Raw genomic sequence first — 72,089 nt, 5'->3', positions numbered from 1 at the left:
ATACCACAGACAAGTTTAGACGTTCCGGATCTCAGGAATGGCCGCCAATAATTCTAGCCTATACCACGAAGGTTCTAATCTTAGATTAGAAACCCAAGAGATACACATTCAAGCTTGTTTGCATGTAGAATGGAAGTGGTTGTCAGTCACGCATTCATAGGTGAGAATGGAGATGAGTGTCACATAATCATCACATTCATCATGTTCTTGGGTGCGAATGAATATCTTGGAGAAGAAATAGACTTGAGTTGAATAGAAAAACAATAGTTCTTTGTATTAATTCATGAAGAACAGCAGAGTTCCACACCTTAATCTATGGTGTGTAGAAACTCCACCGTTGAAAATACATAAGAACAATGTCTAGGCATGGCCGAATGGCCAGCCTCCCAAAGAGGGTTCAATCATCAAAACATGATTCCAAGATGATCAAAAGATGAAAATACAATAGCAAAAGGTCCTATTTATAGAAAACTAGTAGCCGAGGGTTACAGAAATAGGTAATTAATGCAGAAATCTTCTTCCGGGCCCACTTGGTGTGTACTTGGGCTGAGCATTGAAGCTTCCATGTGTAGAGACTTTTCTTGGAGTTAAACGCCAGCTTTTGTGCCAGTTTGGGTGCTTAACTCCAGCTTTTGTGCTAGTTCTGGCGTTAAACGCCAGAATTCTTGAGCTGACTTTGAACGCCTGTTGGGCCATCAAATCTTGGGCAAAGTATGGACTATTATATATTGATGGAAAGCCCAGGATGTCTACTTTCAAACGCAATTAAGAGCGTGCCAATTGAGCTTCTGTAGCTCCAGAAAATTCACTTCGAGTGCAGGGAGGTCAGAATCCAACAGCATCTGCAGTCCTTTTTCAGCCTCTGAATCAGATTTTTGCTCAGGTCCCTCAATTTCAGCCAGAAAATACTTGAAATCATAGAAAAACACACAAACTCATAGTAAAGTCCAGAAGAGTTATTTTTATTTAAAAACTAATAAAAACATAATAAAAACTAACTAAAATATACTAAAAACATACTAAAAACAATGCGAAAAAGCGTATAAATTATCCGCTCATCACCTCCCAAAGATGAAAAGTATTCCAAGATCAAAAGTTTGATCAAGTGTGTAAAATACAATAGCAAAAGGTCCTATTTGTAGAAAACTAGTAACCTAGGGTTTACAGAAATGAGTAAATGATGCAGAATCCACTTCAGGGCCCACTTGGTGTGTGCTTGGGCTGAGCATTGAAGCTTTCACGTGTAGAGGCTTTTCTTGGAGTTAAACACCAGCTTTTGTGCCAGTTTGGGTGTTTAATTCTAGCTTTTATGCCAGTTCTGGCGTTTTGACGCCAGAATTTTTATGCTGACTTGGAACGCCAATTTGGGCTATCAAATCTTGGGCAAAGTATAGACTATTATATATTGCTGGAAAGCCCAGGATGTCTACTTTCCAACGTAATTAAGAGCGTGCCAATTGGGCTTCTGTAGCTCCAGAAAATCCACTTCGAGTGCAGGGAGGTCAGAATCCAACAGCATCTGCAGTCCTTTTTCAGCCTCTGAATCAGATTTTTGCTCAGGTCCCTCAATTTCAGCCAGAAAATACCTGAAATCACAGAAAAACACACAAACTCATAGTAAAGTCTAGAAATGTGATTTTTATTTAAAAACTAATAAAAACATAATAAAAACTAACTAAAATATACTAAAAACATACTAAAAATAATGCCAAAAAGCATATAAATTATCCGCTCATCACGGATTTGAATAGGATGTCCGCAGAGCTCCCTTGGTCTATCAGTGTTCGATGGAGATTGGCATTGGCGAGTATGATGGTAACGACCATGGGGTCATCATGCCCCAGGATGATGCCTACGGCGTCTTCTTGAGTGAAGGTAATAGTGGGGAGGTCAACTGGCCTGTCGCCTCCTCCGACATGGAACACCTCTTTAAGGTGTCCTTTACGAGATGACTTAGAGATCCCTCCTCCTGCGAATCCTACATTTATCATATGAATATGTCTCTCAGGGGTGTGATGGTGACGTTCAGCTCGTTCACCCTCTTCATCCCTTCTTCTCTTTTTTGGTTCATTTGCTTTGTTGTCTAAGAACCGATCTAGTCTCCCTTCTCGTGCCAATTTTTCTATGACATTCTTCAGGTCGTAGCACTCGTTCGTAGGATGCTCGTAGATTTGGCAGTATTCGCAATACTCTGTCTGACTTCTTCCTCTTTTGTGTTTGATCGGGCAAGGAGGTGGGATCTTCTCAGTGTTGCATATCTCTCGGTAGACATCCACAAGTGTTCATGTATCAGTTCGAGCTATAAAGGACCGGGTTGGCCGACCTCTTAGAAGATTGGCCCATGACCGACCTCTTAGAAGGTTGGCCCAAGACCGACCTCTTAGAAGGTTAGCCCATTACCGACCTCTTCTCAAAGAGATCGGCCAAATCACCATAGGAGCCCAAAGCAGGCCCAAACGAAGGAACACAGCCCAATCTAAAGGCAGCCAAAGCCCAGAAAGATAAAGGCGGTTCCCCTTAAAGATAAAATGACTTCACTCAAAGATAAGATAAGATAACTATCTTATCTCCATAAAGGTCACTCCACACTATTATAAATACATTGGAGCACCCAGGTATAACTCATACTCTGATTCTACTAAATACCTGCTTTAAACCCATGCTAACTTAAGCATCGGAGTCCCTTGTAGGTACCACCCCCTCCGGTGATCAAGGATCAGCAGCACCACCAAGATCAGCAAGCCGGACACGTCAGCTCCGGCCACTACAACAGATCTCATCCGAGATTGACCTAACAGTTTCAGGTAACCCTCGGAACATTGGCGCCGTTGCCGGGGACCTGGAAGTCATCCCGTCACCATGGCGAACAACCCTGACAACGACCATGACTCCGAATTGGAGGAGAGAACTCCGCATAAAAACGCGGACACCACACCAAAGGATACGCCTCAACCAAACAAAGACAAGAATTTGCCAAACACAAAAATCATGGAGGCCCTACAAGCTCAACAAGATCGCCTCAAGCAGCTCGAAAAAGAGGCCAAACATCAACGGGAGGCCGAAAAAAACCTCCAGAGAGAAATTAGATGACGCCGAGAGTTGGAGGACAAACTCCTAAAACTCGAAGCCGATCTGAAAACCAAAACAATCCAAATAGGTCGCGATAACACATCCCACAAAGATCAAGACCCATTCATCAAGGAAATCATGAAAGCTAAGGTTCCAAAGGATTTTAAACCTCCCGACATGACCCCATATGACAGTACCTCTGATCCCAGCTATCATCTCAGCAATTTCAGAAGCAGAATGTATCTCACTGACGCCTCAGACACTACTCGATGCAAAGCCTTCCCGACCACTTTAACAAAGACAGCAATTAAGTGGTTCGACAATCTGCCCCCTAGATCTATCACAAGTTTTGACGACTTAGCCAAGAAATTTCTTGCCAGATTTTCCATCCAGAAAGACAAAGCCAAACATGCCCCAAGCTTATTAGGAATCAAGAAAGGAGATCGGGAGAGTCTTCGCCATTACATGGAAAGATTCATCAAAGCATGTCTGGACATACAGGATTTGCCAACAGAAGCCGCCATCATGGGTCTCATCAATGGCCTACGTGAAGGACCTTTTAGTCACTCCATATAAAAGAAACATCCTACGTCTCTGAATGAAGTACAAGAACGAGCAGAGAAGTATATCAACATGGAGAAAAATTTTCGACTAGGAAAGACCTTAAAATCTGGATTCTCCTACCCCTCTCGGGACAAGGATAAAGAGTCCAAGAAAAAAGAAGATCAACATGGAGAGAAGATTAAAAAATACCACAATTACACCCCTCTTCGGGTGTCTCTCGTGGAAGTTTGCCGAGAAGTATGCCACATTGAGAAGATCCTACCACCTAGACCAATCAAAGGCAAAAGAGGAGATGGAAATCGGACAGAATATTGTGAATATCATCGAATCTATGGACATCCCACCAACGAGTGCTTCGATTTGAAAAATGTCATAGAAAAGTTGGTAAGAGAGGGAAGACTAGATCGGTACCTAGCTAGCAAGACGAATGAACCCAAAAAAGAAGACGTGACGAAGAGGTTGGACAAACTGAACGACCCCCTCTCACCCCGCAAAGACATGTCCACATGATAAATGGAGGATTTGCAGGAGGAGGAATCTCCAAATCATCTCGCAAAAGACACCTTAAGGAGATATATCATGTCGAGGGAGGGGAAGGAGCACCCGACCTCCCTACTATTACTTTTACCAAAGAGGACACGCCAGGCATCATCCCGAGACATGATGATCCCATGGTCATCACGGTCATATTGGCCAACACTAATCTCCACCGCACACTGGTAGACCAAGGAAGGTCAGTGGACATCCTATTTAAATCTGCCTTTGACAAACTCGGTCTACAGGAAAAAGAGCTCAGATCATATCCGAACAGCTTGTTTGGATTAGGAGACACTCCAATCCAACCACTTGGATACATCTCACTACACAACTTTCGAAAAAGGAACCCGATCGAAGACACTCAACATAGACTACATCATAGTCGACGTGGGCTCAGCCTACAATGCCTTGATAGGTCGGACAACATTAAATCAGCTCGCTGCGGTAGTTTCAACTCCACATCTATGCATGAAATTCCCAACTCCCGAAGGGATCGCCACGATAAAAGGAGACCAAAAAACCGCGCGACGATGTTACAACGAAAGTCTGAACCTTAGAGACAAAGGAGAAGAAATCAACACTATCGAACTCAGGGGAGTTCGAGGTCAGGAAGAGCTTCGTCCACAACCGGAGGGCGAGATCGAGGAAGTCCAGATCGGGGATGTCCCAGATAAGACAACAAATATTGGGGCAACTTTGAAAGGAGACATAAAGGAATCTCTAATACAGTTCCTAAGAGATAATGTCGACTTCTTTGCGTGGAAGGCTGCAGACATGCCAGGCATAGATCCTAAGCTAATGTGCCACAAACTGGCAGTATACCCAGGATATCAGCCAATACAACAGAAGCGTTGGAAGCTCGAACCTGAAAGATCTCAAGCTGTAGAAGAACAAGTACAAGCTCTACTGGAGGCAGGATTCATAAGAGAAGTCAAGTATCCACAATGGCTGGCCAACGTCATATTGGTGAAAAAGTCGAACGGGAAGTGGCAAATGTGCACCGATTACACCGACCTCAATAAAGCTTGTCCAAAAGACCATATCCACTCCCAAGCATAGACACTCTAGTGGACGCTTCCTCCGGATACAAGTACCTCACCTTCATGGATGTTTATTCAGGATATGATCAAATCCCAATGTACCCCCCGGATCAAGAAAAGACCTCATTCCTAACCCCAAAAGCAGGCCCAAGACCGACCTTTTAGAAGGTTGGCACATTACCGACCTCTTCTCAAAGAGATCGGCCAAATCACCATAGGAGCCCAAAGCAGGCCCAAACGAAGGAACACAGCCAAATCTAAAGGCAGCCAAAGCCCAGAAACATAAAGGCAGTTCCCCTTAAAGATAAGATGACTTCACTCCAAAAAGGTCACTCCACACTATTATAAATACACTAGAGCACCCAGGTGTAACTCATACTCTGATTCTACCAAATACCTGCTTTAAACATATGCTAACTTAGGCATCGGAGTCCCTTGCAGGTACCACCCCCCTCCGGTGATCAAGGATCAGCGCCACCACCAATATCAGCAAGCCGGACATGTCAGCTCCGGCCACCACAACAGATCTCATCTGACATCGACCTAACAGTTTCAGGTAACCCTCGGAACAACAAGGTGATAACATGTCATCATGTCATGTTTTTCTATGCTTTTTCATACAAGAAATTGATGATTAGTGCTTAAATATTACATTCTTTTATGCTTAAATGGTATATTTCTTTGATCTTTTGATTTGATAAACTTTGTAGGAAATAGGAAGAAAAAGAAGCAAAAAAGCACAAAATAAGCTAACAAGGAGAAAAAAAGAATTTTGGGGCACACTTTGAAGTTGGAGCACACTTTGAAACCTTAGGCCACGCTTTTAAAAGCATGGCCCATGACCATGGAACCCATGAACAAAGGCTAGCGCTCATTAAAAGGAGCACTACGCTGAATTTTGTTCACTTTTTCGGGCTTTTCTTTAAGCCTTGTGACAACATGACCATGCCTCCTTCAAAGGGCCATAACTTGAGCTACAGATGTCCAATTGATGCGCTTCCAGTTACGTTGGAAAGCTGACATTTAGAGCTGTCCAACGATATATAGCTATATTTGGCATAAAATTGAAGAATAAGTGATAGGCATCTTTAAGGCCCAAAAACCAACCAAGCAGTGCTCTCACCAAGGCTCGAAGAGGGGAACCAAGTAGCGCTCAAAAACTCATGCATAACGCTCCCTTTCCTCAACTTTTTTGTGCTCTCTTGGCCAAGGATAGCTGGGTTCAAAGCTGGCCCAGGGAAGCAATAAAGTGTAGCGCTCAAAGAGTGAGCAGAACGCTCAAAATGTGAGCGCTAGGTGCATGCCATGACACGGACGAGGCACACAAGGAGGAGTAGCGCTCAAGAATTCAAGCGGAGCGCTCCCCTGGAAGTTTTCCACACACCAAACCAACTTGAACCAAGCAACCCTGACCCATGCCACTTAAACCAAGCCATCCGGATCCACTTTTCTTCAAATCCAAAGCAAGCAAAGCCCATTATCATCACTCAAAGGCACAAGAGATAGTTAGAATAGAAATTTCATTTAAAATGTAATTTGTTTTTAATTTCATTTTTATTTTGTAAAACCTATATAAAAGCATCATTTTCATTTCATTAGGGAGGCTGGCTCTGCTAGAGAGCAATAAGAGTTGGAGTAGAGTAGAAGTTACCTTTGAAATACTTTAACTTTTCTGCAATTGTCAATTTGGTTTATGAAATTTCATGTTTCTGAATCTTCTCTTCTGCAATTTTGCTTTCTGAAATTTTACATGAGTTTGCTGTGAGCTTGATTTACAATTCTAAGCAATTTAAGTTTTCCTGCACCTCAATTCCCTTTTCTGTTGATCTAAATTTATTTTCCTGCAATTGAATTCCTCTGCAATTATTTTAAGCTTTGATCTACTGCTTTCATTTAACTTTCAAGCATCCAGCCTCCTTTACATTTGCTGCAATCTACATTTCTTGTTCTGTTTACATTGCTCCCAATTTACGTTCCTGCAATTTAAATCTTTCTACAAGTGTTCTGAGTTCTGATCTATTGCTTCCTTTAATTTCCAGCACCCAGCCCCCTTTACATTTGATGAAATTTATATTTCTTGTCATTTAAGATTCTGTCAATTTACATTTCTTGCTCTTTAGGATTCTACTCATTTACTTTCTACAACTTTTAATTCACTGCTATTTACATTCTGTTTCTTCAATTTCACTTCAATTCACCAATGTTAGCTTGACTAGACTAATCACTCATTAAAGTTGCTTGATCCATCAATCCATATGGGATCGACCTCACTCTAAGTGAGTTTTACTACTTGATGTGACCCGGTACACTTGCCGGTGAGTTATGGTGTGGAATTCTGATTTTCACCCATCAAATTTTTGGCGCCGTTGTCGGGGATTGATTTAGATCAACAATGATTAAGTGGGTGAGAAGTATAGATTAAGCATTTTCTTTGTTTTTGTTCTCTATTTTAAACTGATAGCAAGGTGTTTGAGTTATTGCCTCACTAAGAAATTCCTCTCTGGGACATGAATTTCAATCTTCATTGGTGTTTTGTTTTACAAAATTTAAATGGAGTTCAACTTATCTTGTGATCATACAAATTTTATGGGATATTACCCACCATCACCAATTTATAATGATGGCTGGGAATATTACCAAGAATTTACAGATCCTGAGCACTCCAATCCATGGAGATATGTCTCAGAACCACAAGATTAGCAAGAGAATCATATGGGATATTTTCCACCACCACAAAATGATTCAAGTCATTACTCTAATGGTTACTGGGAGTATCACCAAGAGTTTACAGATTCTGAGCAACCCAATCAATGGGGATATGCTTCAGAAAATGATCAAGGAAATTTCAAGAGATATTACCCACCACCACAAGATAATTTATGTAATTATCCTCATGGTGGATGGGAATATCAACAAAGAATGAGAGAGTATGAACAATCAAGTGTAATGAACTACTTCCCGGAGCCATAAAGTGACTCATACTGTTATGACACTGACATAAATCATGGTTGGGAAGGAAATTTTAATGTTTCATATTTTGTTCATCAAGAAACATTATCATTTGATTGTGCTGTCAATACAAACATGGAAGATTGCTCCCCAGGGCCACAAAATGACCCATACATTGATGAATTAAATAATGATTCACATTGTGGATGGAAAGATCAAAACCAGAAAGTATTTGACTGTTCATACTCCACTTATCAAAAGGCATCATCACTTGAGCAAACCTTCAATTCATTTATGGAAAATTGTAAAACCCCACCTCTTAATTTCCCATGTCAAAATTTTCCATCACTTGAATACACCTCAACATAAAGCGCCTTCCATATTCCTCAGAACAACTTCACTATAACACATCCATCTCCACAACATCACTCTCAGCCTTCGTCTCTTAAGCCAGCAGTTGAAGATCCCCTTCAAAATTCCAGAGAATTATTGGATAAACAAGAACAACTTCTGGAAGAACAGAAATAATTCCGGACAGAGCAAGAGATCCTTTTCAAGAAGATGGATGGGCACTTAGAGCAAATGAGGAGAAACTTAGAGCTGTTGAGCAAGGAAGCTGAAGAACAATTGGTGGATGTGAAGGAGGAAATGGAAGAACAAGATGAAGAGGCCTTTGTGTCAAGTGAATTTTCAGTGAAGAAGGAAGAGGTGATGGAAGCATTTGAACCTAAACCTGCATATCCACAGCAACCACTTAAGATGACAAGGAAACATGAAAACTCACAATCCTCACAAACTTTCCTGAACCAAAGATGCTCAACACTTGAATCTGTGGTTGAAAGATATGAAAAGGAAATGAAGAAATCATGGGAAGAACAACAAACCTCTTCTATGAAAATGTTACTAAAACAAATGTTTAGTGTAAAAGAGGAAGTGGAAGAACAAGAAAGTGAGGAGGAGAATCAACAAAGTCCAAACTCAAGTGGAGCAGGGAATTACATAGATAAAGGGATCATTGAACCACCAATGCAAAAGGCTTTTGATGAAGATAAAGCTCCAACAATCACACAGCAACCATGTCTTGATATCCAAGGAGTGAAGGCAACTAACAAGAGTACCGATCCTATCCTTGATCCAGCAAGCAAGCTCAATCAAGCCATGAATAAAAGGAAGCTTGCTAATGAGAGACCAAGACAGGAGACAATAGCTGAATCTTCTCCTCCATTGAGGTCATTCCTCTTAACAAACTAGAAGAAGAGGAAGAAAGTGAAGAACATGTCAACCATAGGTAACATTTCTTTGCTTTGTTTACTTTCCCTGTCTGCTTTGTTTAATTTCAATAAATTGGCATATGATTACATTCTAAGTTTGGTGTTACCTTGCAATAATTTGTTTTCAAATATTTTTGGATGATTGCATTAGAAATGAAAGTGTCACACTAAGATTCTAAGTTTGGTGTGCCACTTAATTCTCTATGAAATTCATTAAGCAACACCACTTGTCTGCATAATCATAATCCCCTTTGTAGTGTTATCTTTCTTTTAGTTAGAAAATTTTAGTTTTCTCTTTGTTTTAGTCATTTCCTTGTTTTTAATGCTTTCTGCTATTAACTGTTTTTGTTAATACAGCACCAAGAGATCCTTATTCATGACAGATTCTTGGCTTGGTTATTGTATTTAACATATAACAGTTTCATTTGCTTAGTTTTAATTCAAATAAATTGACATATGATTGCATTCTAAGTTTGGTGTTGCTATGCAACAAAATTTGGTTCCAATCCTTACTAGATACTTGCATCAATTCCAAGTGAAAGTGTCACACTAAGTTTGGTGTGCCACCTATCTTTTATGCCATGTATCATGCACACCCTCTTATGTTTGCAATCACAATGTCTCCGTCTCTTGTGCCTTGATTGTTATCTTTAATTTTGCTTGCTTGCAACACATGTACTGCTAACATTCATTGTGTAAGACATTCATGATTCATCTCAGCCCCATAGCCATTGTTCTAATTATTGCTTAAGAATGAGCAAGCATTCTGAGTTTGGCAAGGGAAAGGAAAGAATAAGAGGAAAAGGACAACAACAAGAAAGATAGACCATAAGGTGGTAACGCTCCTTTCTCCTCCTAATTACTTCCAGCACTGTAAATTGCATGATTGTCTTTATCTTCTCTATATGCATGTGTTTTATGAATAAGCATAGTTTGATTACTGATTTCTAACATGTTGTTGTGCCAGTATGACTACCAACTTGAGTTTTGTGAATTCAAAAGCAATAAAATATCATGATCATAAACAAATAAGGCATTAAAGAAGAACTTAGCATGTGCATACAAGTATTGGAAAGCTAGTATGGTTAATTGTTTCTCAATTGCATTAGATTTTATTTAATTGAATTTTTCATCTAGGACACTTTGTGAAATCTTTGGAAATCATGAAAACCTTGAAGAAGCAATTGCAAATTAAGGCAAGAAAAGAAAAAGGAAAAGAATGAGAACGCTGAAGGCTCTGAGTACCAATGACAATTCAATTATTAAGTGCTTGTGGTGTTTATGTATCAGGCAAAAAGCTTGAAAATAAAATACTTAGAAGTTAAGGCTAGGCTCTAGTGCAAAAGCACTCCCTCAAAGCTCGAGGTTCTGAGCATCAATGATTAGAGAGTCAAGAAAAGAAACAAATGAGCTTAATGAAGTCCTCTAATTAAATGCTTGTGGTGCTTGTGTATCAAGTGGTAATACTTAAAAATAAAGCATTTAGAGTCATAGCTTTGTTATCAACTCATGGGGCAAAGCACCCAAAAGGAGAAGCTAATAAGAAAATGTAAAGCTTGTTTTCAAGGAAGAAACATAAGGAAAAGATTTCATAAAATGAGCTAGATAGAAGCATCAATCCTTTACATTTATTTAGTGATTGTAGCATGCATAGAAAACTAGCCTACCATGAATATTAACTTACTATTCTTCTCACCTTTGTTTGTCAAAATGTACTACATGATTCTTTTCTTGCTTGGGGACAAGCAAGGTTTAAGTTTGGTGTTGTGATGACATGTCATCATGTCATGTTTTTCTATGCTTTTTCATAAAAGAAATTGATGATTAGTGCTTAAATATTACATTCTTTTATGCTTAAATGGTATATTTCTTTGATCTTTTGATTTGATAAACTTTGTAGGAAATAAGAAGAAAAAGAAGCAAAAAAGCACAAAATAAGCTAAAAAGGAGAAAAAAAGAATTTTGGGGCACACTTTGAAGTTGGAGCACACTTTGGAACCTTAGGCCACGCTTTTAAAAGCGTGGCCCATGACCATGGAACCCATGAACAAAGGCTAGCGCTCATTAAAGGGAGCACTACGCTGAATTTTGTTAACTTTTTCGGACTTTTCTTTAAGCCTTGTGACAACATGACCATGCCTCCTTTAAAGGGCCATAACTTGAGCTACAGATGTCCAATTGATGCGTTTCTAGTTGCGTTAGAAAGATGACATTCAGAGATTTCCAAAAATATATAGCAATCTATATTTGGTATAAAATTGAAGCACAAGTGATAGGCATCTTTAAGGCCCAAAAACCAACCAAGCATTGCTCTCACCAAGGCTCGAAGAGGGGAACCAAGTAGCGCTCAAAAACTCAAGCATAGCGCTCCTTTTCCTCAACTTTTTTGTGCTCTCTTGGCCAAGAATAGTTAGGTTCAAAGCTGGCCCAAGGAAGCAATAAAGTGTAGCACTCAAAGAGTGAGCGGAACGCTCAAAATGTGAGCGCTAGGTGCATGCCATGACACGGACGAGGCACACAAGGAGGAGTAGCCCTCAAGAATTCAAGCGGAGCGCTCTCCTGGAAGGTTCCCACACACCAAACCAACTTGAACCAAGCAACCCTGACCCATGCCACTTAAACCAAGCCATCCGGATCCACTTTTCTTCAAATCCAAAGCAAGCAAAGCCCATTATCATCACTCAAAGGCACAAGAGATAGTTAGAATAGAAATTTCATTTAAATTGTAATTTATTTTCAATTTCATTTTCATTTTGTAAAGCCTATATAAAGGCATCATTTTCATTTTATTAGGGAGGCTGGCTCTGCTAGAGAGCAATAAGAGTAGGAGTAGAGTAGAAGTTACCTTTGAAACACTTTAACTTTTCTGCAATTGTCAATTTGGTTTATGAAATTTCATGTTTCTGAATCTTCTCTTCTGCAATTTTGCTTTCTGAAATTTTACATGAGTTTGCTGTGAGCTTGATTTACAATTCTAAGTAATTTAAATTTCCCTGCACCTCAATTCCTTTTTCCGTTGATCTAAATTTATTTTCCTGCAATTTAATTCCTCTGCAATTGTTCTATGCTTTGATTTACTGCTTTCATTTAACTTTCCAGCATCCAGCCCTCTTTACATTTGCTGTAATCTACATTTCTTGTTCTGTTTACATTGCTCCCAATTTAGTTTCTTGCAATTTAAATCTTTTTGCAAGTGTTCTGAGTTCTGATCTATTGCTTCCTTTAATTTCCAGCACCTAGCCCCTTTTACATTTGATGAAATTTACATTTCTTGTCATTTAAGATTCTGTCAATTTACATTTCTTGCTCATTAAGATTCTGCACATTTACTTTCTGCAACTTTAAATTCACTGCTATTTACATTCTGTTGCTTTAATTTCACTTCAATTCACCAATGATAGCTTGACTACACTAATCACTCACTAAAGTTGCTTGATCCATCAATCCCTGTGGGATCGACCTCACTCTAAGTGAGTTTTACTACTTGATGCGACCTGGTACACTTGCTAGTGGGTTATGGTGTGGAATTTTTATTTTAACCCATCACAAGGGACATTCGAAGAGGGGGTGTAGTTTTGGTACTTTCTAGGTTTCTCAGTGGGTTGGTCTTCTTTTTTCCTGGACTTTTTATCCTTGTCCTATGGTGGGTAGGAGAATCCGGTCTTTGAAGCTTCTCCTAATCAGGAGTTTTCCTCCATATTGATGTACTTTTTCCGCCCGTTCTTGTACCTCGTTCAGAGATGTGGGGTGTTTTTTGGATATGGAGTGGCTAAAGGGTCCTTCCCGTAGACCATTGATGAGTCCCATAATTGCTGCTTCTGTAGGGAGATTCTGTACGTCAAGGCATGCTTTATTAAATCTCTCCATATAACTGCGGAGGCTTTCCCGATCTCTTTGCTTAATCCCTAGTAGGCTTGGAGTGTGCTTAGTTTTGACTTTCTGGATGGAGAATCTGGCTAAAAACTTCCTGGCGAGATCATCAAAGCTTGTGATCGACCTTGGTGGCAAGCTGTCAAACCACTTTATCGCCATTTTAGTCAAGGTGGTCGAAAAAGCTTTGCAACGGGTTGCGTCTGAGGCATCCGTGAGGTACATCCGACTTCTGAAGTTGCTGAGGTGATGACTTGGGTCGGACGTACCATCATATGGGGTCATGTTAGGGATTTTGAAGTCCTTCAGGACTTTAGCCTTCATGATTTCTTTTGTGAATGGGTCTTGGTCCTTGTGGGGGATATCTTCGCCGTTGGACCGAGAAGCTTTGGTTTTGAGGTCAGATACGAGCTTCAAGAGTTTGTCTTCCAGCTCTCGACGCCGTCTTGTTTCTCTTCGAAGATCTCACTCGGCTTCATGCTGACGTTCGACTTCTTGTTTGAGCTGTTTGAGGTGATCCTGCTATTCACAAATGTCATCTAAAATTTTTGCGTTCTGAGTCTTGTCTCCCTTGGATTGGTGTGTGTCCTTTGGGGAGTTTGGTGTGGCATTCGTGTTCTTAAGTGGCATTCCTTCTTCTAATCCAAGTTGAGGTCGTTGGTAGGGTTGTTTGCCATGGTGATGGGATGACTTCCAGATTCCCCGGCAACGGCGCCAATGTTCTGAGGGTTACCTGAAACAGGGAGGTCGATCTCGGATGAGATCTTCTAGTCTGGCCAAGGCTGCCGTGCCTGACTTGTTGGAGCTTGAGATGCGGCTGATCCTCGATCACCGAAGGGGGGAGGTACCTGCAAGAGATTCTGATGCTTAAGTCAGTACGGGATTTAGGCAGGTTTTTAGTGGAATTAGAGTATAAGTTATACCTGGGTGCTCCAGTGTATTTATAGCAGTGTTGAGTGACCTTCCTTGAGATAAGTTTGTTATCTTATCTTATCTTTTTGAGGGTGAGATCACCTATCTTTTGGCCAGCCGCCTTCTAGTAGGCGGTGACTCTTCTTTCTTGGGCCTTCTTGGGCTTTTGTGGTGATTCGTCCGAGCTGTTTGTGAGGAGGTCGGTAGTAGATCAAACAAAAAAGAGATCGGTCATTTCGTCTTCATCCAACCCAGACGCTATAGCTCGGTCCAGGGTATGAACAGATAGGGGCTCATAATTTTGCCCCTTATAGTGAACTTCTTTCCTGTGCTTTCATGGATGAGCTTCACATGTTCTAGAGACAGGATCTTGTTCACAGTGTGTGGAATGACTGGACTATCAGTGAAGACAACTCTAATGCCAGGTGAGAGATCTTCAGTGGGATTTTCTTATCCCTCCAGCCTTTAGGTACCTTCTTCTTAGTACCTTTATTCCCAATGCTTGATGATGGTTTCTCAACACCAAACTTAGATTTGGTGTTTGGGGGCTCTGTATAGCTCAGCACTGAGAGAGAGGGTTGGAATACTAAGTGTTGCACAGTTGTCTCTCTTTTAGGGAGGGAGTTAGGTTTAGGCATCTTGAACAAGATATGATCTTGCCATAACTGCAGAATGAGCTCTCCCTTTGCCACATTAATTATGGCATTTGCAGTGGCTAGGAAAGGTCTTCCAAGGATTATAAAATCTGCAGGGATGTAAAAGTTTTCAACCTTTTCTAAGATTATAAAATCTGCAGGGATGTAAAAGTTTTCAACCTTTACTAAGACATCTTCCATCAGACAATATGCCTTTTTCAGTGACTTCTCTGCCATCTCCAATGAGATCTTTGCAGCTTGTACCTCAAAAATTCCTAACCTCTCCATTACAGAGAGAGGCATGAGGTTTATGCTTGACCCTAGGCTGCATAAAGCCTTCTCAAAGGTGATTGTTCCTATGGTGCAAGGAATCAAGAACCGTCCGGGATCTAGCAACTTTAGGGGTAGTTTCTGCTGAACCAAGGCATTGAGCTCCTTGGTTAGCACTGGAGGTTCTTCCTCCAGTGTCTCTGTTCCAAACAATTTGGCATTCAGCTTCATCAAAATTCCTAAGTACCGAGCAACTTGCTCTTCCTTAATTTCCTCTTCCTCATCAGAGGAGGAGTATTCTTCAGAGTCCATAATCTGCAACAAGGCATTCAAGGGAACTTCTTTGGTCTCCTCATGAGCTCTGGTTTCCTTTAGTTCTTCAACAAGGGGATCCTTAGTGGGCGTTGAACGCGCAACTACTTCCTTGCTGGCGTTCAACGCCAGAACTTGTTCCTCTTTGGGCGTTGAACGCTCAGCTACTCCCTTGCTGGCGTTCAACGCCAGAAGCTCTTCTTTAGTTTCAGCCTCAGCTCCTATACTGAGGGCCTTGTACTCTTCTCTTGGGTTTACTTCAGTGTTACTTGGAAGAATGCTAGAAGGGATCTCAGGGATCTTTTTACTCAACTGACCGATTTGTACCTCCAGATTCCTGATCGAGGACCTAGTCTCTATCATGAAATTGTGAGTGGTCTTAGAGAGATCGGAGACTATGGTAGCTAAGTTAGAGAGGCTTTGCTTAGAAGTCTCCATCTGTTGCTGAGAAGGTAGGAATGGTCTATTATTGAAACTATTCTGGTTTCTTCCACCTTGATTATTATTGAAGCCTTGCTGAGACTTCTGTTGATCCCTCCATGAAAAGTTGGGATGATTCCTCCATGATGGGTTGTAGGTGTTTCCATAAGGCTAATTAGTGGGATTTCCTGAGGAATTTCCCATGTAGTTAACCTTCTTCATCATGGGTTGATCTGGATTATAGACTTCTCCTTTATAAGAGGCCCTTTGAGTGCTACCAGCCGCAGCTTGCATTCCAATCAAATGCTGAGAGATCATGTTGACCTATTGGGTTAGAACCTTATTCTGAGCTAAGATAGAATCTAGAGTATCTAACTCCATGACTCTTCTCTTCTGAGTAGCACCACTGTTCATAGGGTTCCTCTAGAAGTGTATATGTATTGGTTGTTAGCAACCATATCAATGAGCTCTTATGCCTCTTCTAGCATCTTCTTAAAGTGGAGAGATCCACCTATAGAGTGGTCCAATGACATCTTGGACAATTCATACAGGCCATCATAGAAAATTTCTGGCATGGTCCAGTCTGAGATCATATTGGGAGGGCACTTTCTAATAAGTTTCTTGTACCTTTCCCAGGCTTCATAAAGGGATTCACCCTCTTTCTGTCTGAAGGTTTGAACTTCTACCCTAAGCTTGCTCAGCATTTGAGGTGGAAAGAACTTAGTCAAGAATGCATTGACCACCTTTTTCCAATAGTCTAGGCTTTCCTTAGGCTGAGAATCCAGCCATAGCCTAGCTCTGTCCCTTACAGCAAAGGGAAAAAGCATGAGCTTGTAAATTTCTAGATCCACTCCATTAGTCTTGACAGTATCACAGATCTGTAAAAATTAGAGATGAATCTGTTGGGATCTTCCTGTGAAAGTCCATAAAACTGGCAGTTCTGTTGAACTAGAGTAACCAGTTGAGGCTTCAGCTCGAAGTTATTTGCACTAATGGCTGGTATGGAGATGCTGCACCCATAGAAGTCAGAAGTGGATGCAGTAAAGTCACCAAGAACCTTCCTTGTGTCTCCTCCATTATTAGGATTAGTTTTCATGTCTATATTTGCAGCTGCCTGTTCAAAAAGCTCTGTGAGGTTTCCTCCGAAATGCTGAGCTTTAGCTTGTTATAAGCGCTTCTTTAGAGTCCTCTCAGGTTCAGGATCAGGATCAAAGAGACATTCTTTATCTCTATTCCTACTCATAAACAAGAAAAAGAAAACCAAGAAAGAAGGAGAATGGGAGCTTCTATGTCAGAGTATAGAGAACTCCCTGTGAGATATCTAAAGAAGAAAGAGAATGGAGGTAAAGAAGTGAGATAGAATTCGAAATAGACAGGTAGGGGATTTCAAATTCTAAGAGTAATAAGGAAATTAAAATATTTTTATTTTTATTTTATTTATTTAAATAAATTCGGAAGAAGGGAAGAAATTAAAAGCTAAGATAGCTAATTAACTAACAAGATTTGAAATTTAAAAAGTTTTAAAATTTAAAAGTAAGATAAAATAAGTAAGTTTCAAAATTTGAAAAAGAAAGATAAGATAAAGATTAAGAAAAAATAAGAATTGAAATTTTAAAGTTTTTTGAAAATCAAATTTAAAAGATAGTAAAGATTTAAAAAGATAATAATTTGAAACTTAAAATTTTAAAAGAAGATAAGATAGGAAAGACTCAAATTAAAAAGATATGAAAAAGGTTTCAAAAAGATCTAAATGGATAAGATTTAAAATTTAAAGTTTAAACTTTACCAACAAGAAAAGAACAAAGTTAAAATTTTTAAATCAAGATAAGGAAAGATAGCTAGGATTTTGAAAAATTGAATAAAGGTAAAAGAAATATTTTTTTGAATTTTTGAATTTTTAAAGAAAAGTAAAAACAACTAAAAGACACCAATCTTAAAAATTTAAGATCAAACAAAGAAATTAGCAAGAATAGTTCGAATACCAAGAAGAACAACAAGGAAAAATTTCGAAAGATTAAAGAAAAAGATGAAAACAGATGGGACACTGAACTTAAAAACTGACACAAGACTCAAACAAAAGATAAAGATTTCTAAAGAAAAGAAAAGATTTTGAAAAAATTTTTTGAAAAGGAATACAAAAGACACAAACAAAAGAGTAACTAAACCATAAAAAGTACCTAATCTAAGCAACAAGATAGTCCGGTAGTTTGTCAAACTCGAACAATCTCCGGCAATAGCACCAAAAACTTGGTGCGGAAAATTGAACTCCGCAAGTTTCACACAGATTAACCGGCAAGTGCACCGGGTTGTCCAAGTAATACCTCAGGTGAGTGATGGTCGAATCCCACAGAAATTGTCAGATTGAGCAAGAAATGGCTATCTTGTAGATCTTAGTCAGGCAATGATGAGCGGATATTATATTTTCATAGGTTTTAGTGCAAAATTCATATTTTTGGACTCTACTTTGAGTTGTTATGTTTTATGATAATTTCAGGTATTTTCTGGTTGAAATTAAGGAGCTCTGGATAAAGTCTGATTCAGAGGCAAGGAAAGCGTAGTAGATGTTGTCAAATTCTGACCTTCGGGCATTCAAACGAGCATTTCTGGAGCTACAGAGGTCCAAATTATGCGTTCTTAATGGCATTGCAAAGCTAACTTTCAGAGTCTTCCAGCAATATATAATGATCTATACTTTTCTTCGAAGGAGCCTGCCCATATTGGGCATTGAACGCCAAAGAGCTACCCTCTGGCTGGCGTTCAACGTCCCAAGAAGACAAGCCAGCGTTGAACGCCCAAGAACCACCCCCTTTGGGGCGTTCAACGCCTACCAAGACACAAGACGGCACCAATCACCCCCTAATGGGCATTCAACGCCCATTCCTCAAAGTTGGACGCCAAGCTCAGCCCAAGTACTCAACCAAAGTGGTCCCAAGGATGGATTTTCGCACCTCTAGTCTATTCTATCATATTTTTTTACTTCTTAGTTATTATGTTATCATATATAGGAGAAGATCAACCATGTTTAAGATCTTCTATCTCATCTTCTACCCCATCTTTACCATTCATATGTTTACATTACTTTATGTAAAGCATAAGCAACTAAACCTCCTAAGTTAGGGTTAGGAGCTCTGCTGATTCTCATAGATTAATAATATTACTGTTTCGATTTCAATACACATTTGATCCTATTCTCTTGTGCACTTTCATTCTTCATCTCATGAATTGAGGATGATGATAAGCGGATATTTTACACGCTTTTTGGCATTATTTTCATATAGTTTCTAGTATGTTTTGTTTAATTTTTATTGAGTTTTTATAGGTTTTAGTGTCCAAATGCCCAAAGAGGACCCCCTAGCCAGCGTTCAACACCCTAGAGGCCTCATAGCACGTGGATCTAATCAAAGCTCAGCCCAAACACTCACCAAGTGGGCTCCAGAAGTGGATTTTAGCACTAAAAGACTGTTTTATCCTTACTAGTCATTAGTTTAGTATTTAAAGTAGAAGATCACTCTTTGTTAAGGATCTTCGGCCACTTTGCACCATAATTTTTGTTTTTACCATTGTATTTTCTTATCATTATGAGTTTCTAAACCTCCTAAGTTGAGGGGAGGAGCCCTACTGAGTTCCATGAATTAATAAAAGTATTACTATTTCTCTTCAATTCGTGTTTGATTTAATTCTAAGATGTATATTCGTTCTTCAACATGGTGAATGAGATGGTCTGTGACAACCAGCTCCGTTCATCATACTAGGACCGCATGTCTGACCACCACCCGTGTCTACTTAGGTTCGTGTGAATACTTCAGTGGAAAGCATTGAACCGCCAGCTTGATTATACATCTATCAGACGGCTAATCCACGACTTCGTTGGAGACTTCTCGAAAAACCAGTTCAACCGATTTACAGGGAGATTAGGGTCTCTGTCGTAGAGGCTAGAATCCAAAGGCGCAGCATTCTCTGATCCGGAAGATTCAACCTTGTGTGTGGCATTTTGAGTAGGATCATTAAAGAGAGTGGACTGCAGAAGCTTCACCCTCAATCAAAATGGATCCATACTAACCCTGGGGTTCAGATATGGAGGACTATTGGCGGCTGCTCAAACCAGCGTCAATCATATACAGCCTGCCATAAAAAAAATCATTCACAATTGAAGAAGATAGTAAGACTAGAGTTAATTCATAAGGACAAAGTAACTCCAAGCCTTAACCATCTAGGTTTTAAGATAATCATTGTAAATAAGTCCAACAATTCTTCTATCCGCCTGACTAAGAACTGCAAGATAACCATAGCTTGCTTCAAACTACAATCCTCATGGGATCGACCCTGACTCGCTCAGGTATTACTTGGACAACCCAGTGCACTTTCTGGTTCAGCTATACGAAGCGTGGGGATTTGTGCACCAAGTTTTTGGTGCCGTTGCCAGGGATTATTCGAGTTTGGACAACTAACGGATTATCTTGTTCCCTAGATCAGACATAGAAGCTTCCTTTCTTTCTTTTCTTCTTTTCATGTTTATGACCAGGAATAGGGATAAAGAACCCCTCTTTAATCTTGATCCTGAACCTGAAAGGACTTTAAGGAGGAGCTTACAATAAATTAAAGCACAACACTCTGGAAGAAACCTTTCATAAAATTTTGAACAAGAAATTGAAGACATGGCCAAATCTGAAGGAGTGGCAAGAAAGATTCTTGGTGACTTCACCATGCCTACCTCTAACTTTTATGGCAGAAGCATCTTTGTACCTGCCATTGGAGCTAACAGAACTGCAAGTTTTATGGACTTCTACTGGAAGATCTACATCAGTTCTTAGCTAAATTCTTGCAGATCTGTGATACTGTTAATACTAATGGAGTGAATCTTGAAGTCTACAAACTTATGCTTTTTTCTTTTGCTATAAGAGATAGAGCTAAGATATGGTTGGATTCTCAACCAAAAGAGAGCTTAGACTCTTGGAAAAAGTTGGTTAATGCTTTCCTAGCTAAATTCTTTGCCCTCAAAGGATGAAAAAAATTAGACTGGAAGTTCAAACCTTCAGACAAAGAGAAGGTGAATCCCTCTATGAAGCTTGGAAAAGATACAAGTACCTGGAGGACAAGGATGATTCCATCATCCTTGAAAGGCCATTCCTTGCCAATGGAAGAGCAGTGATTAATGTAGAAAGAGGAGAACTAGTCCTACAACTGGATGAGGACTGCCTTGTGTTTAAGGTTCATAAACCTCACTCTGCGTTAGTAGGAGAAGACACCCCTGACAAGCATTTAATGCTTCCACCACTTATCTCAGTGCAAAACCTAACAGAGCCCCCACACAACAACTCTAAGTTTGGTGTTAGGCAACCATCATCCGGCACTAAGAAGGATGGCAGTAAGAAGAAAGTGCCTAAAAGCTGGAAGGAAAAGAAGATCCCACTAAAGAACTCTCACCTGGCATGAGAGTTGTCTTCACAGATAGACCAGTGATTTCGCTCATTGTGAACAAGATCCTATCTCTAGAACACGTGGAGCTCATCCATGAGAGCACAGGGAAGAAGTTCACTGTAAGGGGCAAAGTTCTGAGCCCCTACCTATCCCTAAAAAGGGGCTGACTGTCAAGCTAGTGATGTTAAAGAAGCATTTGTTGGGAGGCAACCCAACCATTATTATAGTATTCCGCTTTTTAGTTATTTATATTCGAGTTATATTCAGTTATTTTTAGAATTAATGCTTTTTTTAGAGTTTGTGATCATGTGCAGTAGTTAGAATAGAGACAGAAACGTTCAGGGTTAGAAGCAGAACACCCTGGAGTACACCCTTTGCTGGCATTAACGCCAGACAAGGAGGCAAGAGTGGCAATCAACGCCCTAATGGGTGAGGAAATTGGTGTTGAATGCCACACAAGGAGAAGTGTGGGCATTTAATGCCCAAGAAAGAGCAGCAGTGCTGGTGTTGAACGCCGAGGAAGGAGTCCCTAGAGGGCGTTCAATGCCCACAATGGAGCAAGAAGCTGGCATTGAACGCCAGCCAGGGAGCAGAGGCCGGGCGTCCAACACCCCATATGGAGCAAGAAGCTGGCGTTCAGCAAAGGCTGGGCATTCAACGCCCACAAGAGGGCAGGGAATTTGAATTCCCTAGCCTCCCAACATCAGTGGATCCCATAGAATCTTTACCTACTCCACATTCCTCTCTCTCTTACTTTCCCTCTTCTCCATATACACTCTTCCCCATACACCCTTAACTAATCACATCCACATCACCTTTTTCTCTTCCCAACACCCTTCATCACTCCCATCCATCAATTCCAACCAACTCCACCCACTCCAAATTCAAAACTTCCCTCCCAATTCCCCCATCCCAATACCAAACCCTAACCTAAACCCCCTCTATAAATACCCCCTCCATCACCCTTTCATACCCACACATACACCACCCTCATACACCATAATCCCCCCCCACTTGGCCGAATCCTGCTCTCCCTCTATCTTCACTATTTTCTTCTTCTACTACTCTATTCTTCTCTTTTCTTCCTATTTTGCTCGAGGACGAGAAAGCTTTTAATTTTGGTGTTGGAAAAGCCTTGATTTTTTCTTTTCATTCACACTTATGGCACCCAAAGTCGGAGAATCTTCTAGAAAGAGGAAAGCAAAAGCCATAGCTTCCACCTCCAAACCTTGGGAAGGGAGAGATTCCTTACTAAGGCTCATCAATACCACTTCTATGAAGTAGTGGCAAAGAAGAGGGTGATTCCTGAAGTCCCCTTTAGGCTCAAAAAGAATGAGTACCCAGAGATCCAACAAGAAATCCAGAGAAGAGGTTTGGAAGTTTTGACCAACCCTATCCCGGAAGTTGAAATCTTAATGATGCAAGTGTTCTTGCAAATGCTTGGGTCACTAAAAACCATGACACTAGTGTGAACCCACATCCCAAAAATTGGCATACCATGGTCCAAGGGCGTCTCTTGGACTTCAGCCCGGAGAGTGTAAGGTTGGCGCTCCAACTACCATTAATGCAAGGAGACCTACATCCTTACACTAGAAGAGTCAATTTTGATCAAAGGCTAGACCAAGTCCTTTCAGACATCTGTGTGGAAGGAGGCCACTTGAAGAGGGATACTCAAGGCAAGCCTATCCAACTAAGAAGGCTTGACCTCAAGCCCATAGCTAGAGGATGGTTGGAATTCATCAAATGCTCTATCATCCCTACTAGCAACCGGTCCGAAGTGACCATTGACAGAGCAATCATGATTCATTGCATCATGCTTGGGAATGAGGTGAAGGTTCAGGAGGTGATACCTCAAAAGCTGTACAAGGTGGCAAAAAAGCCCTCCATTGAAGGAGACATCCCCATTTAGGAGGACAAGCCCATCACTAAAAGAAGGGTGGAGCATGTTAGAGAGCCAGCACATGAAGCACAACAATAAAATGTGGAGCCGCCTCAACAAGAAATCCCTGAATTAAGCTCCCCAAGGTTATTGGGATCAACTGAATGCTTCTCTAGGAGAATTAAGCTCCAACATAATCAGCTGACAATGGCACACCAAGAGAATTCTTCCATCCTCCATGAAATGAGAGAAGATCAAAAAGCTATAAAGGAAGACCAACAGAGACAGGGGAGTGACATAGAAGAAATCAAGTGCTCCATTGGATTCTCTAAAGGGAGCAGTAGTCGCCGTCACTAAGGTGGTCACATTCCATTATCTCCTTGCTTATGTCATTTTATTTTTCTGCTTTCCATTGTATTTCATTGTCTATTTCCTGTTTCTAAGTGCACGATCATCCTTTGTTTTGTCTGAAGCTATGAAATATTCCTTGCATCTTTCACCATACTTAAAAGAAAAAATTTAATTGAAAAAGAGAAGTAAGATGCATAAACTCTAGTTATATAATAAAAATGATCCTGTTGTTTGATGTGGTGGCATTACTTTTACTTTCTGAATGCATGAATCAATAATGCATATTTGATGTTGGAGTTCAGAATGTTGGCTCTTGAAAGAATGATAAAAAAAAAAGGGAAAAATATTATTGGTGATCTAAAAAATCCAAAAAATTATTCTTGAAGTAAGAAAAAGCAGCAAAAAGAAAAAAAAAGAGAAAGAAACGAATATATATATAAAAAGAAAAAGGAAAAAGCCAGTAGCTCTTTAAACCAAAAGGCAAGAGCAAGGATCCAAGGCTTTGAGCGTCAATGGTTAGGAGGGCCTAAAAGACATAAAATGTTAGCCTAAAAAGTTTAAATGAGCTCCTCCCCCTAACTAAATGCTTCTGGTGTGAAGTTGTCAAGTGAAAAGCTTGAGACTGAGCAGTTAAAGTCATTATCCAAAGCAAAAGAGTGAGCCTAAGAACTCTGGACACCACTGGCTGGGGATTCTAGCAAAGCTAAATCACAAACCAATTGGGTTCACCCAGTTAAGTGTCTATGGTGTTTATGTATCTGGTGGTAATACTGGAAAATAAAATGTTTAGGGTCACGAACAGGCTCAAAAAGAAGCTATGTTCAAGAATCAAGAAAAGCTGAATAAAGAAAATCAATAATATCATCTGAATTCTGAGTTCCAAGAGACACCAATGCTTCTTGGTGCACGAAATTGTGATGTCCAGGCTCAAACACCCCTGGCAACGTGAGCAACTTGGTGCTCTGATCTCAATACATAATTGTCACAACTTCGATACAACTAACCAGCAAGTGCACTGGGTCGTCCAAGTAATACCTTACGTGAGTAAGGGTCGAATCCCACGGAGATTGTTGGTATGAAGCAAGCTATGGTCACCTTGTAAATCTCAGTCAGGCAGATATAAAGTGATAATGGTGTTTTCGAATATTATATAATAAAATAGGGATAGAGATACTTATGTAAATCATTGGTAGGAATTTCAGATAAGCGAATGGAGATGCTTTTCGTTCCTCTGAACCTCTGCTTTCCTGCTATCTTCATCCAATCAGTCTCACTCCTTTCCATGGCTTGCTTTATGTGATACATCACCACTGTCAATGGCTACTTTCGGTCATCTCACGGGAAAATGATCCAATGCCCTGTCACGGCACGGCTAATCGTCTGGAGGCATCACCCTTGTCAATGGCTTCATCTTATCCTCTCAGTGAATAATATGCTCACGCACCCTGTCACGGCACGGCTATTCATCTGTCGATTCTCGATCATGCTGGAATAGGATTTACTATCCTTTTGCGTCTGTCACTAACGCCCTGCAATCGCGAGTTAGGAGCTCGTCACAGTCATTCAATCATTGAATCCTACTCGGAATACCACAGACAAGGTTTAGACTTTCCGGATTCTCTTGAATGCCGCCATCATTCTAGCTTACGCCACGAAGATTCCGGTTAGGAGATCTAAGAGATATTCATTCTAGCTTATTTCATGTAGAACGGAAGTGTTTGTCAGGCACGTGTTCATAGGGGAGAATGGTGATGAGCGTCACACATAATCATCACCTTCATCACGTTCTTGGGTGCGAATGGATATCTTAGAAGTGAAATAAGATGAATTGAATAGAAAACAGTAGTACTTTGCATTAATCTTTGAGGAACAGCAGAGCTCCACACCTTAATCTATGGAGTGTAGAAACTCTACCGTTAAAAATACATAAGTGAAGGTCCAGGCATGGCCGAGAGGCCAGCCCCCATGATCTAAGAACTAGGCGTCCAAAGATGCCTAATACAATAGTAAAAGGTCCTATTTATAATAAACTAGTCACTAGGGTTTACATGAGTAAGTAATTGATGCATAAATCCACTTCCTGGGCCCACTTGGTGTGTATTTGGGCTGAGCTTAAGTGTGGCACGTGTAGAGGTCCTCCTTGGAGTTGAACGCCAGTTTTAGTGCCAGTTTGGGCGTTCAACTCTGGTTTTGGCTCCTTTTCTGGCGCTGGACGCCAGATTTGGGTAGGAAGCTGGCGTTGAACGCCAGTTTACGTCATCTATTCTTGGCTAAAGTATGGACTATTATATATTGATGGAAAGCCCTGGATGTCTACTTTCCAAAGCAATTGGAAGCGCGCCATTTCGAGTTCTGTAGCTCCAGAAAATTCACTTTGAGTGCAGGGAGGTCAGAATCCAACAGCATCAGCAGTCCTTTTTCAACCTCTGAATCTGATTTCTGCTCAAGTCCCTCAATTTCAGCCAGAAAATACCTGAAATCACAGAAAAACACACAAACTCATAGTAAAGTCCAGAAATGTGAATTTAACATAAAAACTAATGAAAACATCCCTAAAAGTAACTAGATCCTACTAAAAACATACTAAAAACAATGCCAAAAAGCGTATAAATTATCCGCTCATCACTTCTCAGCTTCAAAGGATAGTGAGAAACCAAAACTATTCAAAAGTAATTAGTTGCAAGCCCCGCTCATCAATTGGAATTGAGCTTCATTGAAAACTCTGAGATTTATTGTATCTTTCTATTTCTTTCTGATCCTAAGTCATTTTTGGTTGCTTGGGGACAAGCAACAGTTTAAGTATGGTGTTCTGATGAGTGGATATTTTATACATTTTTTGGCATCATTTTCATATTGTTTTAGTTATGTTTTGTTTAGGTGTTATTATATTTTCATAGGTTTTTTGTGCAAAATTCACATTTTTGGACTCTACTTTGTGTTGTTGTGTTTTATGATTATTTCAGGTATTTTCTGGCTAAAATTAAGAAGCTCTGGCAAAAGTCTGATTCAGAGGCAAGGAAACCGTAGTAGATGCTGTCAAATTCTAACCTTTGTGCATTCAAATGAGCATTTCTGGAGCTACAAAGGTCCAACTGATGCGTTCAGAACAAAGTTGGAAAGCTAACTTTTAGAGCTTTCCAGCAATATATAATGGTTTATACTTTTCTTTGAAGGAGCTTGCCCATATTGGCCATTGAACGCCAAGGAGCTACCTCCTGGCTGGCGTTCAACACCCCATGGAGACAAGCCAGCGTTGAACGCCCAAGAACCACCCCCTTTGGGGCGTTCAACGCCCACCAAGACACAAGGCAGCGCCAATCACCCTTTAATGGCGTTCAACACCCATTCCTCAAAGTTGGACACGAAGCTCAGCCCAAATACTCAACCAAAGTGGGCCCAAGGATGGATTTTCAAACCTCTAGTCTATTCTATCATATTTTTGTACTTCTTAGTTATTAGATTATTATATATAGGAGAAGATCACCCATGTTTAGGATCTTCTGCCTCATCTTTTACCCCATATTTACCGTTTATATATTTATGTTACTTTCTGTAAAGCATGAGCATCTAAACTCCTAAGTTATGGTTAAGATCTCTGCTAATTCTCATGGATTAATAATATTACTGTTTCAATTTCAATACATGTTTGATTCTATTCTCTTGTGCACTTTCATTCTTCATCTCGTAAATTGTGGATGACCTATGACAATCATCTTTTTTCTACATGGGTTCTGTGTGAGTCTTGACCCGGATAGCATTGAATTACAGCTAGAGAGTGCACTGCAGATTCCAAGAGCGTGCCTGAGCGACTTTGGACATGTGACATACAATTCTGTTGACCGTGGGTTACTCAGGTCTCTGTGGCGTTAAGGCTAGAGTCTGAGAAGCAGCATCCTCTGATCCGAAAGATCCGACCTTGTCTGTAGCGTTTTGAGTAAGATCGCGAAGGGGAGTGGATTGCTTAGGTCTTCACCTTCGGCTATGGTGGGAAGCCTTGAGTTAACTTGATGAGGATGCTACATGAGTTGCTCGGATATGGTGGACTGCTATGGTTTAGAAGAGACTAACTTGATGAGGATGCTACATGAGTTAGTCAATTACAGTTGCCGTTGAATGAATCATTCGTTATTGAAGTAGATAGTAAGAAAAGTTAATCCGGAAAAAATACGCATCTCCAAAGCCTTAACTGAATATCCATCATTGCTGTTACACTAATCTGCTATTTTTTTATTTCAAACAAATAACCTTCTTTTCTAATCGCCTTACTAAGATCTACAAGATAGCCATTGCTTGCTCAAACCAACAATCTTCGTGGGATTCGATCCCCACTCACCTAAGGTATTACTTGAACGACATGGTGCACTTGCCGGCTAAGTTGTGCGAACTTTAATTTCGCACACCAAGCGATTAGAAAAGATGGTTGTTTGTTTGTTTGGAAGCAAAAACATAAAGTAAAGGGAACGAAATACCAGATTAATGTGAAAGCGATGATAGAGATTCAGTTAAGGCTTCGGAGATGCGTATTCTTTCTGGATTAACTTTTCTTACTGTCTACTTCAATAATAAATTATGAATTCAATGGCAGCCGTAAGTGATTAACTCATGTCCTCTAATCAAGTTAATCTCTTCTAAACCATAGTAGTCCACCATATCTCAGCAACTCATGTCCTCTCATCACGTTAACTCATGGCTTACCACAATAGCCAAAGATTAAGCACTAAGCAATCCACTCCCCTTCGCGATCCTACGCAAAATGACACAGACAAGGTCGGATCTTCTGGATTAGGGAATGCTGCTGCTCTGACTCTAGCCTTAGCGCCACAAAGACCTCAGTAACTGATAAACCCATATTTTATGATATATTTTGTGCTTAATTTGAGTGATTTATTCAATCCTTCACCCACTTATTCATATTAATTGCATGGTTTTACTTTCCCTTCCTTATTATGTGATGTATGTGAAAAACATGTTTCCTAAGCTTTAAAATTAATTATTTTAATTACCTTTATTTCCATTCGATGCCGTGATTAGTGTGTTAAGTAGTTTCATATTTTCTAAGGTAGAATGACTTAAAGGATGGAAAAGGAAACATACAAAAATGGAAGGAAAGCACAAAACGGAGCTTCTGAAGAAACTGGCATCCACGCGATCGCATGGAGGAAGCGATCGCGTGCCAAGCGTGAATCAGCAGCGACGTGGCCGCATGACTGACGCGACCGCGCGCCTTAAGCAGAACGCACATGACGCGGTCGCATGACTGACGTGACCGCGTGGCAAGAAAAGCTCCGAATGACGCGACCGCGTGACCCACGCGGACGCGTGACAGAGGCCACGCACCAGAAATTGCAGAAAACGCTCATAGCGAATTTGAAGCCCTTTTTGGCCCAAATCCAAGTCCAGAAGGCATAGACGAGAGGTTATGAAGTGGGGGAACGCATCCATTCAGAGAGAGCTCGCCAATTTTCACTTTCCCTGATTTAGATTTAGTTTGAGAGAGGTTCTCTCCTCTCTCTCTTAGGATTATGATTAGGATTTAGGACTTCTCTTAGTTTGTAAGAGTGACTCTGGATCCAGGTTTAATATTTACTTTAATGTTTTTATTCGTACCTATAAATGTTTCCAACTTGACTTATGAACCCTTTCCATGTTATGATTTGAATTAATGATTATTTGAGGTATTTCAGTTATTGATTGCTTTCTTCTTAATTTGTGTTACCATTGCTTTCCATCTAAGGACATTTTTATTCCAACAATTTTACTTTTTCCCTTTTTGGTCTTGGTTAAGAAATCAGTAACTTAACATTATCAAACTCAACATAACTGATAATCGCTATCTTGCTAATTGAACTGAACTTCAATAATCCCAACTTTTTCTTAGGAAATAAATAGGATTCGAAGGTCAAACTAATTAGTCCCTTGACTTTTCTTTACTTTAGTAAAGGTTAACTAAGTGGAATTTAGATTCAACTTTCATTATTGTTGAGAGAGATAACTAAGTTGGACTTCTAATTTCTCCTACCTTACCAAAAGTTGCTTTACAGTATTTATTTATTTCAATTGCCATCTACTTTACTTGTCATTTAAATCACTTGCTTCTCACCTTCTAAACCCCGATTACAACCTCCAAAACCAATAATAAGAACATACTTCCTTGCAGTTCTTTGAGAAGACGACCCAAGGTTTGAATACTCGGTTAACAATTTTTAAAGGGGTTTGTTACTTGTGACAACCAAAACGTTTGTACGAAAGGGATTTCTGTCGGTTTAGACACTATATCTACAACGCGACTGTTTTTATGAACTTCTTTACTGGCAAAAATCCCTTACGTCAAAATGGCGCCGTTGCCGGGGAACTGCTAACGTGTGCCTTATTATTGGTTATTGTAAATACTTTTCTTTTACTTGTTTATTTATTTTTGTTTTTCCTTTTCATCTTCATTTGCCACCATGAATTCTCACCCCTCTCACTTTGAGTTTGGTTCTAATTTTGTTGAAGGAAATAGAAGTTACAGCAGGAATATGCATCACGGTTAGACCAATCAAGGATGGATGGAGCCAAGAGGATCTAATCAACCCTTTAGGCAGCAACACCCTCCGAGATATCCTGGACAAAGACCATTCTACCGTGCATACCCAGCTGAAAGATATGGTGGACAACCTTGTAACTACCAACAAGCCCCACCCCGTGCATATAAACCATCCTTTCAACATAACCTCGAACCACTACACTCACAAGCTTCTCTTCACCATTCGCCACCATATGATCCTTCCTTACCCCAGTACCAATCCAATCACTCCCAATCACCACCACTTTCCTTTGTATCATGTCCAAATCCGGCAACCCGAGAAGCAGAGGTTCGCCTAAAGGAAACAGTAAATAAATTTCAAACAACCATTCGACAACTGGAGTAAGTAATAATTCAATGGGTTTCTAGGCGCTCAAATACACAAGGATCAGCCACAGCCCCTTGTGAACAGTCTAACAAAGAGCGTAGCATGAAGGAGATACCAAAAACTCCAGTGGATAAGACAGAGAATGAATTCGTACTAGAACAAGTAGAAGAAGCTGTCAACGTTCAAGAAGAAGAGTTGGTTGAAGATCTAGGAGATGCTGAACCTCCATGGGAATCCAGAACTGAGGAGGACTCCGTCAAGGACGCTACAGTTGATGCTAAGGAGGATATTGTACAATCTCCAAGGCAAGTTGTTTATGAAGAATCAGACGGAATAACCCATGACACAAATTCCCTTGATGATGATAGTCACAAGTCAAAATCTCTTAGTAATGAACTGGCATCCGCAAGTGAATTCTCTGAGGTCGAAGAATCTTCCCCAAGTGAATATGAAGACGATACAGAGGTAGATTTCTCTCAACCTCCAATCTATGACTCAAGTGATGAGGAAGAGATAGAAGACTTTGACCAGGACACAGATACAATTGTAGAACCTTGCAAGGAAGTGGAGGAATTCACAGAGGAGCACAAGGGAGTAGAACTTACAGAACCGCCGGAAACACCTATCCCAAGGCCAGTACCACCTAATACAAGCTTCAAGTGGGTACAATCCTTAACCTATAACTTTACTTATTCACTTGAATATGGTTTGCTTGAAACAGATGGCAAGCTTAGAGCTCTTTGCGGCTTTAAGAGTAAGAGGGAAATGGCTCGTACTCAGAGCTGGTGCACAAGGTTCAATAAGGTTCCACGCTTCACCTCGAAGTACACGGATTGGTATCATGCTCAATTGCATAGATCACGGAGAACGTTTGGTCACCAGAGTGAGATTCTACTTTTTAAACCGCCCAGATGGAAACATATTGATCAAGACGGAGGCAGATTTAATAGCAAGGCTTGGGATCCTGGAATCTATTCTGACATTCATCACCCCGGGAGCCTAACAATCTATTTGAAGCTGCTCAGAAGCTTTACATGCCTAGTTTGGGACCCCAGAGGCTATTGGCATTCCAAGTACTGGTGGAGATTTCTAGATGAATTTAAACACAAGCCACCATAACAGGAAGCCCTTCCAATGTCCAACTTAAGGACTTTAACTAAAAGTGCTAGGTGGGAAACAACCCACCATGGTATGATCGTTCCTTTTGCAATTTTAATTTTATTTAGTTTTGTTTGTTTTTGAATTTTATTTTATTTTATTGAATCTGGAATCATGCATAGCATTCATATCAAGCATTGCATTCTGCATACTGCATTCTGCATTCAAAAAAAAAAGGGGATGCACGACGCGACCGCATGCCCCATGCGATCGCGTCACATGGCGAACTACACCTCCCACGCGACCGTGTCATCCACGCGACCGCGTGACCTGGAGATCGGCGTAATTATCCAACGTCCAGAAAGTTAGGCTGGAATCGTACGGCCCTTGTGCATTTTGCACAAATTGGCCCACGCGATCGCATGCCCCATGCGATCGCGTCACTTGCACAAAACCAATCCCACGCAACCGCGTGAGCGATGCGATCGCGTCGCATGGATTGCACAACACCCTAGGACGAGACAGAGAGTTGCGCTGAAACGGTGCTGGAGTCGTGCGTTTAGCACAATTTCCAACGACGCGATCGCGCGACCCACGCGATCGCGTCATCCCCTCTTCCACCCATTTCATGCGATCGCGCGCCCCACGCGATCGCGTCACTCCCATTTTCACCCCCACCACGCGACCGCGTCCCCCACGCGATCGCGTGGATTTGAAAATATAACACCCCAGCCACGCGAACCCTATCAGTCGTGCAGCCCCCCCAACCCTCTTCTCCCTCTCTTCCTCTTCTTCTCTCAACCACAACCCAGCCACCATTGCCGCCACCCCGACCACCACCCAGACGCCGCCGCCACCTGCCCCCCTTCCTCCCTCCGCTTCTTTCTTCTTCTTTCTTCCCCTCTTCCTCCCTTCCCTTCTTTTTTCTTCCTTCTTCCTCTCTTCCCCCCTCTCCGCCACTGCCCTCCGCGGACTACCACTCACCACCGCCGGCCATCCCAGTCGTGCCACCCCCCTCCGCCACCCACACGCAACCCCCCTCCCTTCCTTTATCAATTACCCTCAACCCTATCCCCATTACCCCCTTCTCCACTGCCCCCTCAGCCGCCACCGTGCCGCCGTGCCCCTCCACCGCGGCAGACGCCGCCGCAGCCACCACCCAGCCACTTTCTTCCCCGTTCTACTCCTCACGCCTACCAGGTTCTGATGAACGCCGCCTTTCTGTCCTTCGCAGTTATTTTACAATTTTCTATTTCTGTTCATAATTAGGATATATAGATATGCATGATGTAGTAGATTTTAGGTTGTTAGGTAGATTAGGCTGTGGTTAGTGGATCTAGGTCTGTTTACTTGCACTGTTCATGCGTTTGTTTTATCAAACTGCAATTCTGCTGTTCCTGTGACCTTGTTCATATGCTGTGATTCCCTACATTTGCTGCTTGTTACTCTGAATTTTCCTGTTTCTATTAATTATAGGTAACTGCAGCAAGTTTTTTAATTCATATGAACTGCCTTGTTTGCTGTTTATTTTCCGAGACAATCTAATTTTAGCCGGAATGCTGCCCAAATTTTTTGTAAATTATTTTCATTCATGTTTTGGTTTGGCAATCTGAACTCTGTTGTCCTCTGCTTTACCCAAACCACTTCATGAATGCTATGGCAGACTTTCTTATCCTCTTTGATTTCCTGGTTTATAAACTGCATTTGTGATATTCTGATTCCAATTCTTGCTTTCTTTATATCTGTTTGAATCAACATCACCCTGTTTTCCTTGATCAGTTATGAGTTATTTCTAGTCATAATCATGAATCCTTGTTACATGGCCCATTTTCTTTATGCCACTTACTTTAACCCGCATTTTACTGACTCACTAATTTTAATTTACTAACTTCTTTTTCAAATTCTAACCACACTAACCTTTTAAAATCTCTTTTCTGATTTTTCACTTTCCTCTAACTTTCTAACCATGGCATACTGACAATTTTTTCTATTTAACTTGGATTCTGATACATTTTGGATTGTAAATTCTTCCTTTCCAAATTTTAAACTACTAAACAATCCTTAACGCACATTTACTTGACTCATTTACCTCATTCTAATTCTCCTTTGCCGCTTTGAGTTTTCTTTGTTTAATTGCCTATTTGCTTCCCTATTTTTATCCATATCCTGGTTTTCCATTTTTCAGGATGTCTGCCTCACAAAGGAAAGGAAAAGGCAAGGCTACTGGCAAGCGCAAGAGAGGAGATTCCTCCCAGTCCATCATTGCCCTCATGCATGATTCCTCATGGCGGGAGAAGAACTTTACACAGCAGGAAAAAGCTGACCAGCTGCTCCCTGCAAATGATCCAATAAAATTTGCAAACCGGTACTGTGAGCTGAAGTATCCGGCATTTGCAAACTCCAGGAATTTATACCTGGAGAGAACTCTGAAGATTCCAGAAGCACTCCAGCAGTACACCACTGAGCAAATCAAGCAAAGAGGCTGGTTCTTTCTGGAGAGAACATTGACAGAGGTCAATGCATCTTGGGTCCGGGAATTCTACTGCAACTACTACATCACCACCCTAGATGCAGTGAACCTGAGAGGAAAACAAATTCTAGTCACTAAGGAGGCCATCGAGGACATTCTCCAGCTCCCAGCCAAGTCCGATCAGCCTGATGGTTATTCAAAGGCTGAAGAGGACATGCGCCGATGCAGTTTGATTGGGATGCTGTAAAGGCACGGATAGCTCTCGACCCGACTGTTCCTTGGGAGATGGGTCAGGACACCACCATGCCTAGAGGGATCAAGAGGGCGTACTTAAATGATGAGGCTCGGTTATGGCACCAGATCTTGAGCAATTATGTGATGACGAGTACTCATGAGACGGAGATCCCAGCTGCTATGATCACCCTCCTATGGTGTGTGCTGGAGGGTAAGGACCTTTATCTGCCACGCTTTATCCGGCATTATATGGCCAGGGTCCACGTTCGAGGCACCCTCCCTTTTCCGTACCTGGTTACACAACTAGGCCATCGAGCTGACGTGCCATGGGAGGATGCCGATGAGAGACCACCAGCGGCAGACTGCAGGAAGATCATTCCTCACAGCAGGAACTTCCTAGCTTTGGGCTACAGACCACCACCCTTCACTGCTAATGATGAGACAGCCCCACCGTCTGCTGGACCCTCTTCATCCACAGCTGCCACTGCTACCCCTACTGCTACCACTGCACCTCCACCTGCCTCTGAGCCCATATACCGCCTCGTGCACCGCCTATTCCGACAGCTTGATCAGATGGAGCGCCGTAACCGGCGCCGGTATGAGAGATTAGAGCGTCGCAGCCAGCGACGCTATACGCATCTGAAACTGATGATCCGACAGGGTGGTGACATCCCCTCCGAGCCCGACACACCATCTGAGCATTCAGAGGAGGAGGAGGATGAGCACAAGGAGGAGACTCACTTCCAGGAGGAGAGCCATCAGCAGGCAGCCACAGAGCAGGCTGCCCCACATCAGGAGGTTACGCATCAGATAGAGGCTATAGATCCGGAGATCCCGGTCCAGTCAGCCCTGCCTCTACAGCAGCCAGACTCTCAGCCCACCACCACCACAGAGCCTCCAGCTACCATCCCTACCAGTGATGACACCCCTTCACACCCGGCTTGACTGAGCATCAGGGACGATGCTTCATTTTAAGTGTGGGAGGTCGCCATCTCTGGCGTTTTATTTTGGTGAACCACTACATCTCTTTTTTCTTTTATTTTGGATATTTTTCTGTATTTTTCTTTTTACTGTTATTTTCTGAGTACTTATACATTGCTGCTTTTATGTATTTTTACTCTATTTTTGCATTTTGCATTTTTAGTTCATATTTTTAGTTTTTTAGTTTAGTTGGCAATTCTAACTTATTAGTGGATTCATTAGTATAGTTTACCCTTTTTAGCATAAGATAGCGTAGTAAATTGAAAAATATAAAACGGAAGTAAGCTAGGAAATTGAACATAACAGATTTAAATCCATAAACCTTGTATATATAGCATTACATTATATAGCTAAGTTGATAACATTTCATCAAGGAGGAACATCAAAACTTTAAAGGCTACCCTAAATAATTTTTTTTATGAGAATAACGAGAATTTTTAACTAGACATGCATAACATATATGAATGATATATGATGCTTGAGTTAGAGAACACACAGCCTGTGAGTCTTGAGCTTAATTGTATGGTTGCATTCAAACCATAATTTTATTTCTGTGTGTTTCGTTTCTTTTTATTTTGATGTTCTTTACTTTGCTTTAATCTATATGTCCAATTATAGAATATAGATACATGCCAAAAGAATGATTGAGGCCATCATTTGATTTTAGCTCACTTACCCCAAAATAACCTACCTTTCACATCACCCTTGTTATCCCCCTTGAGCCTTTAAAATCCCTTTCATTCTATTTAGCCACACTACTAGCCTTAAGTAGAAAAACAAAATAAAATCCCAAGTTGAATCCTTGGTTAGCTGAAGATAAAAAATTATAAATAGATTAAAATGTGGGAAACCTATTGGGAACATGGATGATAAAAACAAAAGGGTAGAAAAGTTAAAAGAAATAAAATAAAATTTGGGAAGCATGCACATGAGAAATCAAGGTGATTCAATTACCATGTGCATTAAAAAAAAGTTATTTTTCAGCATTCAATAAAAGGGGATACAAAAGAATTCCCCAATGCAAAATAAAAGCAATGCACATGAGATAAAAACAAAAATTGAAACATGAGCATATAACAACAAGTGGGATAATATGGGAAAATTGGTAAAGAAAGTTTTGTTCTACTAAATATGTATGTTAGGTGAGATCTTAGTCTAATTAAGGATTCACTTATTAGCTCACTTAGCCTTATACATATATCCTTACCTTTACCTTGGCCCCATTACAACCTTAATTAAAGACCTCATGACTTTTGGTATGACTGTACTCTATAATTGTTGATTGGTTAGATGAAGAACAAAGTTACAGAAAGTAAGAATGAAAAGAAAAGTAGAGTGAATAAACCCAATAAACACTGAGTGACTAGAGGGTAAACACAAATTCCAGTGAGGGTTCAATAACTCATCAACATATATCTGTGCTTAATTTACTAATTGTTTTGCAAGTTTGTACAATATTTTTATTCCCCATCTCATTTGCTAAAATGCTTTATTGTTTAAGGGTTAGCTATATATATATATGACTCCTTGAGAATGTGAATTAATTTGACTACATGTAAGCTTTATATATGAGTCGATAAATTGGAATTGCATGACTCATTTAGGTAGATGCATTTAGAATAGGTTGCATTGCATAACATTCCACCACTTTAACCTTACCTTTTACTTTAGATTTAGCATGAGGACATGCTATTGTTTAAGTGTGGGAAGGTTGATAAACCCATATTTTATGATATATTTTGTGCTTAATTTGACTGATTTATTCAATCCTTCACCCACTTATTCATATTAATTGTATGGTTTTACTTTCCCTTCCTTATTATGTGATGTATGTGAAAAACATGTTTCCTAAGCTTTAAAATTAATTATTTTAATTACCTTTATTTCCATTCGATACCGTGATTAGTGTGTTGAGTAATTTCAGATTTTCTAAAGCAGAATGACTTAAAGGATGGAAAAGGAAACTGATAAACCCATATTTCATCAGTTCTTTTGTGCTTAATTTGAGAGATTTATACAATCCTTCACCTGCTTATTCACATTAATTGCATGGTTTTACTCTCCCTTCCTTATTATGTCATATTGTGAAAAACATGTTTCCTAAGCTTTAAAAATTAATTATTTTAATTACCTTTATTTCCATTCGATGCCGTGATCAGTGTGTTGAGTAGTTTCAGATTTTCTAAGGCAGAATGACTTAAAGGATGAAAAAGGAAACATACCCAAAATGAAAGGAGAAAGCAAAACCGAGCTCTAAGGAAACTGGTATCCACGCGATCGCATGGATGACGCGATCGCGTGCCAAGCACGAATCAGCAGCGACGCGGCCGCATGACTGACGAGACCCCGCGCCTTAAGCAGAACGCATATGACGCGGTCGCATAACTGACGCGATCGCGTGGCAAGGAAAAGCTCCAAATGACGTGACCGCGTGACCCACGCAGATGCGTGACAGAGGCCACGCATCAGAATTTACAGAATACGCCCCCAGCGAATTCTGAAGCCCTTTTTGGCCCAGATCCAAGTACAGACAGCATAGACCAGAGGTTACAAAGTGTGGGAATGCACCCATTCAAAGAGAGCTCGCATATTTTACTTTTCAATGATTTAGATTTAGTTGAGAGGGAGATCTTCTCTCTCTCTTTTAGGATTTAGGATTTCTTCTTGTTTTAAGAGTAACTCTAGATCCCAGGTTTAATGTTCTTTTATTTTAGTTTTACTTCAATTTATTTATTCCAACATTTGAATTGATTATTATAATTTGATTTAAGAATTCTTCCATGTTACAGACTATTATTTGAATTAATGATAATTGAGGTATTTTCAGTTTATGATTGTTCTCTTTGATTTAAGTTACCATTGCTTCCCATCTAAGGATATTTTTATTATTCCAGCAATTTTACTTTTTCCCCTTTTGGTTCTGGTTAAGAATTTAGTAACTCAACAGTTATTAAACTCAACATAATTGATAATCATTATCTTGCTAATTGAGTTGAACTTGAGTAATCCCAACCTTTTCTTAGGAAATAAATAGGATTCAAAGGTCAATTTAATTAGTCCCTTGACTTTCCCTTGCCCTAGTACAGGTTGATCAAGTGGAGTTTAGATTCAACTTTCATTATAGTTGAGAGAGATAACTACGTTGGATCTCCAACTTCTCTTACCTTGCCAAAAGTTTGCTTTACAGTATTTATTTATTTTTAATTGCCATTTACTTTACCTATCATTTAAATTACTTGCTTCTCATCTTCTAAACCTCGATTACAACCTCTATAGCCAATAATAAGAACATACTTCCTCGCAGTTCCATGAGAAGACGATCCGAGGTTTGAATACTCGGTTAATAATTTCTAAAGGGGTTTGTTACTTGTGACACCCAAAACGTTTGTACGAAGGGATTTTTGTCGGTTTAGAGACTATATCTACAACGCAACTGTTTCCATGAATCTCTTTACTGGTAAAAATCTCTAACGTCAAAATGGCGTCGTTGCCGGGGAACTGCTAACGTGTGCCTTATTATTGGTTATTGTAAATATTTTTTCTTTTGCTTGCCTATTTATTTTTGTTTTTCCTTTTTACCTTTATTTGCTACTATGAACTCTCACCCCTCTCGCTTTGAGTTTGGTTCTAATGTTGTTAAAGGAAATAGAAGTTACAGCAGGAATGTGTACCAAGGTCAGACCAATCAAGGATGGATGGAACCAAGAGGATCTAATCAACCCTTTTGGCAGCAACACCCTCCGAGATATCCTGGACAAAGACCATCCTACAGTGCATACCCAGCTGGAAGACATGGTGAACAACCTTGTAACTACCAACAAGCCCCACCCCGTGCATATAAACCATCCTTTCAACATAACCTCGAACCACCACACTCACAAGCTTCTCTTCACCATTCGCCACCATATGATCCATCCTTCCCCAATACCAATCCAATTGCTCCCAATCACCACCACTTTCCTTTGTAGCATGTCCAAGTCCAGCAACCCAAGAAGCAGAGGATTGCCTAAGAGAAACAGTAATTAAATTTCAAACAACCATTAAACAACTGGAGCAAGCGATGATTCAATGGGCTTCTAGGCGCTCAAATATACGAGGATCAACCACAGCTCCATGTGGACAGCCCAATGAAGAGCAGAGCATGGAGGAAGTGCCAGAAACTCCAGTGGACAAGACAAAGCATGAATTTGTACTAGAACAATTAGAAGAAGCTGTCTTTGTTCAAGAAGAAGAGTTGGTTGAAGATCTAGGAGATGCTGAACCTCCATGGGAATCCAGAATTGAGGAAAACTCCGTCCAGGATGCTACAGTTGATGCTAAGGAGGATATTTCTCCAAGGCAAATCGTTTATGAAGAATCAGACGGAATAATCCAAGAAACAAATTCCCTTGATGATGATAGTCACAAGTCTAGCTCTCTTAGTGATGAACTTGCATCGGCAAGTGAATTCTCTGAGATCGAAGAATCTTCCCCAAGTGAATATGAAGATGATGCAGAGGTAGATTTCTCTCAACCTCCAATCTATGACTCAAGTGATGAGGAAGACATAGAAGACTTTGACCAGGACACAGATACAATTGAAGATCTTTGCAAAGAAGTGGAGGAATTCACAGAAGAGCACAAGGAAACAGAACTTGCAGAACCGCCAAAAACACCTATCCCAAGGCCATTACCACCTAATACAAGCTTCAAGTGGGTACAATCCTTAACTTATAACTTTACTTATTCACTTGAATATGGTTTGCTTGAAACAGATGGCCAGCTTAAAGCTCTCTGCGGCTTTAAGAGTAAGAGGGAAATGGCTCGTACTCAGAGCTGGTGCACAAGGTTCAATAAGGTTCCACGCTTCACCTCGAAGTACACGGATTGGTATCATGCTCAATCACATGGATCACGGAAAACGTTTGGTCACCAAGGTGAGATTCTACTTTTTAACCCGCCCGATTGGAGACATGTAGATCAAGACGGAGGCGGATTTAAAAGCAAGGCTTGAAATCCTGGAGTTTATTCTGACATTTGTCATCCCGGGAGCCTAACAATATATTTAAAGCTGTTCGGAAGCTTTGCGTGCTTAGTTTGGGACCCCGGAGGCTATTGGCATTCCAAGCACTGGTGGAGATTTTTGGACGAGTTTAAACATAAGCCACCATAACAGGATACCCCTCCAATGTCCAACTTAAGGACTTTAACTAAAAGTGCTAGGTAGGAGACAACCCACCATGGTATGGTCGCTTCTTTTTCAATTAATTTCTTGTTAATTGCTTTCATTTTTTCCTTTTTCATTTTAATTTATTAAACCTGGAATCATGCATAACATTCATGTTAATCATTGCATTCTACATTTTTCATGCATAAAAAAAAAAAGGGGATGCACGACGCGACCGCATGCCCCATGCAATCGCGTCATATCGCGAAAAACACCACTCGCGCGACCGTGTGACCCACGCGGCGGCGTGATATATATATCGGCGTAAGGATCCAACGAACAGAAAGTTAGGCTGGAATCGTGCAGCCCTTGTGCATTTCGCACAAATTGGCCCACGCGATCGCATGCCCCATGCGATCGCGTCACTTGCACAATACCAATCCCATGCGACCGCGTGAGCGACGCGATCGCGTCGCATGGATTGCACATCACCCCAAAAGGAGACAGAGAGTTGCGCTAAAACGGCGCTGGAGTCGTGCGTTTAGCACAAATTCCAGCGACGCGATCATGTCACCCTTCTTTTCCCCCTTTCATGCGATCGCGCACCCCAAGCGATCGCGTCACTCCCATTTTCGTCCCAACCACGCGACCGCGTGCCCCACGCGGCCGCATGGATTCGAAAATATAACCCCCCCAGCCCGCGAACCCTATCAGTCGCGAGCCCCCCCACCCCCAACCCTCTTCTCCCTCTCTGCTCCCTCTCCCTCCAACCACCACCCAGCCGCCACCGCCGGCCACCCAGACGCCGTCGCCACCCCGGACGCCGTTGCCGCAACCTCCTCCCCTCCCTTCTTCTTCCTTCTTCCTCTCTCCCCTCTCTCTCCACCACTGCCTCCGCGACCACTGCCCCCCCTCCACCGCCGGCCACCCAGCCGCGCCCCCCTCTCTCCGCCACCCACCCGCACCCCCCTTCTTCTATCACTGACCCAAAACCCTCGCCGCCACTGCCCCCATCATCCGCCACCGTGACACCGTGCCCCGCCACCACGCCGGATGCCGCCGCAGCCCCCTTCTTCCCCGTTCCACCCCTTCCGCCTACCAGGTTCCGCAAAACGCAACTCCCTTTTATCCGTTCGTCATTTTTTCTGTACTTTTTTTTTCGTTTTTGTTCATCATTAGGATAGATAGATATGCATGCTGTAATGGATTTTTAGGTTGCTAGGTAGCTTAGGCTCTGGTTAGTGGATCTAGGTCTGTTTACTTGCACTATTCCTGTTTATGTTTTATCATAACTACAATTTTGTTGTTCCTGTGACCTTGTTCATATGTTGTGATTTCTTGCAATTGCTGCTTGTTACTCTAAATTTTCCTGTTTCTATTCATTGCTGGTAACTGCAGCTAGTTTTTAAATTCATATGAACTGCTATGATTGCTGTTTATGTTCTAGGATAATCCAATTTTAGCCGGAATGCTGCCCAAATTTTTAAAAAAAAAAAATAAAAAAAAATTTTCATTCATGTTTTGGTTTCGCATTTCTGAACTCTGTTTTACTCTGCTTTTCCCAAACCATTTCATGAATGCTATGGCAGACTTTCTTACCCTCTTTGATTTCCTGGTTGATAAACTGCATTTGTGATTCACTGATTCCAATTTTTGCTTTCTTTATTTCTATTCGAATCAGCATCACCCTGTTTTCCTTGTTCGATTATGAGTACTTCTATTCTTACCTGTGAATCCTTGTTATATGGAATTTTTCTATGCCACTTACTTTAACCCGCACTTTACTAACTCCCTAATTTTATTTACTAATTTCTTTTTCAAATTCTAACCATACTAACCCATTTGATCTCTTTTCTGTTTATTTTCACTTTCCTCTAACTTTCTAACCATGGCATATTGATTATTTTTCCATTTAACATAAATTCAATCACATTTCATTTACTCATCTTCCTTATTCTATTTCTCCTTTGCCGCTTTGAGTTTTGTTTGTTTAATTGCCTATTTGCTTTCCTATTTTATCCATATCCTGGTTTTCTATTTTTCAGGATGTCTGCCTCACAGAGGAAAGGAAAAGGCAAGGCTACTGGCAAGCGTAAGAGAGGAGATTCCTCCCAGTCCATCATTGCTTTAATGCACGATTCTTCATGGCGGGAGAAGAACTTCACACAGCAGGAGAAAGCTGACCAGCTGCTCCCTGCGACTGATCCTATAAAATTTGCAAACCGGTACTGTGAGCTGAAGTACCCGGCTTTTGCAAACTCCAGAAATCTATACCTGGAGCGAACTCTGAAGATTCCAGAAGCCCTCCAGCAGTACACCACTGAGCAAATCAAGCAAAGGGGTTGGTTCTTTCTGGAAAGAAGACTGACAGAGGTCAATTCCTCTTGGGTACGGGAATTCTACTGCAATTACTATCTCACTACCCTGGATGCAGTGCACCTGAGAGGAAAACAAATTCTGGTCACTGAAGAGGCCTTAGAGGACATTCTCCGGCTCCCAGCCAAGTCCGATCAGCCTGATGGTTATTCAAAGGCTAAGGAGGACATGCGTCAGATGCAGTTTGATTGGGATGCTGTAAAGGCACAGATAGCTCTCGACCCGACAGTTCCTTGGGAGATGGGTCAGGATACTACCATGCCTAGAGGGATCAAGAGAGCGTACCTAAACGATGAGGCTCGGCTATGGCATCAGATCTTGAGTAATTATGTGATGCCGAGTACTCACGAGATGGAGATCCCGGCTGCTATGATCACCCTCCTTTGGTGCGTGCTGGAGGGTAAGGACCTTTATCTGCCACGTTTCATTCGGCATTATATGGCCAGGGTCCACGTCCGAGGCACCCTCCCCTTTCCATATCTAGTTACACAGCTTGGCCGTCGAGCTGACGTGCCATGGGAGGCTGCCGATGAGAGACCACCAGCGGCGGATTGCAGGAAGATCATTCCGCACAGCCGGAACTTCTTAGCCTTGGGCCACAGACCACCACCATTCACTGCTACTGATGAGTCAGCCCCACCGTCTGTTGGACCCCCTTCCTCCACTGTTGCACCATCTACCCCTGCTACCACCACTGCACCTCCACCTGCCACAGAGCCCGTCTATCATCTGGTGCACCACTTGTTCCGACGACTTGACCAGATGGAGCGTCGCAACAAGCGGCGCTATGAGCACCTAAAGCTGATGATACGATCCGGCGACATCCCCTCCGAGCCCGACACACCATCCGAGGCATCTGAGGAGGAGGCGGATGCGCCCGAGGCAGAGACCCATCCCCAGGAGGCAGCACCTGCCGCACCACAGACAGCGGTCCCACATCAGATTGAGGCTGCGGATCTTGAGATCCCAATCCAGTCACCACCTCCTCCACAGCAGCCAGACCCTCAGCCCACCTCCACCACTGAGACTCCAGCTACCATCCCTCCTAGTGATGACACTCCATCACACCCAGCTTGATTGAGCATCGAGGACGATGCTTCCTTTTAAGTGTGGGGAGGTCACCATCTCTGGCGTTTATTTTGGTGAACCACTACATACTTTTTCTTTTATTTTGGATATTTTTCTGTATTTTTCTCTTTTTCTTTTACTGTTATTTTCTGAGTACTTATACATTGTTTTTATGTATTTTTACTCTATTTTTGCATTTTGCATCTTTAGTTCATATTTTTAGTTATTTAGCTTAGTTTGCAATTCTGATTTATTAGTGGATTAATTAGTATAGTTTACCCTTTTAGCATAAGATAGTATAGTTTAAATTGAAAAATATAAAAAGGAAGTAAGCTAGGAAATTGAACATATCAGATTTAAATCCACAAAAGTCGTATATAGCATTACAAGATGTAGTTAAGCTGACAACATTTCATCAAGGAGGAACATTAAAACTTTAAAAGCCACCCTAAATAATTTTTTTATGAGAATAATGGGAATTTTTAACTAAACCTGCATACAATATATAAATGATATATGATGCTTGAGTTAGAGAACACACAGCCTGTGAGTCTTGAGCTTAAATTGTATGGTTGCATTCAAACCATAATTTCATTTCTGTATGTTACATTTCTTTTTATTCTGATGTTCTTTCCTTTGCTTTAATCTATATGTCCAATTATAGAATATAGAATAGATACATACCAAAAGAATGATTGAGGCCATCATTTGATTTCAGCTCACTCACCCCAAATTAGCCTACCTTTTACATCACCCTTGTTAGCCCCCTTGAGCCCTTTAAAACCCCTTTATTCTATTTAGCCAAATTACTAGCCTTAAGCAGAAAAACAAAAGAAAACCCCAAGTGAATCCTTGGTTAGCTTAAGATAGGAAATTATAAATAGAGTAAAATGTGGGAAACCTTTTGGGAACATGGATGATAGAAACAAAAAGGTAGAGAAGTTAAAAGAAATAAAATAAATTTGGGAAGCATGCTCATGAGAAAATCTAAGTGATTCAATTACCATGTGCATTAAAAAAAAGAGAGAGAGTTATTTTTCAGCATTTAATAAAAGGGGATCCAAAAGAAATTCCCCAATGCAAAATAAAAGCAATGCACATGGAATAGAAAAAGCAAAAAGTGAAACATGAGCATGTAACAATAAGTGGGAAATATGGGAAAATAGGTAAAGAGATTTTGTTTTACTAAATATGTATGTTAGGTGAGATCTTAGTCTAATTAAGGATTCACTTATTAGCTCACTTGACCCTATACATAAAATTCTTACCCTTATCTTGACCCCATTACAACCTCAATGAAGACCTCATGACTTTTTGGTATGACTATATTCTATAATTGTTGATTGGTTAGATGAAAAACAAAGCTATAGAAATTAAGAATAAAAAGAAAAATAGAGTGAATAAACCCAAGAAACACTGAGTGACTAGAGACTAAACACAAAATCCAGTGAGGGTTCAATAACTCATCAACATATATCTGTGCTTAAATTTAGTAATTGTTTTGCAAGTTTGTACAATGTTTTCTTTCCCATCTCATTTGCTAAAATGCTTTATTATTTAAGGGTTGGCTATATATATACATGACTCCTTGAGAATGTGAATTAACTTGGCTACATGTAAGCTTTATATATGAGTGAATAAATTAGAGTTGCATGATGCATCATTAATTTAGGTAGTTCCATTTAAATTAGGTTGCATTACATGACATTCCATCACTTTAACCTTAATTATTTACCTTGGATTTAGCATGAGGACATGCTAGTGTTTAAGTGTGGGGAGGTTGATAAACCCATATTTCATGAGTTCTTTTGTGCTTAATTTGAGTGATTTATACAATCTTTCACCTGCTTATTCACATTAATTGCATGGTTTTACTCTCCCTTCCTTATTATGTCATATTGTGAAAAACATGTTTCCTAAGCTTTAAAAATTAATTATTTTAATTACCTTTATTTCCATTCGATGCCGTGATCAGTGTGTTGAGTAGTTTCAGATTTTCTAAGGCAGAATGACTTAAAGGATGAAAAAGGAAACATACTAAAATGAAAGGAGAAAGTAAAATGGAGCTCTAAGGAAACTGGTATCCACGCGATCGCATGGATGACGCGATCGTGTGCCAAGCACGAATCAGCAGCGACGCGGCCACATGACTGACGCGACCGCGTGACCCACGCGGACGCGTGACAGAGGCCACGCATCAGAATTTACAGAATACGCCCCCAGCGAATTCTGAAGCCCTTTTTGGCCCAGATCCAAGTACAGACAGCATAGACCAGAGGTTATAAAGTGTGGGAATGTACCCATTCAAAGAGAGCTCGCATATTTTACTTTTCAATGATTTAGATTTAGTTGAGAGGGAGATCTTCTCTCTCTCTTAGGATTTAGGATTTCTTCTTGTTTTAAGAGTAACTCTGGATCCCAGGTTTAATGTTCTTTTATTTTAGTTTTACTTCTATTTATTTATTCCAACATTTGAATTGATTATTATAATTTGATTTAAAAATTCTTCCATGTTACAGACTATTATTTGAATTAATGATAATTGAGGTATTTTCAGTTTATGATTGTTCTCTTTGATTTAAGTTACCATTGCTTCCCATCTAAGGATATTTTTATTATTCTAGCAATTTTACTTTTTCCCCTTTTGGTTCTGGTTAAGAATTTAGTAACTCAACAGTTATTAAACTCAACATAATTGATAATCGTTATCTTGCTAATTGAGTTAAACTTGAGTAATCCTAACCTTTTCTTAGGAAATAAATAGGATTCAAAGGTCAATTTAATTAGTCCCTTGACTTTCCCTTGCCCTAGTACAGGTTGATCAAGTGGAGTTTAGATTCAACTTTCATTATAGTTGAGAGAGATAACTACGTTGGATCTCCAACTTCTCTTACCTTGCCAAAAGTTTTCTTTACAGTATTTATTTATTTTTAATTGCCATTTACTTTACCTGTCATTTAAATTACTTGCTTCTCATCTTCTAAACCCCGATTACAACCTCTATAGCCAATAATAAGAACATACTTCCTCGCAGTTCCTTGAGAAGACGACCTGAGATTTGAATACTCGGTTAACAATTTCTAAAGGGTTTGTTACTTGTGACACCCAAAACGTTTGTACGAAGGGATTTTTGTCGGTTTAGAGACTATATCTACAACGCAACTATTTCCATGAATCTCTTTACTGGTAAAAATCTCTAACGTCAGAAACATACAAAAATGGAAGGAAAGCACAAAACAGAGCTTCTGATGAAACTGGCATCCACGCGATCGCATGGACGAAGCGATCGCGTGCCAAGCGTGAATCAGCAGCGATGCGGCCGCATGACTGATGCGACCGTGTGCCTTAAGTAGAACGCACATGACGCGGTCGCATGACTGATGCAACCGCGTGGCAAGAAAAGCTCCGAATGACGCGACCGCGTGACCCACGCGGACGCGTGACAGAGGCCACGCACCAAAAATTGCAGAAAACGCTCATAGCAAATTCTGAAGCCCTTTTTGGCCCAAATCCAAGTTCAGAAGGCATAGACGAGAGGTTATGAAGTGGGGGAACGCATCCATTCAGAGAGAGCTCGCCAATTTTCACTTTCCATGATTTAGATTTAGTTTGAGAGAGGTTCTCTCCTCTCTCTTAGGATTAGGATTAGGATTTAGGACTTCTCTTAGTTTGTAAGAGTGACTCTGGATCCAGGTTTAATATTTACTTTAATGTTTTTGTTCGTACCTATAAATTTTGCCAACTTGACTTATGAACCCTTTCCATGTTATGATTTGAATTAATGATTATTTGAGGTATTTCAGTTATTGATTGCTTTCTTCTTAATTTGTGTTACCATTGCTTTCCATCTAAGGACATTTTTATTCCAACAATTTTACTTTTTCCCTTTTTGGTCTTGGTTAAGAAATCAGTAACTCAATATTATCAAACTCAACATTACTGATAATCGCTATCTTGCTAATTGAACTGAACTTTAATAATCCCAACTTTTTCTTAGGAAATAAATAGGATTCGAAGGTCAAACTAATTAGTCCCTTGACTTTTCTTTACTTTAGTAAAGGTTAACTAAGTGGAATTTAGATTCAACTTTCATTATTGTTGAGAGAGATAACTAAGTTGGACTTCCAATTTCTCCTACCTTACCAAAAGTTGCTTTACAGTATTTATTTATTTTAATTGCCATCTACTTTACTTGTCATTTAAATCACTTGCTTCTCACCTTCTAAACCCCGATTACAACCTCCATAACCAATAATAAGAACATACTTCCTTGCAGTTCCTTGAGAAGACGACCCGAGGTTTGAATACTCGGTTAACAATTTTTAAAGGGGTTTGTTACTTGTGACAACCAAAACGTTTGTACGAAAGGGATTTCTGTCGGTTTAGAGACTATATCTACAACGCGACTATTTTTATGAACTTCTTTACTGGCAAAAATCCCTGACGTCAGTAACCCACGATCAACGAAATTTTATGTCACTTATCCAAAGTCGCCCAGGTACTCTTTGGGAATCCGCAATGCACTCTCTAGCTGTGATTCAATGCTATCTGAGTCAGGACTCACACGGAATCCATGTAGAACAAGGATGAATGTCACGGTTCATCCTCAATTCATGAGATGAAAGAGAATGGAATCAAATGTGTATTGAAATAGAAACAATAATATTACTAATCCATGAGAATCAGCAGAGCTCCTAACCCTAACTTAGGAGGTTTAGTTGCTCACAGTTTATAGAAAATAGTGTATTCAAAAATAGGGTGGTAGAAGTTCCTAAACAAGGATGATCTTCTCCTATATATAATAACCTAATAACTATGAAGTACAAAAATATGATAGACTAGACTAGAGGTGCAAAAATCCACTCTTAGACCCACTTTGGTTGAGTGTATGGGCTGAGCTTGGCGTCCAGCTTGAGGGATGGGCATTGAACGCCCATTAGAGGGTTGATCCATGCTGCCTTGTGCTCCTTGGTGGGCATTGAACGTCCCAAAAGGTTTGATTGGGCGTTCAACACTGGCTTGAATCTCCTTAGGGCGTTGAACGCCAAAAAGGGGGTGTTTGTGGGTGTTCAACGCCCAATATGGACAGACTCCTTTGAAAAAAAGTATTGACCATTATATATTGCTGGAAAGATATGGAAGTTAGCTTTCCAATGTGATGGAGAGGATTATTGCCGGTTCGGAATTGTTCAAAAGAAGAATCAATTCATTGGTAGCATAGTCCAACCCAACAATGAATTCCCAAGATCAAATTGTTCAATCCAAAGGATATGTCATGATTCAAAACCAATTCAATTCCGGGAGTTTCAATTCCCGGGTCAACTCCCAAGGACACTTGAGACCAATAAGTGGACAATCTTGGTTGTGAGGATTATGGAGTTTTCAATAAAGGGATAAACATATAAAGCAATGAAAGAACATGCAAAATTGTAATAAATGAACTAATAAAGGGATCAAATAAATAACTATGCAATATAGACAAGTAAAGTGTAAAAGAAACTAATGTAATGTGTATAAGGGGATTAAAGCATAAAAGGTATCTTGGCATGGAGTGAGCTAAGGGTCCTTTCCTTGTTGGAACCACAACTATGCGAACTAGAATGGATTAATCTCACTTGGTTAACCTCACATCGGAGAGAAAGTTAAATGAGCATAAGTGTTCTTAACCCACAAATCCTAAATTGCTTGCTAATTGCCTTAGCAACAACATAGCGTTAGTGGGAACAAGAACAATTAACAATAAAAAATTAACACTAAATGTTGGACATTCCAACTCTAGGAACCCAATTGCTCACTCTCCCAAAGCCAAGAGATAGAAAACTAGCCCAAAATCATACTTAACATTTTGTCAAACACTTGGTGGGCAAAAACCTTAAACATGGGAAAAATGAGAAAAAACTTGGAACCAAAAGCAACAAATGATCTCAATCAACAATAAACACTGAAGAAAACATGTAAACATCATCAAACATCAAATTCATCAACAAAAAAATAGAAATTGCAAAGGAGAAGTGAAATTGAACTCTAACTTGAATTATAAGAAAGTGTAAAAACAATGTAACTATAAAGAGTAATAACAAAGAGATACTTACAGTGGGAATTAGCAAAATACAAGATCAAAATTGAAATGGCACTTGAATGTAAAACCCTAGTATAAACCCCAGTAGAGAAGATGATGAAAAACTTAAAGAAAACTATATTAAAAGCTATCTACTACTACTCCTAAGCTACACTAATGTAATGCTATGTTATGGTCTTCGTTTTCCCTTCCTTATGAGCTATATGGCTTCAGAAATGGGCCTCAAATCCACCAAAATTGCGAGTCACGTGAATTTTTAATGAAGGCATGTGCGTCTGATGAGCCGAATTCACACCCCATTATAAAATTTGTGAATTCGTTCTTTTGGCAAGTGCACCAAAATTAAGTAATAACCCACAGTAGATCATATCCACAGAGATTGGCAGATTTGAGCAACTTTAATCAATTGGTGAATTAGTCAAGCTAAGCAGAATAGATTGTGATTGCAGAATTGTAACAGTGCAAATTTATAAATGTCTCAAAAGTAAATGAAAGCAGTAAATGGCAGAATTGGAAATGGCAGGAAAGTAAAGAGCAGAAACTTAAATGACTTAATAGTAAATGGGAATGGGGAATTGCAGAATGTAATGAAAACTATAAAGAAAATGGAAGATAAGAATGAGGGAATTCATTGAGGTCAGGAGATATTGTCTCTTTGGATTAAATCCAGCTCATATCCTCTTCAATCATGCAACTCATTGACCTCTTTGCAATCATGATTGATTAAGCCCCAATCCCTTGGTGACTCAATCTCTCAAATCTTGATCAATAGCCAATTCCTTGGTCTAATTCTCATGAAGAGAGATATGCTTGGACTCTGATTATACCACACATCATCATAGGTCCAAGTAGAGGGAGGATTTTATGTCACCATATCCAAACACCAAAACCCAGATCCTACTCAAGTGTGAGAAGGGATTTCTAGCATGGTTTCATGTTTCCTTTTCCAAGGTTCCCATGAAACCCATTTTGCATTCAACCCCTTTTCCAAGGTGATCGAACACTAGCATAAAGAACGAAATTCCTTCTAGCAAATTAAAGAGAAGATGAAGAGAAGAAGGAATTCACTATCATTAATCCATCAAGTACAACAGAGCTTCCTCTCTCAATGAGAGGGGATTTAGCTACTCATAGCTCAAGAAAAAGTAAAGGATGGAAAAAGTGAATCTAACTATGCTTCAACTAATAGCTCAACTGCTTAACCCCTTCTTCAGTACTTCCAAGGAGTATATATACTACTCCTAGCAATAGCAAATAAAGAAAGAAAGAAAATACAAAAGTGAAAGCAAAATTACATTTTGGAGGGAAAAGAAACTCATAAAACGTGAGCTCACAGCTGGCGTGTGATTGGCACTTCAGTGGCGTGCCACGCCTTGCTCTGATTCTGCCTTGGCGTGCCACGCCCAATCCTTAAGTGGCACGCCTCCCTTCACTGACCACCCTGGCGTGCCACGCCCAGGCCTTTTTAAAGCCTTGGTTAGCCTGGCGTGCCATGCCTTTGAGCCCAAGTGGCATGCCCAGGCCTTTTTAAAGCCTTGGTTAGCCTGGCGTGCCACGCCTTCGAGCCCAAGTAGCATACCCAGGCCTTTTCCCTCTCCTTGTTAGCTTCTGGAAATTTGAACTAGCGTGGCACACCCAGGGTTTGGCGTGCCACGCCCATGCTATATGCTTGATCTATCTCTCTGGAAAGTTGAACTAACGTGGCACGCCCAGGGTTTGGCGTGCCATGCCCTTCATGTGCTTGGCTTCTCTGCTTGGCGTGCCACTCCCAGAACTTAAGTGGCACGCCCAGGTCTTCTCTTGGGTGATTGGTAATGGTGGCGTGCCACGCCTGGGACTCAAGTGGCATGCCCAGTTAATTTTAAAAGCTGGCCTGCCACGCCTTCGATGCCAAGTGGCATGCCCATATGGTTGGCCTTGTTTCTCCTTCTCTGGAAAGTATAACCAGCGTGCCACACCCAGATGTTGGCATGCCATGCCTATCATTTGCCTTGGTTCTAGTAGCTGGCATGCCACACCTAGCATTCAAGTGTCACACCCAAGAAAGGATCTTGGGCTGGCGTGCCATGCCTTCGACACAAAGTGGCACGCCCAGCCTTTGCTTTGGCCTTCTTTGTACCTTGGCGTGCCACGCCCAGATGCTCAAGTGGCACGCCCAGCCTTTTTAACCTTCAACTTCCTCTCTGGAATTTTGTACCAGCGTGCCAGGCCAAGCTGCTCAAGTGGCACGCCCATTCATTGTGTCCTTCTTAGCTTTGGCGTGCCACGCCTGGTTCCTCAAGTGGCACGCCCAAGTGATTTTAAAGATGGTGTGCCACGCCATCGACACTAAGTGGCACGCCCATGGATTAAGTGGTGAGTTTGGCGTGCCACGCCTAGCCTGGCGTGCCATGCCCCTTTGGTGGCCTTCATTGTTGCTCTCTGAAAAGTTGTACTGGCGTGCCACGCCCCTTTGGTGGCCTTTATTGTTGCTCTCTAGAAAGTTGTACTGGCATGCCACGCCCATGTGATTTTGTGGCGTTTGCTCCAAGTGGCACGCCCGTTTCACATGCCCAGCTTCTTTTGTTGTTTTCTCCCCCTTTTTGATGTCTTTTTCTCCTGAAATTCAGCACAAACTCATTTCAAAGCAATGTACTGTAATGTTTACCAATTGATGCATGAATTGAAATGATTTAATGAGATTATACCCTTTTATGGTCCTTTTTATGCAAGAAAAAAAGGGTATATGATGCAAGTCATCACAACACCAAACTTAAGCTTTGCTTGTCCCAAGCAAATTAGTGTGAGTAGCCCCTTTTTATGACTTAAGACTTTGACCTTGAATAGATGCAAACATGACTAAGATTAGGACTAAGTGCTTAACACATGCATGAATAATTTTATTTCAATGTCACAAAGGTTCCTAGATCCTTGAGGTTCCTTCAAGTATAAGCTTCAGGGGTCCCCCTTTTTTTATTGTCACCTTGAAGTAGCAAGAGTTATTTCATTTTCTTTTTGGTTGTTCTTTCTTTTCCATTTATTGACCACGACTCTAAGTGTTTTATCTCAAGACAGCCTTTTAATTAGGCTTTCAATCAGCACTCCCAAACCAGTTGGCTCTAGGGTACTAGGTGTTGAAACACCCCTGAGAATTTACTTGCCTAGGTCTCTTCTTAACACATCTTCACCACAAGCATCTACTAGGGTCTCTAACTCTTGGGAGCTTCTTAATGTTTCTTTCCCTCCTAGTAGTTGATGCTCAGAGCCTTGGGTCTTTATTGCTTACTACTTTTTGGTTCTATAGATGTTCAAGGAATACCCCTTAACCTTTACTTGTCATACCTCCTAGGACTAGTTGCCTTTCATGATTTATTTTCCCCTTTTATTCATTCAAGGTTCTACACTTAGTTTTCTGTTTCTTAGTTTTTGAATGATCTCTCTTGGTCTTAATCTCTTTTATTCTTGCAACTCACAACAATTCTTATGAAGACAAATATGCTTTTATTGATATTGTAAAAACTTGAAACACATTGCATTTTTTCTTGAAGTTAAAAAGGACTCACAAAAGACTTCATGATAAAAAAACTAGGCAGTGAAAATAAACTATCCTAATATTGCAATTATTCAAAAACAGAATTTAAAACAGAGAGAAAAACTTTAAACATGATTCAGAATTTAGAGAGTGTCAACCATGGGACTTAACAACCTTGAGCAGCTTCAACTTCAGCTCATTGGCCCTTTGCCTTTGTCCTTCTTTTTGGAAGGGGAGGAGTCATCTTCATCCTTGTTGGAGGATCCTTCTTGTGCTTTCTTGTCCTTAGGCTTACAAAATCCTAGCCTTCTCATGTAGTTTCTTTCATCCTCCTTATGCTTGGCCATAATTTCTTCTTGTCTTGCACTTAACTCCTCCATCCCTTGCATGAATGTTGGGTTTCCTGGGTTTAGAGCGGCCACAACATTACACAAGTGATTCAGTTTTGCTTGTGTGTTGATATGATATTGCTTCCTTGAAATGGTTCTAGCATCATAAAGATGTCTGAACTCAGCGAGGTCCCTTTGTTGCCATTTGCCTTGCTCTAAGATTTTATCAAGTGCACTTCGCACCTCTCCCCAGTCAAACTGTTCTTGCTACTCCTTCCTCATGTACTCCCAATTCCCTTGGAGTTGTTGGATGTTCTGGTTCACTTGGCTCCATTGTTGTTGTTGAGTCTCCTTGAGTTGATTGACATCCTCCCTCAGATGGTGTAAGTCTCCCTTCATTTTGTGTACATCCCCTTGAAATTGTTCTTAATTGAATCCCTCTAGAAATTGTTGGTATTGTTGGTATGGTGGTGGTTGGAGTGCTAGGAAATGTGGTTGCTCCTCTGCCTCTTCTTCTTCTTGTTGTTGTTGCACATGTGGCTCATGAGCATGAGCCTTATGCTCCTGGGCCCTTTGAAGTGGGTTGACAGCCACCACTTTGGCCATCTTCATGGCAGTTATGGGATTTTCTTGCTCCACTAGCACTTTATCAATTATCCTCTCCACCCCTGCTTCATCACACAGCCTTTGGATGATGCTGGAGAATGCCAACCTTGAGCTATCTTTGGTACTTTTCAGAATTTTGTTGATGTTGCTGGCAATCAATTCCCCAACATTGACATTCTCACCTTTCATGATGCTGTATATGAGCACAGCTCTCTTTTTGGTCACCTCTGAAGTGTTGGATGTAAGGATTAGGGACCTCCTCACAAAATCCAGCCACCCTCTAGCTTGGGGGCTCAAGTCTCTTCTTCTCAGTTGGTTGGGCCTCCCATCCTTGTCATTTATCCACTGCACATTCAAAACACAGATTTTATTTAGGATTTCATCAAATCCTGGGTCTTGTTGCTTCATTCTCTCCTTATAGCTTCGGGTGGAGGTTGTCTGCTTCACCATCAGCGTCCTCTCTATGTTAGTGCGACTGTAATCAATGGACTTCCCCCTTGCATAGCTAAGATAGCCATAAGGTTATCCTGGCTGAGGCATGGCATTAGCATAGAACTCGCTCACCAAGCTTTCCACTACCTTCCTTGGTGGGTTGCACAAGAGTGCCCAGTCTCTATTGTTTATCTCTCTGTTTATCTCAGGGTGCTCATTTCTTCCCAACTGGAAACTGACCTCTGGGATGATCCCCCTCTCATTCACCCAATCATAAAACTGGTTTTGGTTGAATGAGGAGAGGAACTTGTACTCATTGAAACTTGAGCTTGAGGATCTAAAAGTTGGTTCCTTAGTCTTTCTTTTCTTTGATGCTGCTGAGGTTTTTGGTGGTGCCATTGGGTTGATGGAGTGTGTTTAAAGGTTTGAAGAAGGTATTGGGGAAGGTTGCAAAAGAGAGTAAGCAAAACAAAGTTTTGCTCCAACTCCAAACTTAGAGCTTGATCGTCCCGATCAAGAAAAAGGTAGGGGGTAGTGAAAGATATGTAAGGGGAAAAGAAGAAAAAAGAAAGGAAGAAAGCCTTTGTAGAGTCTTTTCGTCTATGGGATGGGGTTTGAAGTGTGGGGAGAGGTGGGAAAAGTAGGGGTTTTTATAGGTGTGTAAAGTGGGGTTCGAATGGTGGGAAGTAAAGGAATTCAATGTTTTCCCACTTGGGGAGTGGCGCCTAGCGTGGGAAGAGGCGCCAATCCTTATCCCACTTCTCTTCCTGCATGTTTTGAGTTCCAAAGTGCAAGTACACTTTGACTTCTTTGCTTTATGTGCTATCAATCATCTTGGTCCCATTCTCTCTCTTGAAAATAAAACTGAAACCTCATTAGCAATGACAAAAGAATCCTCCACATTCCTCTTTGATATGGATGGCTGAAATTACAACTGATGGGTGTCCTTTGGGGACACCAAACTTAATCCTATTGCATCTTAATAAATTAGATTTATCATTGGGTTTTTAATGTGTTCATAAAGACAGAATAATTCCAATCTTTTCATATACTTTTACTTTCATCCTCTATTGAACACATTTAGACCACGTTTCCGCTCCCCCCAATATATTAAATGCTTTCAGATTTAGTAGTATTGGGCTTTACTAGATGGTGGGGTGTGGTGGTGGCCACACCAAACTTAATCTTTGGACTTACCTTTAATCATAATTTGTTCAAGATTAGTAAGCCTAGATTAAGTAAATTGGTGGCCACACAAAACTTAGCTTTTTAGCTAGCTCTCAGTCCAATAGCTCGTCATTAGCACAAGTATTCATCAAATTGCATTTTTTTAGACCAAAAGAAAACAGAATATACGGGTCTTCTAACTACCAAAATAGAAAACAAAATTCTTAATCCACTATCTACAATCTACTTCTTAGAAGGCAAGAAAACATAAATTTTCAACTAAAACTCAAACTATCTAATTAGGCAAATGTTAACTACTTCTAAGAAAGAAATAAATCAAAAGGATATAAAGTGTTGGGGTGCCTCCCAACTAGTGCTTATTTATCATCATTAGCTTGACATTCTTCCTTTGTTAGCTGAGGTTGTAGCTCACTTTCTTCTCATCCAGTGAGTCCCCTAGGTAATGCTTGAGTCAATGGCCATTCACAGTGAAGGTCCTTTGTGTTTTGTCTTCCATAAGCTCTGGTGCACGAAATTGTGATCATCAATGGCGCCAACAACTTGGTACGCACAATTGTAATCTCAACTCTTTATCACAACTTCGCACAACTAACCAGCAAGTGCACTGGGTCGTCCAAGTAATAAACCTTACGTGAGTAAGGGTCGATCCCACGGAGATTGTCGGCTTGAAGCAAGCTATGGTCATGTTGTAAATCTTAGTCAGGCGGATTCAAATGGTTATGGAGTTTAAGATATTTAAAAGATAAATAAAATATAAAATAAGATAGAGATACTTATGTAATTCATTGGTGAGAATTTCAGATAAGCGTATGAAAATGATTTGTTCCTCCTAAACTTCTGCTTTCCTATTGCCTTCATCCAATCATTCATACTCCTTTCCATGGCAAGCTGTATGTTGGGTTTTACCATTGTCAATGGCTACCTCCCGTCCTCTTAGTGAAAATGGTCCAAATGCACTGTCACCGCACAGCTAATTATCTGTTGGTTTTCGATCATGTTGGAATAGGATCCATTCATCCTTTTGCGTCTGTCACTACGCCCAACACTCGCGAGTTTGAAGCTCGTCACAGTCATCCCTTCCCAGATCCTACTCAGAATACCACAGACAAGGTTTAGACTTTCCGGATCTCAGGAATGGCCGCCAATAATTCTAGCCTATACCACGAAGGTTCTAATCTTAGATTAGAAACCCAAGAGAATATACTCCAGCTGTCGTCCAATGACTACGTTGAACATCATGTAGATCGCTTTGTGGTTGTCAGGCACGTGACCTTGGCTAAGAGAGTAACGAAAATTAGGTGATTGTCACGGGTCACCCCTTCATTTTGACTTAACTGAATTACGTACGAGAGTATATCTTGGAGAAGAAGTAGGCGTGAATTAAAGAGAAAAACAAATAGTACTTTGCATTAATTCATGATGAACAGCAGAGCTCCACACCTTAATCTATGGGGTGTAGAAATTCCACCGTTGAAAATACATAAGAACAAAAGGGTCTAGGCATGGCTGTGAGGCCGGCCTCCGAAAAGCGTCTAAGATAGCATAAGGCTAATCAAAGATTCCAAGATGAAAATACAATAGCAAAAGGTCCTATTTATAGAGAACTAGTAGCCTAGGGTTTACATAAATAGGTAATTAATGCAAAAATCTTTTTTCGGGCCCACTTGGTGTGTGCTTGGGCTGAGCATTGAAGCTTTCACATGTAGAGACTTTTCTTGGAGTTAAACGCCAGCTTTTGTGCCAGTTTGGGCATTTAACTCCAGCTTTTATGCCAGTTCTGGCATTTTGACGCTAGAATTTTTATGCTGACTTGGAACGCCAGTTTGGGCCATAAAATCTCAAGCAAAGTATGGAGTATTATATAATGCTGGAAAGCCCAGGATGTCTACTTTCCAACGCAATTAAGAGCGCGCCAATTGGGCTTCTGTAGCTCCAGAAAATCCACTTTGAGTGCAGGGAGGTCAGAACCCAACAGCATCTGCAGTCCTTTTTCAGCCTTTGAATGAGATTTTTGCTCAAGTCCCTCAATTTCAGCCAGAAAATACCTGAAATCACAAAAAAACACACAAACTCATAGTAAAGTCCAGAAATGTGATTTTTATTTAAAAACTAATAAAAATATAATAAAAAGTAACTAAAATATACTAAAAACACACTAAAAACAATGCCAAAAAGCGTATAAATTATCCGCTCATCACAACACCAAACTTAAATTGTTGCTTGTCCCCAAGCAACTAAAAACAAAGTAGAATAAAAAGAAGAGAATATACAATGAATTCTAAAAACATCTATGAAGATCAGTCTTAATTAGATGAGCGGGGCTATTAGCTTTTTTGCTTCTGAACAGTTTTGGCATCTGACTTTATCTTTTGAAGTTTAGAATGATTGGCATCTATAGGAACTCAGAATTTAGATAGTGTGATTGATTCTTCTAGTTTAGTATGTTGATTCTTGAACACAGTTACTTTATGAGTTTGGCCGTGACCCTAAGCATTTTGTTTTCCAGTATTACCACTGGATACATAAATGCCACAGACACATGACTGGGTGAACCTTTTCAGATTGTGACTCAGCTTTGCTAGAGTCCCCAATTAGAGGTGTCCAGAGCTCTTAAGCACACTCTTTTTGCTTTGGACCACGACTTTAACTGCTTAGTCTCAAGGCTTTCACTTGACACCTTCACGCCACAAGCACATGGTTAGGGACAGCTTGGTTTAGCCGCTTAGGCCAGGATTTTATTCCTGTGGGCCCTCCTATCCACTGATGCTCAAAGCCTTGGATCCTTTTTTATTTTACCCTTGCCTTTTGGTTTAAAGGGTTATTGGCTTTGTCTGCTTGCTTTTTCTTTTTCTTTCTCTTTTTTTTCTTTCGCATATATTTTTTCTGCAAGCTTTTCACTGCTTTTTCTTGCTTCAAGAATCAATTTTATGATTTTTTAGATTATCAACTAACATTTCTCCTTTTTCATCATTCTTTCAAGAGCCAACAATTTTAACATTCGTAGACAACAAATTCAAAAAGATGCACTGTTCAAGCATTCATTCAAAAAAAAGTATTGCCACCACATCAAAATAATTAAAGTATTTTAAAATTCAAAATTCATGTACTTCTTTTTCTTTTTCAATTAAAAACATTTTTCATTTAAGAAAGGTGATGGATTCATAGGACATTCATAGCTTTAAGGCATAGACACTAAGACACTAATGATCATGTAATAAAGACACAAACATAGATAAACATAAAGCATAAAATTCGAAAAACAGAAAATAAAGAACAAGGAAATTAAAGAACGGGTCCACCTTAGTGATGGCGGCTTGTTCTTCCTCTTGAAGATCTTATGGAGTGCTTGAGCTCCTCAATGTCTCTTCCTTGCCTTTGTTGTTCCTCCCTCATGACTCTTTGGTCTTCTCTAATTTCATGGAGGAGGATAGAATGCTCTTGGTGCTCCACCCTTAGTTGTCCCATATTGGAACTTAATTCTCCTAAGGAGGTGTTGATTTGCTCCCAATACTTTTGTGGAGGAAAATGCATCCCTTGAGGCGTCTCAGGGATTTCATGATGAGGAATTTCCTCATGCTCTTGTCCATGAGTGGGCTCTCTTGTTTGCTCCATCCTTTTCTTAGTGATGGGCTTGTCCTCATCAATGAGGATGTCTTCCTTTATGTCAATTCCAGCTGAATTGCAGAGGTGACAAATGAGATAAGGGAAGGCTAACCTTGCCAAAGTAGAGGACTTGTCTGCCACTTTGTAGAGTTATTGGGATATAACCTCATGAACTTCTATTTCCTCTCCAATCATGATGCTATGGATTATGATAACCCGGTCTATAGTAACTTCAGACCGGTTGCTAGTAGGAATGATTGAGCGTTAGATGAACTCCAACCATCCCCTAGCCATGGGCTTGAGGTCATGCCTTCTTAGTTGAACCGGCTTCCCTCTTGAATCTCTCTTCCATTGAGCGCCCTCTTCACAAATGTCTATGAGGACTTGGTCCAACCTTTGATCAAAGTTGACCCTTCTAGTGTAGGGGCGTACATCTCCTTGCATCATGGGCAAGTTGAATGCCAACCTTATATTTTCCGGACTAAAATCTAAGTATTTTCCCCGGACCATTGTAAGCCAATTCCTTGGGTCCGGGTTCACACTTTGATCATGGTTCTTGGTGATCCATGCATTGGCATAGAACTCTTGAACCATTAAGATCCCGACTTGTTGAATGGGATTGGTGAGAATTTCCCAACCTCTTCTTCGAATCTCATGTCGGATCTCTGGATATTCACCCTTTTTAAGCGTGAAGGGGACCTCGGAGATCACTTTCTTCTTGGCCACAACTTCATAGAAGTGGTCTTAATGCACCCTTGAGATGAATTTCTCCATCTCCCATGACTCAAAGGCGAAAACTTGTGCCTTCCCTTTCCTCTTTCTAGAGATTTCTCTGGCCTTTGGTGCCATAAATGGTTATGGAAATGGAGGAGAAGAAAGAAAAGAGTAGAAAAAGAGGAGATGGAGGGGGTTTAGTGGTTCGACCAAGATGGCAAGTAGTGTGTATGATGTGTGAAAATGAATGAGTGAAGATGGGTTTATATAGGAGTAGAGAGAGGGGTAGGGTTCGGCCATATATAGGTGGGTTTGGGAGGGAAAGTGGTTTGAATTTGAATGGTGAGGTAGGTGAGGGAAAGTGGATGGATGTGGATTGGTGAAGAAATTATGGGGAAGAGGATAGGATTTGATAGGTGAGGGGTTTTTGGGGAAGAGGTATTGAGGTGATTGGTGAAGGGTATTTAGGGAAGGGTGTAATGGGAAGGTGTGAAGAAGAGAGAGAGAGATGAGGTAGGTGGGGATCCTGTGGGGTCCACAGATCCTAAGGTGTCAAGGATTTATCATCGCTGTACCATATTGGCGTGTAAACGCCCCTTCCTGTGCCAATCCTGGCGTTAAACACCAGGTTGCTGCCCATTTCTGGCATTTAACGCCAGCTTTTCTCCCCTGTCTGGCGTTTAACGCCAGCTCTGTGCCCATTTCTGGCGTTAAACGCCAGTTCTGTGCCCCTTTCTGGCGTTAAACGCCAGTGAGCTTCTCCTCCAGGGTGTGCTATTTTTGATACTATTTTTCATTCTGTTTTTGCTTTTTCAATTGTTTTTGTGACTTCACATGATCATAAACCTACAGAAAACATAAAATAACAATGCAAAATAAATAGATATAATTAAATAATATTGGTTTGCCTCCCAACAAGCGTTTCTTTAATGTCAATAGCTTGACAGTGAGCTCTCATGGAGCCTCACAGATAATCAGAGCAGGGTTGGAGCCTCTCAACACCAAACTTAGAGTTTGGTTGTGGCCTCTCAACATCAAACTTAGAGTTTGGTTTTGGGGGTTTTGTTTGACTGTGTTTTGAGAGAAGCTTTTCATGCTTCCTCCCCATGGTTACAGAAGGAGAACCTTGAGTCTTAAACACAAGGGAGTCCTTAGTCACTTGAAGGATTAATTCTCCTCTGTCAACATCAATCACAGCTTTTGTTCTGGCTAGGAAGGGTCTGCCAAGGATAATGGATTCATCCATACACTTTCCAGTGTCTAGGATTATGAAATCAGCAAGGATGTAGTGGCCTTCAACCTGTGGGGTCCACAGATCCTGAGGTGTTCAAGGATTTACATCCTTGCACCAAATTGGGCATGCAAAATGCCCTTGCACACAACTCTGGGCATTCAGCGCCAGATTGGTGCTTGTTCTGGGCGTTCAGCGCCAGCCCTTCTCCAGGGTGCAATTCTGGCGTTCAAACGCCCAGATGCTGCCCATTTTGGGCGTTCAGCGCCAGAGCCATGCTCTGTTCTGGCGTTGAACGCCAGCCAGATGCTTCTTACTGGCGTTTAAACGCCAGTGAGATCCTCCTCCATGGTGTGATTTTTCTTCTGCTATTTTTTATTCCGTTTTCAATTTTTATATTTATTTTGTGACTCCACATGATCATGAACCTAATAAAACATGAAAGAACAAGAAAAATAAAATTAGATAAATAAAAATTGGGTTGCCTCCCAACAAGCGCTTCTTTAATGTCAATAGCTTGACAGTGGGCTCTCATGGAGCCTCACAGATGTTCAGAGCTTTGTTGAGACTTCCCAACACCAAACTTAGAGTTTGGTTGTGGCCTCCCAACACCAAACTTAGAGTTTGACTGTGGGGGCTCTGGTTGACTCTGTTTTGAGAGAAGCTTACTGTGCCTCTTTTCCATGTTTACAGAAGGGTAACCTTGAGTTGTAAACACAAGGGAGTCCTCATTCAATTGAAGGACTAATTCACCTCTGTCAACATCAATCACATCTCTTGCTGTGGCTAGGAAAGGTCTTCCAAGGATGATGGATTCATCCTCATCCTTCCCAGTATCAAGGATTATGAAATCAGTAGGAATGTAAAGGCCTTCAACCTTTACTAACACGTCCTCTACTTGTCCATAAGCCTGTTTTCTTGAATTGTCTGCCATCTCTAATGAGATTTTAGTAGCTTGCATCCCAAAGATTCCCAGTTTCTCTATTACAGAGAGGGGCATCAGGTTTATCCCTGAACCAAGGTCACACAGAGCCTTTTCAAAGATCATGGTGCCTATGGTACAAGGTATTAGGAACTTTCCAGGATCCTGTTTCTTCTAAGGCAATCTCAGTTGATCCAGATCACTTAGTTCATTGGTGAACAAGAGAGGTTCATCTTCCCAAGTCTCAATACCAAATAATTTGGCATTCAGCTTCATGATTGCACCAAGGTACTTGATAACTTACTCCTCAGTAACATCCTCATTCTCTTCAGAAGAGGAATACTCATCAGAGCTCATGAATGGCATAAGGAGGTTTAATGGAATCTCTATGGTCTCTAGATGAGCCTCAGATTCCTTTGGTTCCTCAAAGGAAAACTCCTTATTGATCATTGGACGTCCCAGGAGGTCTTCCTCACTGGGATTCACGTCCTCCCCTTCCTCTTTGGATTCGGTCATGATGGTTATATCAATGGCCTTGCACTCTCCTTTTGGATTTTCTTCTGTATTGCTTGGGAGAGTACTAGGAGGGATTTCAGTGACTCTTTTACTCAGCTGGCCCACTTGTGCTTCCAAATTTCTAATGGAGGATCTTGTTTCATTCATGAAACTCACAGTGGCCTTAGATAGATCAGAGACTAAGTTTGCTAAATTAGAGGTATTTTGTTCAGAGTTCTCTGTCTGTTGTTGAGTGGATGATGGAAAAGGCTTGCTATTGCTAAACCTATTTCTTCCACCATTATTAAAGCCTTGTTGAGGCTTTTGTTGATCCTTCCATGAGAAATTTGGATGATTTCTCCATGATGAGTTATAGGTGTTTCCATAAGGTTCACCTAAGTAATTTACCTCTACTATTGCAGGGTTCTCAGGATCATAGGCCTCTTCTTCAGAAGGCGCCTCTTGAGTACTGTTGGATGCAGCTTGCATTCCATTCAGACTCTGAGAAATCATATTGACTTGCTGAGTCAATATTTTATTCTGAGCTAATATAGCATTCAGAGTATCAATTTCAAGAACTCCCTTCTTCATAAGCGTCCCATTACTCACAGGATTCCTCTCAGAAGTGTACATGAACTGGTTATTGGCAACCATGTCAATGAGTTCTTGAGCTTCTGCAGGAATTTTCTTTAGGTGAATGGATCCACCTGCAGAAGTATCCAATGACATCTTTGATAGCTCAGATAAACCATCATAGAATATATCCAGGATGGTCCATTCTGAAAGCATGTCCGAAGGACACTTTTTGGTCAGTTCTTTGTATCTCTCCCAAGCTTCATAGAGGGATTCACCTTCTTTCTGTCTGAAGGTCTGAACATCCACTCTAAGCTTACTCAGCTTTTGAGGAGAAAAGAACTTGGCTAAGAAAGCCTTGACCAGCTTATCCCAAGAGTTCAGGCTATCCTTAGGTTGAGAGTCCAACCATATTCTAGCTCTGTCTCTCACAGCAAAAGGGAAAAGCATGATCCTGTAGACTTCAGGATCTACTCCATTAGTCTTAACAGTATCACAGATATGCAAGAATTCAGTTAAGAACTGAAAAGGATCTTCAGATGGAAGTCCATAAAACTTGCAGTTCTGCTGCATCAGAGAAACTAATTGAGGTTTCAGCTCAAAATTGTTTGCTCCAATGGCAGGAATGGAGATGCTTCTTCCATGTAAAGTGGAATTAGGTGCAGTAAAGTCACCAAGCATCCTCCTTGCATTATTATTATTTTCGGCTGCCATCTCCTCTTCCTGTTCGAAAATTTCTGAAAGGTGCTTGCTGGATTGTTGTAATTTAGCTTCTCTTAGTTTCCTCTTCAGAGTCCTTTCAGGTTCTGGATCTGCTTCAACAAGAATATTCTTGTCCTTGCTCCTGCTCATATGAAGGAGAAGGAAACAGAAAAATAATAATAGGGATCCTTTTTACCACAGGTATAGAGGTTCCCCTGTGTGAGTAGAAGAAGAAAAGAATGTAATGTAATGAAAGAAACACAAGGGTAAGGAGAGCAGAGATGTGGGATGAAGAGAGGTGTTAGTAGATGAATAAATAAATAGAAGGAGATGAGAGAGAAGGAGAATTTTCGAAAATTATTTTTGAAAAAGAGTTAGTGATTTTCGAAAATAGTTTTTGAAAAAGGTTAGTAATTTTTCGAAAATTAAAATCAAAAATTAAAATAATTAGTTAATTAAAAAGAAATTTTGAAAAAGAGGGAAGATATTTTCGAAAATTAGAGAGAGAGAGAGAGAGTTAGTTAGGTAGTTTTGAAAAAGATAAGAAACAAACAAAAAGTTAGTTAGTTAGTTGAAACAAATTTTGAAAATCAATTTTTGAAAAGATAAGAAGATAAGAAGTTAGAAAAGATATTTTAAAATCAAATTTTAGAAAAAAGATAAGATAAGAAGATATTTTTTAAAAGATATGATTGAAATTAGTTTTGAAAAAGATTTGATTTTGAAAATAACAATTAATGACTTGATTCACAAGAAATCACAAAATATGATTCTAGAACTTAAAGTTCGAATCTTTCTTAACAAGTAAGTAACAAACTTGAAATTTTTGAATCAAAACATTAATTGTTGATGTTATTTTCGAAAATTATGAGATAAAATTAAGAAAAAGATTTTTGGAAAAGATTTTTATAATTTTCGAAAATAACTAAGAAAAATGATAAAGAATTGATTTTTGAAAAAGATTTTGAAAAAGATAAAATTTTTAAATTGAAAATTTGATTTGACTCATAAAAATAACTAGATTTTAAAAAGTTTTGAAAAAGTCAACTCAAATTTTTGAAATTTATGAGTGAAAAAGGGAAAGATATTTTTTTTATTTTTGAATTTTTAATGATGAGAGGGAAAAACATGAAAAGACTCAATGCATGAAAATTTTGGATCAAAACAATGAATGCATGCAAGAATGCTATGAATGTCAAGATGAACACCAAGAACACTTTGAATGTCAAGATGAACATCAAGAACTTATTTTTGAAAAATTTTTAATGCAAAGAAAACATGCAAGACACCAAACTTAAAAATTTTTCATGTATAGACACCATGAATGCAAGAATGCATATGAAAAACAAGAAAAGACACAAAACATGAAAACATCAAGATCAAACAAGAAGACTTACCAAGAACAACTTGAAGATCATGAAGAACACTATGAATGCATGAATTTTTCGAAAAATGCAAGATGAATATGCAATTGACACCAAACTTTCAACTTGACTCAAGACTCAAACAAGAAACATGAAATATTTTTTATTTTTATGATATTTTTATTTTTTATTTTTTTGGATTTTTGTATATTTTTTCGAAAAAAAACATATAGGAAAAAGAAAATAAGGATTTCAAAATTTTTTTTATATGAATTCCAGGAATCTCGTATTCTTAGTTTAAAGCTCCAATCCGAGGGTTAGGCATGGCTTAATAGCCAGCCAAGCTTTAGTATGTAACTCAGACATGCCACGGCTGACATTCCAATTAACTTGCCTCTATGCTGATGGTTGGAAGCCCCTATCCAAAAGAATTAGACATGGCTTTACAACCAGCCAGGCTTCAACATGCTTCATGAAACTCTAGAATTCATTCTTAAAAATTCTGAAGAAAAATATATTTTTGAAAACATTTATTTTAAAAAAAAAATTTCAAAAACAAAGGAGAAATTTTTGAAAGATTTTTGAAAAAAATTTTTTTTTTGAAAATAAAACAAAAAGAAAATTACCTAATCTGAGCAACAAGATGAACCGTCAGTTGTCCAAACTCGAACAATCCCCGGCAACGGCGCCAAAAACTTGGTGCACGAAATTGTGATCTCAGGCAACGGCGCCAAAAACTCTGTACGCACATCTTAATAAATTGTTTTTCATTCACAACTTCGATACAACTAACCAGCAAGTGCACTGGGTCGTCCAAGTAATAAACCTTACGTGAGTAAGGGTCGATCCCACGGAGATTGTTGGTATGAAGCAAGCTATGGTCACCTTGTAGATCTCAGTCAGGCGGATATAAAATAGTTATGGAGTTTTCGAAAATATATAATAAAATAAGGATAGAAATACTTATGTAAATCATTGGTGAGAATTTCAGATAAGCGCATAGAGATGCTTTCGTTCCTCTGAACCTCTGCTTTCCTGCTGTCTTCATCCAATCAATCCTACTCCTTTCTATGGCTGGCTTTATGTAAGGACATCACCGTTGTCAATGGCTACTTTTTATCCTCTTTGGAAAATGGTCCGATGCGCTGTCACTGCAAGGCTAATCGTCTGGAGGCATCACCCTTGTCAATGGCTGCATCCCATCCTCTTTTGAAAATGGTCCAAATGCTCTGTCACAGCACGGCTAATCATCTGAGGTTCTCGATCATACTGGAATAGGATTCACCCTCCTTTTGCGTCTGTCACTACGCCCAGCACTCACGAGTTTGAAGTTCATCACAGTCATTCAATCCCAGAGTCCTACTCGGAATACCACAGACAAGGTTTAGACTTTCTGGACTCTCATGAATGCCGCCATCAATCTAGCTTATACCATGAAGATTCTGATTAAGATATCCAAGAGATACTCATTCAATCTAAGGTGGAACGGAAGTGGTTGTCAGGCACGCGTTCGTGGGGGAATGATGATGATTGTCACATTCATCACATTCAGGTTGAAGTGCGAATGAATATCTTGGAAGCGGAATAAGTTGAATTGAATAGAAAAACAGTAGTACTTTGCATTAATCTTTGAGGAACAGCAGAGCTCCACACCTTAATCTATGGAGTGCAGAAACTCTACCGTATGAAAATACATAAGTGATAATGGTCCAGGCATGGCCGAATGGCCAGCCCCCATGAAAGTCTATGATAGCATAAAACTGATCGAAGATGATCCGAAGATGTCTAATACAATAGTAAAAAGTCCTATTTATAATAAACTAGCTACTAGGGTTTACAAAAGTAAGTAATTGATGCATAAATCCACTTCCGGGGCCCACTTGGTGTGTGCTTGGGCTGAGCTTGAATGTTACACGTGCAGAGGTCATTCTTGGAGTTGAACGCCAGTTTGTAACGTATTTCTGGCGTTCAACTCTGGCTTGTGACGTGTTTCTGGCGTTTAACTCCAGACAGCAGCGTAGAACTGGCGTTCAACGCCCTTTTACATCATCTAAACTCGGCCAAAGTATGGACTATTATATATTGCTGGAAAGCCCTGGATGTCTACTTTCCAAAGCAATTAGAAGCGCGCCATGTTGAGTTCTGTAGCTCCAGAAAATCCACTTTGAGTGCAGGGAGGTCAGAATCCAACAGCATCAACAGTCCTTCTTCAACCTCTGAATCTGATTTTTGCTCAAGTCACTCAATTTCAGCCAAAAAATACCTGAAATCATAGAAAAACACACAAACTCATAGTAAAGTCCAGAAATGTGAATTTAACATAAAAACTAATGAAAACATCCCTAAAAGTAACTAGATTCTACTAAAAACATACTAAAAACAATGCCAAAAAGCGTATAAATTATCCGCTCATCAACAATCTTTGGAGAAAAGCATCAGTTATAGCAGCCCGTCCACTTGCACATCTTAGCATGCACCGAAGACGATGCAATCTTTAAGTGTGGGGAGGTCGATACCGACTTCCATGGGTTAGTTACTTTCTTTTCAGCATCAATGTTTAGTTTTCTTTGTTACTGAGTTGTTGCATTTGCATATTTGATTGCATATTTGATTGCATGTTTGTTTGATTTTGTGCATGTTCTTCTACCACTACTTGGTTGGAGTGATAAGTTCTTTTTCAAGACCTTTTTTCACAGCATTTCACTCATTTAAATTAAAACTTTTTTGTTAAACTTATTTGAAAATTGTAATTTGGAACATGGTTTATAGCTAAGAACACACAACCTGTGAGATTTTGAGCTTAATTATATGGTTACATTATTTAACCATGAATTTTTATTCTTGTGTGTTTTCTTCTCTATGATTACAATCTATGGTTTGTTCCATTCTATATGTCCATTGTTTAGTGTATTTGCATGCATACATATGATTGAGGCCATTAATTGTTATTAGCTCACTTATCCCAAATAGCCCACCATTTCATTTACCTTTGTTTGCCACTTTGAGCCTTTTTAATCCCCATTTGTTCTTTATATTACGACATCACTAGCCGTAAGCAGAAAAAATAATTAATTACCCGATTTGAATCTTTGGTTAGCTTAAGATAGTGTGTGTCAACTAAGTGTGGGAAAATGTGAGAACTTGGGTTGATGAGAATGTGTTGTGTTTTTACAGACAAATATTAGAAATTTGGGTGCTTACTCATATGAAATCAGAAAAACCATATGCATTGATACATTATGTTTTCATTTATAAAAAAAAAAGAGAAAAGAAAAGAAATAAATGAATAGGGGATAAAATCACCCTAATGATAAGTTCAATAAAAAAATCAATGCACATGTGATGGAATTAAAAATTGATACATGAGTATGTGAAATGTACAAAAGTGGGATTTTGGGTAGCTAGGCATGATTTTAGAATTATATAGAGTATATGTGTGTGTTAGGTGAGAATTTAGGTTAGTCAAAGATTCATATTATAGCTCATTGGGCATACATATATCCTCACCCTTACCTTAGCCCCATTACAACCTTGAAAAGACCTCATGATATTTGTATTTGTACACTAAATATTTGTTGATTGGTTAGATGAAGAACAAAGTTTTAGAAAGCATGACTAGAGAAGAGTAGAGTGATTGACCCTAGACACTTGAGAGATTAGAGTGCATATACACTTCCAGTGAGGGTTCAACGCTTGATTTCATGTTCCCTGCTTTCATGAGCTATCTTCTTACAAGTTTACTTGTCTTTTATTATATGATTTGAATTAGTGGAATCTGATCTATGTTTGTCTTGAAGAACTTGTTTACTTTTAACCAAGTAGATAGAAACATCTTAACATATAGTTGCGTTCACATACATAGGTTGCATTACATGAGTCTTACTTTCCCCCATTCATTCCTATTGGTTCTCTTGAGCTTAGCATGAGGACATGCTAATGTGTAAGTGTGGGGAGATTGATAAACTCCATTTTTATGGTTTATCTTGTGCTTAATTTAGTAGATTTTTATCCATTATTCTCACACTTATGCATATAAATTACGTGTTTTACATTTTCCTTCCTAATTCTGTGATATAGTTGAAAACATGTTTCCTGGGCCCTTAAACTGTCAATTTTAATTACCCTTTATTACCATTTGATGCTGTGATATGTGTGTTAAGTGTTTTCAGGATTTATAGGGCATGAATGGCTTAGAGGATGGAAAGGAAACATGCAAAAGTGGAAGGAACGCAAGAAAATGAAGTTTTGAGAAGCTGGCAGCGACGCTTACGCGTGACCAGCATTTTTGCCAAGCGACGCGTACACGTGACTAACACGTACACGTGACATGCGCCACGTGCAAAAATTGCAGAAAACGCTGGGAGCGATTTCTGGGCTCCTTTTTGGCCTAGTTCCAAGCCCGAGAACACAGAATAGAGGCTACAGAGTGGGGAATCATTCATTCATTCATACAACTTTCATTCACATAATTTTTAGGTTTTTAGATATAGTTTTCTAGAGAGAGAGGCTTTCTCCTCTCTCTAGGTTTTAGGGTTCTTAGCTTTAATTCTTCTCAAATTCAGATTTCTATTTTACTTTAATTTAGTTTTCTTCTACTCTTATCAGTTCTAATACTTTAGTTCATCTATTTCTCTTGTTGATTACTTTATGTTGCCAATTTAGTTTATGAATTTTCATGTTAGATTTGATTTTCCTTTTAATGCAATTTGAGGTATTTCATATTTATGTTTATTGCTTCTTCTATTATTTGTTATCATTGATACTTGCAATTGGTTGTTTAGATTTAATATTCCTTGCTAGTTTTCTTTGTTTTTATGTTGTGCCTTCCAAGTGTTTGATTAAATGCTTGAAAGGATGTTAGAGTAGATTTTTTTTTCTCTTGGCTTTGGTTGAGTAATTGGAGACTCTTGAGTTATCAAACTCCTTTGTTGATTGATAATTGAAAGTTACTAGTTGATTTGGATCCCTCTAAAGCTAGTCTTTCCTTAGGAGTTGACTAGGACTTGAGGAATCAAATTGATTCATCCACTTGACTTTCCTTCAGAATTAAAGGTTAACTAAGTGGGAGCAATGGACAATTGATGTCACAATTGATAAGGATAGCTAGGATAGGACTTCTAATTCTCATACCTTGCCAAGAGCTTTCTTAATTATTAGTTTATTTTCTTATTACTTACATTTCTTGTTCAACCTTTCAAAAATCCAAAAAGATACTTTTCCAAAACCAATAGTAACATACTTCCCTGCAATTCCTTGAGAGACGACCCAAGGTTTAAATACTTCAGTTTAATTTATTGGGTTTGCTTTAGTGACAAACAAATTTTTGTACGAAAGGATTCTTTGTTGGTTTAGAAACTATACTAGCAACGAGGATTTATTGTGATTTCTTTACTAGCAAAAATTCGTTCATCAGATTGACTCAACATAATTACCATAGTTGTGGTTATGACGATGATAGGATTCCTTAATTTTCATTCTCAAGTCAAGGCTCTTTTATGCAATTATAGCATTTTCACAAAATTTTGATCTTGCTTTCTTATTTACTTTTATTTCTTAGTCCTTTTTAATCAAAGACGACCTGGGACTTCAAACTCCCGGTTATTTTGTGTTGATTGTGATATCTTGTATTTAAAATTTGATTGGAAATTAATTGTTGATTTAGACTATGCTTGCAACGAAATTCTATTTTGTAAAATTCTAGATCAACACTAATTATCACATCAAAAACGCATCATGATGCACATGCATCACAATACTAAACTTGAACTTTTCTTGTCCTCAAGCAAATAAAGAATCATGCAATCAACTTTAAAGATTCAATATTAACAATCAAGTGTGTGAAGATTAGCAATTCTTGATGTTCTTGGCTGGCCATTTCACTTAAGCATGCATCACTCACAAAAGAATGCTAAATGTTTAAGATTTCTATCTTGATCACATTATGAAATCCTTTCTAATGTTCCTTCCTTGAAGCAAGCGTTTTGTCTTTTTCTTTCCTTTCTTAGCTTAGCTTCTTGGGCGCGTTGCACCATTTGTTTTTATCTTCGACTCTAAATGCTTTATTTTCAAGTATTACCACTTGATACATAAGCACCACAAGCATGTAATTAGAGGAATCTTTGAGCCTTTTCTAGTCATTGAAACAACGCACCGGCACCAAAATTCTATTACATGGCAAAGCAACTTTACCACTCAAGGGTCAACCAGAAGGTATGGTGCCCCTGAGTAGCTCAGACTTTAAAATATTCCTCCTTAAATTTGTGAAAGGAATCCCCGAATAACCCGAAGATCTGCCGATTCGGTTGGACCCAGAAGACACGTAGCCTTTCTTGTTCTTCCCCTCCTTAGTCAGAAGAGTGCATAGAAAGAAAAATAGGAAGACCTCCACACGAGTCGGGAGATCCAGATACTCACAAAATAGTTTAAAAGTTTGAATGGCCGAACTATTCGAATGTAGTTCAGACGGTGCCATCGAACATCGATTCAGCTGAGCCTGAACAAACGCAGAGAAGGGAAGCCACACCCCCAACCACGTAAACATAGACTCATAAACCTATATCCAGTTAGTGACTCAGGA

At 40.0% G+C, this 72,089-nt stretch overlaps 2 non-coding genes across 2 annotated transcripts; both read left to right on the top strand.

Annotated features, from left to right (window-relative positions):
- The first annotated feature begins 16,437 nt into the window (after window positions 1–16,437).
- Window positions 16,438–16,544, top strand: LOC148549085 (small nucleolar RNA R71). Its single transcript, XR_015898028.1, has one exon. It is a non-coding gene; the product is annotated as a small nucleolar RNA R71 (small nucleolar RNA).
- Window positions 16,545–63,656: 47,112 nt separating this feature from the next.
- LOC148549084 (small nucleolar RNA R71) lies at window positions 63,657–63,764 on the top strand. Its single transcript, XR_015897379.1, has one exon. It is a non-coding gene; the product is annotated as a small nucleolar RNA R71 (small nucleolar RNA).
- The last annotated feature ends 8,325 nt before the right edge of the window (window positions 63,765–72,089 follow it).

Source organism: Arachis ipaensis, chromosome B8, assembly GCF_059453495.1.
Source record: "Arachis ipaensis isolate K30076 ecotype BB chromosome B8, ASM5945349v1, whole genome shotgun sequence".
NCBI lineage: Eukaryota > Viridiplantae > Streptophyta > Magnoliopsida > Fabales > Fabaceae > Arachis > Arachis ipaensis.
Note: the sequence above shows the minus strand (reverse complement) of the source record. Positions and strands in the feature narration are given on the sequence as shown.